Below are 56,116 nucleotides of genomic sequence, written 5' to 3'. Positions count from 1 at the left end.
TCCGGGGAACCGTAATTTTTTTCCAATTTCTGTATACAACTTTTATGCTCCTCACCGTCCTGGAATTTTTGATGGCCAAATTGTGTGATTTGGTCAAAAATTGTAGGACTAGATACAATTTGAAAAAAAAATTATACGGGCGAATGGAAAATTTTTCGGGACCGTTTGAAAAATTCCCTGCACCGCGCGAAAATTCCGTTCGTACCAGTACTTGAACGGTGCCGATCGGTGACATGGTGTGGGCTGCGCGGCGCGCCGAAAAAATGCGGAGAATAAGATGTATATTAAAAAAAATACGGAAGAAATAAGTTGGCTAAAGTTGCAGAACAGTATTACCATGGCCTTTCCAAAGGAAAGACCCAGGTAAATATTGCCATCCAGTGTATTTGTTGAACTAAACAAAATGTATAAATAGAGTTAGACCAAAGTCTCAGTAAGTTTTATGTGTATGTTGCATAGCTATTCTGATTGGGAATGCCAGTTCTCTTTGCACTGCTGTTTAACTGTGTGAGAATAGGGCCTCAGTAATACAGTTGAAGCGCTTTTCTTTTTGTCAACATTTTTTTGAGAGATTTTTGTTGTGCTTTCACTAAATGATACTATGTTTTTTGTGAAGGAGTTGCCGAAGCTCATGCCAATAAACGGCGCAGCCCAATGAACGCCTGTGTCCACTCGCCTTTTGTAATATTCTGATATAGAATTATCCGAGGCACCTTGAAGTGCACGCGGCGCCAATATTTTTTACTCACATGATGCAGGAGTGAGTTAGAGTTAGAGACTGCCGAGAGCCATAAGCTGTGTTAATGTTGAAGCTGAATGTGCTAATAAAGAAACAAAGTGCCAGCACATCGCATGTGGTATACCTATGTTAAGAAAAAGCACAAAACAAGACATCTTTCTCTGCCTCTTAGCTCGCAAGTGCGTCATTGTAATCTGTTTGAGGTAATGCATGAGCGGGTCATTCCGCGCATGCGTTAAAAATTTTAACATGATTAATTAAAAAAATTAATTACTGCCCTTTAACGCGTTAAATTTGACAGCCCTAGCTAAAAATGGCTTGCCTGGCTCTGCCAGACTATTCTCCCTGTATTTTTCAAACACTGAGAGAAATAGTCTGGGAACCATCCCATTAACGGCCTTTCGAGCAGGTACAAAATCAATCGACAAATCAGATTCGTTTCTTTGCGTGACGTGTTCTTCACGAGCAACGTCACTCTTGCGCGCCGAAAGTCGTCTCTACAACAACACGGATGGCGAACGGGATAACCAAGAATATGTTCCAATCCGTGGTAAATTCTGTTTTAAATTACCAAAAAACACATAACGACACGAGTCATTGACAAGTCTGTCTCGCGCTAGCCATGTTGAATAAACTCCGCTCTCTTCGTATGTTTACTTCCGCGCGCAAGTCTCTCATCATTTTGCTAACGTCACGTCTGCCCGTTGCTGATTGGTCCACTCCGCTGTCCGTTTGCTGTGGCTTGCTCCGCCCTGGAAATTGTATCCGCGTGAATGGTGGCCAGACTCAATAGCTGGAACAGCGGTGAGTCTGGTGTATCAGGCTAAAAAATGGCCACGAATGCAGCGGTTCTAAAGTAAACACTACAAACTTTCTTTAGAGAAAGGAATACATTTATGTTTGAACAAGGACTGGCATATAGAAAAGTTCTTCTCAAACACATCCTGCCATGTCAACTGCACACAAAAACTGCATGCCGCTCTCACTACTAACATCTATGGCGTCATTCAGCATTAATTTCCGCCATTTTCGTGTTGCACATGTATGTTTATGATTTAACTTATTTAGCACCTTTGGCTAACATTAAGAGTCCAACTGGATGTAAAACAGGGCTAAGTCATCGCAACAAAAATTTTTAATTAAAATATTATAAGGGTGAAAAATGACAACACTATTCACTCTACACACTCTATTCTAGCTAATTTTATTTGACTGTTTTACCTTTATCTGATTGGTATCTGATTTTATCTGTGCTTGTGTCTGTTTTGCTTTTACTCTTTTATTCTTAGTCTTCATTTTATTCATTATTTTCTTTTTTGCCAATGTGCACTTTGAGATTTGTTTTTCAAATGTAAAGTGCGTTATAAATAAATTGCATTATTATTATTATTATTATTACACATTGCAAAACAAAAAATATATAAAATTTGAATAATAATATAATAATACTAATAAATCCTGTAATAAAGTAACAAATCGGGTTCTAAGAGGGTTTTGGTTTAAGTTCTTGGTGTGTCTTTGACCTGAATCGTTGCGTCCTAGCATAGCATTTGTTTGGCGTTGACATCACTCGTTGTAATTTCAGATGAGTATTTTGATGTACAGTATTTTGGAAAGAGAAAAATTCCTGAGGACGAGGGTCCGCTAACAAAATGAACATGATTGTTGTGGTGATCTAGACCGTCACGTTCCGAATATCTAATCAGCATCTGAGCCTAATGTCGATCAGATGGCACTGGGATAGATGGTGCCAACCGCTTGTCGTTTGACCGTCGCTTGACAGTGGTTTGACAGTTTTGTGAAAGCAGACGATTGCAATTGGAATCGAAAATTCCTTGTGACTTTTGAAAACCCTGGAAGGAATGGCAGGAGTTCGATGTCACGTTTTCGCCCTATAGGTTCGGCGTTTCTTTTTTTGCATGGAACTAAAAGTTTGCCGGCAGCTACTTGGAAGCTAATCAGCGCCACCTAGCAAAATGGGCTGAAAGAAGGCATTGACTGCCGAAGACGGCGGCGATATCAAGAGATTTCTTGACTTCCTATCAAAGGAGATTTCGGTCATTAAGCTACAGCAGAAATCCTTCCTGAACCTGGTGGAGGAGGTGAAGGCTCTCCGAATCCAGAATGCCGAGAAAGACCAGCATCTGGCGCAGTTGGAGAGTCGAGTGGCGGAATTGCAGCAGCACACAAGGATCAACGATGTGATGGTAACTGGGCTCCGGATAAAGCTGTGGTCATATGCCCGGGCTGTGACCGATAACGTTGGGGAGCCCAGCGAGCAGGTTGTCGGCTCTGTTGAGCAACAAGTGGCTGTATTTTTCCAGTCCAAAGGGATTGAGGTGGATCGGAATGACATCGAAGCCTGCCACCTCTACCCCGGAGAGATGACAGCGACAAACGAGGTGTCATCATCAGGTTTGTCAACAGAAAGCACAAAACCGCACTGTTAAAACAAGGAAGATACTGAACGGATTCATGGGAACGAGCATTTGACAAGGCAAAACTTTAGTCGTGCTTTTATAGTGATATTAATGAAAACACAAGGGAAAATTCAGCACGCATGGAAATCAAACTGTAAAATATTCATCAAACTAAATGGGACACACAGAAGAAGGCAAAACATTAGTCGTCAGGAGCATGGTGGTATTGGTCAGGTATGAATGATCAAGATGGACTGTGAGGTAGTAAGACACACACCATTATGACACACCCATCACCATCTAGAGACAATAGGAATATATTCCAAAAGATTGCTGATCATGGGAAACTACAGCTCAGATCATTTCAACATACCAAACAAAAAATCACTGGATCTGGAGTATGATATAGAGCCAGACTATAATTTCTTTTTTAATACCAACATCAACTGCTGCTATTACACAGAGGAACCGTACAACTCTACCATTAAAATGCCAACTTCAGTAATATCAGAGAATGTCTGAATCATTTTATAAAACCGTTCCAAATAATTGCCATATCCGAAACATGGCTCAAAGCAGAAAAAGGAATGGATTTTGAACTGGATAGTTATGAATTTAGCTGTTTAAACTGAAAGTTTAAAGGGCAACTGAAGACCTTTCCGGATTTTGGTGTAATTTTACGAATATAACATTTGGACGAGTTCATCAAAGCAACCGTGACATTATCAACACATAATTGCAAGGATAATTAGCGTTTTTTTTTTAGTTTTTTTGCACTCCGTTAAATGTCCCTTCCCAAACCCGAAATTGTGACGTAAATTCCCCGACGCAACAGAAGACCTAGTATCCACAGCTAGCATAGCAGCAACAACTATATCAGTGATATTTCCACCAAAGGTAACCATTCAGGATCGCTCTTTCGTGACGCTACCGATGGCAAAGGCTCCCAGGAAAGGTGATCTACAAATAATCCCTACATGTTGAAACCTGAGGAGTCAGATGACGACGATTTGCTTGACACAGCAGATGTCGTCATGACGCCAATTGACAGCTCGACACTTCACGAACGGGAGAGTGAGTGGTAAGCAGCATCGTGATTTTTCTATTTGAGAGAATGCAATTACATGGTTGTATATATTTTCATGCTCTCCACATAGCTAAGACTGGATATTAGGTTATGGGATAGCTCCTACCGATCTAAAAATGGTAAAGCTAGCCCAAATGTGGCTAAATAAATAATATATGTTATTGATTTTTCAAAATAAATGACAAAACGATTTTCCAGGTGTTGCTGTAAACCTTTAAGTAATTACCTTCCAAGAGTATGCCTGTGTCGTCAGGAGCTCCCAGATGTGAGAGCCAAACTTGAGGAGGCCTGAAGCACTGACAGGGGCATGAATTACATTGAAAAAATAAAACCATAAATTGTAAACAACATTGACATATTCTGGTGACTGTTTAATGTATTCTATTGGTATATAACATATTGTAATTATTAGAGGTGTGCAAAATTTCCGATTCTTAGATTATTCGCGATTCGGCCGTAGAAGATTCGAGAACGATTCACAAACATCCAAATTCCGATTATTGAAATATGCCAAGTAAAGTGGAAGTACAACACACTCAGCGCGCCGCGCGGTCTTCGGGACGGAACGGAGCGGGAGTAGCTAAACATCATGCTTCTCATTACCCGGCCCCTCGGGTAATGCCAACGATCAACTCAGGGCTCTAGCTCAACTCATGCCACGAGATAAAAAAACACGACAACATACCTGACTGCTGCCGAAAAGCTGCTACAAGTACAGCTACATAATGTTACGGTAGATATCATTTACATAGGACTAGATGCAATATAGACTCGGTGGCGGAAGCAGCACATCTGCAAAAAGCTAGATGTGGGCGTTAGTAAACGGCCGCCATCTTAAAGCAGTAAACTTCCCTGCAAGGCTGTTGTAGCGAACCTTCCAAGCAAACTTAATTAACTTTTTATCTAAAATACTCCTAAATCGGTAAAATACTGACTTGAATCTATCTTTAAAATAGTTTTAAAACTTTCACATGTCAAAAGTAGACAAAAGGGAAATTATGGAATAACGGGAGCAACTTTAACAACTTTAACGGTTGATTCACAACATTAAATTAATTGTAGTTTAAAGCTGCTGATACAGAATGGGGACTGGAGTTTTTTATTTAATGTTATTTTTGTATATTTGTTTACTGCTATATGTTAACTTGATACTGAAATAGTAGTTTGGTTTAGCCTGAGAGTATTTTTGAACAATTTTGGAACTAATGTACAAAACTTAAAAAAAAAAAAAAAAAAAAAAAAAAGGAGGGGGGTGCATCAATAATCGTTTTATAATTGAATCGGAGCCTCTGAATCGTAATCGTAATCGAATCGTGAGGTGCCCAAAGATTCCCAGCTCTAGTAATTATATTACATTCTGAAACAATATTCAATAGGCCACAATAATGTGATACCAGATTTATGTTGAATCAGCATCAGCTTTCGCTGTCAGATTGTGACACAACAGTTATACCAAGCAAACAATGGCACACATCAAAGAACATAAATTTAGTAAGCAACACGGTTAGGATAGGATTAGGAAAGTTAGGATAGCAACGGACTAGCGCAACATTGAAAAATGATAATGGCAGTAGGAAATATGTATTTACTCTTTTCTGTAGCATTAAGTGTTCTCTATACCAAGATAAATCATTATTATTAAAATATGAAGGTAACTAGATTTTTCTTTTTAAAATGTGTACTGTATATATGACTAGTTTATGATTTCATTTCATCAAAATTTGCTACATTTATTTCTCCTGTCATCGTCATCTGATGTCGCAGACGGAAGAAATTCAGCATCTGGCAGGCCTCATAGGATCTCTTCAGTCGTCATCGCTGGACACCGCATCACTTGTGTCATATGACTCGATCCACTCTCTCTTGATTTTGGGAAACTGGGTGGCGAGTGACTTGCAACCCTTTTTTCATCGTGTTAAGGGTTTCCGCCGCTTAATTTCTTTTGTTTGGCTTCCTGGAAAATAAATAAATAAATCAGAGCAGCATGAAAATATTGGATGAATCCAGGCCATTTGGGGGCCCTAAGCAAAATAATGCAAAGCGGCCCATATTTTTGGCCCACCATTTCGTCACAGAGTACTGCGAAACCCATACATGCAATCCAACCCATACGTCCATATTTTGTATATTAATCAGATTTTGTGGCACTGCATACTTCAAACTTCTCACCCCAAATGATTCTCAGTACTTACAGTAGATAGCACCAAACCTTTTTCTAAAAGAGGGAAGAAAGAAGTTAAGGAAGAATTTTTATTTTTTTAAGCTTGTAATCAAGTCTCAAAACTCACAAAAGTCAAATAAAGCAAACTGGAGTAAACAAAATAGAATACAAATTAAACAATTGCCAGATTGGGGGCCCCCTAGTGGTCAGGGGCCCTAAGCAGCTGCATAGTCTGCGTATAGGCTGGATGAATCCTAATTTTAATGTAAGAATTTTTAATAATTTCTTGGTGATGAAATAATAATGGACCTATTTGGTGCTGGGGACATTTGAATTTACATAACACCTATTGATATAGTAATGAAATCACATGAGTAGACGACTTGTCACTTATGGCAGGCCAACAGCAACAACAAAAAATGTCGAACTTCAACAAACAGGCAGTAGGAGTCCCCCTCGTTTATCAATGAAAGCCAGTAATGATCTACCTATGTTTCTGTAAAACCAAGGTTGCATTGTTGTAGGTTTTCAAAGCTGTCGTCGCTGAAATGATGAAAACAATCAGCCGATTGGGGAGCTGTATGCATGCTCACAAAAATGGTCCAAACCTTTGCAGGAGAAGTTTTTTTGGACCACTCATAGAGTCTCGTCTTCCTGTGAGCAAATCATCGCTTCACATCGAGATGGCATGACAAATCTCGCTAGTAAAACCCAGAAAATGTTTGCAATATATGTTGTGGATAGCGTGGTGCTATATTTCCGTGTTCAGAGTGGTGGCGACACTCCCTGGAAGCTACGTCATCAGGTAGCGGTCGGCAGAGCGGCGCGTCCCTCGTTGCTATGGTGTTGCTATGGCCATAACTCAAAAACAATGCGGTCAATTATTATTATTTTTTTTTTTATGTGACTTTTTGAGACAACGAATGATGCATTTAATGCAATTCAACCGAGTAAAACACTCAAGAACGAAATCCGAAAAGCTCTTCAGTTGCCCTTGAATATCATAATCCACTGTATACATAGAGCACCAGGCTCTAGTATTGAAACAGTCAGAGAGTGGATCGGAGAAATGTTTTCAAAAGCCATTCAAAAGGTTGTGTTCATTTGTGGGGATTTCAATATTGATTTGTTCTATCTGAAAAAGTACCAATCGGTTAATGAATTTATCAATACCAAGTACAGTATGAGTTTGTATCCAAAAATCACCAGACCGAGTCAAATCGCAACCCACAGTGCTACTTTAATAGATAATATATTCACCAATGACAGTGAAAGCAATCCAGTAAGCGGACTGTTAATTAACGATATGAGTGATCACCGACCAGTTTTTACAGTTTATAGCGGCACTCAGCTAAGAAATTTGCCAGAGCAGAATGTCAAGTACAGGCGAGTGAGGACAGAGGAAACTGAACTTATTTAAAAAGGATTTACTGGCACAAAATTGGTAAAAAGAATGTAATGGAATTGAAATCGACTGTGTATATGAAACATTTTTGAATATATTCACATCATTATCTGATAAAAACTGTCCAATACAACGGTACAGCAGAAAACAAAAGTACAAAGAGCAACCATGGCTCATGAAAGGATTTCAAAATGCTTTTAAAGGAGAAAAATAGACTGTATAGAGAAGTCATAAAACAAAGAACTACAGAGGCAGAAAAATATATTGTATATATACATGTATATATAATTTATTCTTTATATAAATGATATATGCAAAGTTTGTAGAATACTAAAATTAGTTTTATTTGCAGATGACACAAGTATCTTTTGCTCGGGGGGTTTCTGATGAAATTTGTAAACGAAAGACCTGGTTTGGAACAAACATTATTATTTTTAACAAAAAACAAATTCATGTTATTTAGCAGATACAATAAATATAGTCAAGTACAAATATAGATAGATGGGGTGAATATTGAAAGGGTCTATGAAAACAAGTTTCTTGGAGTTGTTATTGATGACAAGGTTAACTAGAAAGCTCATATAAAACATATACAAGGTATCAAGAAGCATATCAGTCCTGAATAAAGCTAAACACAGTCTTGACAATAAATCACTCCACATTCTTTAATCCTGCCATATTTACACTACTGTGCAGAGGTCTGGGGTAACACCTATAAATGAACATTAAAATCACTGTTCATTTTGCAAAGATTAGTACATAATGCTGGTTATAGGGATCATATTAATATATTATTTTTAAAATACAGAACAATACAGCTCAGCTCATGTATAAGGCTATACACAGGTGACTGTGACTACAGAAATTAATTTTTAACAGGGAAGGTCAATACAGTTTGAGGGGGGAGCTTCACTGACAGCATCAGAGGGTACGGACTACATTAAAAAAATTTTTGTTTCTGTTTGTGGAGTGACGCTGTGGAATAAACTAGATGAGGGGCTCAAGCAATGTCCAAGCATGACCCAGTTTAGGAAGTGGCACAAGCACAAGGTATAGACCCTACCCACGTGACGTCACAACTCCGTCCTCCTGACTGGTACCGCCCAATTGTCCGTCAACACATCGTGTTTACCTGTTACGGCTACATACATTCCTCCTATTTACGGCGTGTTTTTCTGCTCGTTAACATTAATAATCAAAATGGTGAAGGCGTGTGTGGCAGTCGGTTGCAATAACAGTGAAGATAGACGGAGAGACTTGAAGTTCTACTGGATTCCGAGATGTGCTGCTGCAATTCGACGAGAAAACTGGGCTCCAAACGATTACCACAGATTATGTAGTAGTCATTTTATATCTGGTAAAATGCATTTAATATATATTTAGAGGGTTTTGGGCTGACAACCACAATTAAGATCATTCCTAGGCTTATCGCCGACAACATACAAGTATGTAGTGAGAGTGCTATCGCTAAACCATATAAACATTAAAAGCCCTAACTCCACTGACAAACGACATGAAGTACCGTATTGGCCCGAATATAAGACGACCCCGATTATAAGACGACCCCCTCTTTTTCAAGACTCAAGTTTGAAAAAAGACTTTTTGAACACCAAATTAATTTTTATACAGAAACGACCACGGAAAGCTTTTCTCTGACTGTGAGCATTTTTTAGGCGATCTTTTTGAGCTCTCCATCTCCGTACATTACACTCTGTGACACCATATTTCACAGCCGCTTTGCAGTTGTTTGAAGACACCGCCTCATTTATCACCATCAACTTGAAGTTTGCGTCATAACTTCTCCTCAACTGCCGGTTAACCTGGCCAATCTTCGACCCACTTTTCTCCAAATTGTCGCAAAGTTTCTCCATTTTCGGTTATCTCTTCTATTATCGGTATTTTCTTCTCTTTTCCTTCTTACCACTTTCTTCTTCGTGTCAGGGGTTCGCTTTGGCCGCCGGAGTCGCGTTCAGCATTCGATTCATAGATGACTGGCGCCATCCAGCGTCGTGAATGGGTATATGTCTAGGCCGCAGTTTTTTTTGTTTTTTTTTAGGCCGCAGTTATAAGACGACCTCCTCTTTTTCAATCTTATTTCAGTGCAAAAAACATCGTCTTATATTCGGGCCAATACGGTACATTTGACTTGACAGTGGATGTTAGCAATAACAAAAGATTTTGAATTGAAAATTTCGTAACTCACCTTTCCAAGCACAAGATAGATTCCTGCCGAATTTTCGTGGACGAGGACCTGTTTCACCCAATCAGCAACGAAGTATTTATGAGCCTCCAAGCTCTTAAAGTTTTTCAAACTTTCGTGAGAATAGGCTGATTTTGTGTGGACAAGATAGTTGTACATATCAGGGGAGCTAGCGGATGTCAGGCAAATACGGCGGAGACAGTGGGTCGAAAAACATCGATTTAGGCATCAAATATGGATCTGGCGAATGGATAAACTGAAGCTTTTCCACATAACGCCTTTTATGCAACGCATCAAGTGAGTTTACGGCATCCGAAAACACCGGGTCTTCCATGAAATGCATTATAAGTTGCTCGATCAATTGAGACCATTGATAATACAGACAGAAAATGACGGACAAGGGGGCGGAACAATACAGCAATCACGTGATTTTGTGACGTCGGTGGGTAGGGTCTATAGGGGAAAAGTAGGGTTTCAGATATAGGTGGTGTTCACATATCTGTTATTAGCTTGGTCCTATTTATAGACCCTACTCACCTACGTCACAAAATGGGCGTGTCGCTGTTTCCGGCCGCCATATTGTACCTCTTTTTCAGACCTATTCTCATTGTTTTCAATTAGTCGAGCAAGTAATAGAGCAATTCATGGAAGCCCCGGTGTTATCTGACGCTGTAAACTCACTGGATCCGTTGCATAAAAGGCGTTACGTGGAAAAGCTTCAGTTTATCCATTCGCCAGATCCGTATTTGATGCCTAAATCGATGTTTTTCGACCCGCTGGCTTCGCCTGACATCTGATATCCTGATATTTACAACTATCTTGTCCACACAAAATCAGCCTATTCTCACGAAAGTTTGAAAAACTTTAAGAGCTTGGAGGCTTATAAATGCTACGTTGCTGGTTGGGGGAAACAGGTCCTCGTACACGAAAATTCGGCAGGAATCTTGTGCTCGGAAGGTGAGTTAGGAAATTTTCAATTCAAAATCTTTTGTTCTTGCTAACATCCACTGTCAAGTCTAATGTATTTCATATCATTTGTCAATGGAGCTAGGGCTTTTAATGTTTATATGGTTTAGCGATAGCACTCTCACTGTATACATATATAATACGTAATAAATATGAAGTGCGATAGCACTACTCCAGATTGTCCGTAGTTGAATTTATTTTTAGGCTTTTGACCTCAATAGTGAAATTGTAAATTATTTGTATGACAACTGTCTGATGATCCCCTTATAATTATATATTTTCAGGTAGTTCATTCACAACGTCTGAGTGTATGTTGTCGGCGATTAGCCTAGCAATGATCTTAATTGTGGTTCTCAGCCCAAAACCCTCTATATATATTAAATGCATCTTACCGGATATAAAATGACTACTACGTAATCTGTGGTAGTCGTTTGGAGCCCAGTTTTCACGTCGAATTGCAGCAGTCAATCTCGGTCTCCTCTTCGGGTCTCTCGGAATACGGTAAAAATTCAAGTCTCTCCGTCTATCTTCTCTGTTTTTGCAACCGACCGCCACACACGACGTCACCATTTTGATTATTAATGTTAACGAGCAGAAAAATACGCCATAATAGGAGGAATTTACGAAGCGCTAATGCATTAACATGACTAGTATCCGGACAACATGGCGCGGGGCGTGGCTGTGACGTCACGTGAGTAGGGTCTATTGTTGTTCATCTTGCATCTTATGTGTATGGTTATTAACTTTCTTTGTTGATATGAGGACTCGTTAAATAGGGCGTACTGATATAATTAAAGAATAGAAAAGGGGGTGTAGGTTTTAATAAGCAAATGCTTCATCCTACTCCTTTTAGGAAACAATGAATAAGTTCTGATATTATTATTATTACTATTGTCTTAAATATTGTTAATGTTATCTCAAGTATTATCATTGGTTTTGTCTCATTTTTTTTTTTTTTTAATTTCTCATGTCCAAAATGAAGCATTCATTCATTAAAAAAAAAATTAAATGTGTTCGTTGGCCGTCACTGACTAGCATATGCGATCGCTACACGAAAATAACAAATAAATCCTCCTGAACAACGGTCAGAGACGTAACACAACCATGAGGATATAATATATAATGAAGACAGGGCATAGGGGGGTAAAGGATAGCTTGATGAAACAGGAGAATGTCATTGTCAGTGGCGAAAGGCTACCTCTGGATCAGGTCGGCTCTTTTTCCCGTCTTTTTTTTACCCTTGACACTCAAGCCATCTCTTTAACGAAACATTTGAATGCTATTCCACATCTTTACCAGTGAATTTGGCACCAGGGACATCATTTTCGGACAGAATTGGTAGGTTTGGCTTAGTAAACATCTCTTTCGTACACTATTTACATGCATCTAGCATGAGGGACATATGCATGTTTGACCCCCCCACCCAGCAACAGTTGCTAACGTCATGAATATTAATGAGCAGGGGCGGACTGGTAATCTGTGGGTTCTGGAGGATCACAGAACGGCCGGTGCCCTGGACGGCCGGCGGCCGCCATTCATTATACATCACTGTTTTTGTCCCCCCTTGCCTCTGATTATTTACAGTTCGCATCCAATCCAACAGGTGGCAGCAATGCGCCTGGCTGTTCATCGCCAGTCTGATAGAAGAACGGAAGAAGCACAAAGTTGCCTTCATTGGTTCCTTGTGGAAGCAAAATGGCGACGAGCGTTAATGCACAATATGGATGGTGGTGGCAAAAAAAGAAAAGAGAAGGGTGGCGCGAAGAAGGTTAGGAAGAAAAAAATTAAAGAAACTGGAGAGCGAAGCATCAAAATGTCATAAGTTGACAAATATTTTTGCAAGCAGCAGTCTGGCTGCAACGGCCACGTCGGGTAACAGCAGCCCACTCCCGGCGTGAGAGGGGGAGCGGCAGCCGCTCTGACGCGCAGCCGATTCAGGGAGAGAGAAAAAAAGAGGGAGGGGGTAATGATAAGCTGGTGGAAGTTCGAGAGGGAAGTTCCCCAGACAAGCGCAGAGCAAGTAAAAATGGATGAAGAGGGTCACTTGTTCGGTATACTGGCAATTGTTATCCACCAGGTAGGTACATTTTAAATGAAATAAACGACAATTAAAGGGTTAGTGCCAGCTAGTCGATGTACCCGTTGGCAATCGTGTCAAGTTACAATATGCTAGTCCTACTATCACTCTCCTAAGAAAAAATATTTTAGCTGTAAAACAACGTATGCACACGCAGCAGCAATATTAATTCAGAAGAAATATAACAAAATATTAATAAAATGAATGGTTTTACTTTACAGTTTAGGTAGTTAAATTGATATATATTTTTAATCATTTATATATCGTTTTGTTTTCTGGTTAATACTTTCCAATGAAGGTTATGTATACAGGATTTGTCTTGAAATGTTTATTGTATTTTCATTGAAATTTATTATTTGTATGGCAAGATTAATTATGGCAGGGGTCTCCAAACCGGTCCTCAAGGGCCACTGTGGGGCCTGGTTTTTCTTTCAACCGATCGAGTACCGACAGTTTAACCAATGAAGTTTCTGCTAAAACAAGCAGCAGCTGACTGCAATCAACTGATTACACTTGTAAAACACCAGATTGGTGCATAGGTGTTGTCTTGTTTTGTTGGAATGAAATCCTGTGCCCGCTGCGGCCCTATGTGGAATAGTTTGGAGACCACTGAATTATGGCATAAACAATGAAATTGTTTTATAGACAGAGATATATAGAGATATATTATAATCAATCGGATACATGAATGAATGAATTTATTGTCATTGTCATCATCATCATAATCATTGACAGTTTCAGAATGTGGAATTTGCCCGAATACTTAAAACTTGCTTTGAAAAATACATTCTTTCATTTGTTTATTTAGGTCTATCATAGAGCTAGTACAGAAAATGAACCCAACTCCAGTTCAGCCTTGCAGTACTTTGAGTGCCCCAAGTCAGACAGTGACATTCATTCATTCATTTTCCATGCCGCTTTTCCTCACGAGGGTCACGGAGGTGCTGGAGCCTATCCCAGCCAACTACGGGCAGTAGGCAGGGGACACCCTGAACTGGTTGCCAGCCAATCACAGGGCACAAGGAGACATACAACCATTCACGCACACACTCATACCTACGGACAATTTAGAGTGTTCAATCAGCCTACCATGCATGTTTTTGGGATGTGGGAGGAAACCGGAGTTCCCGGAGGAAACCCACGCAGGCACGGGGAGAACATGCAAACTCCACACAGGAAGGCCGAAGCCCGGGATTGAACCCTTGATCTCAGAACTGTGAGGCAGATGTGCTAACCACTAAGCCACCGTGCCACCCAAACAGTGACAGTCTAGACATATTTTCTTCATTTTCTCTTAAAGTGCAAGAAATTGATGCATTTTACAATAAAATGTAAAAAAAATAAATAAATAAAAATTCTCCCCGGGGTTGGGGGGTTGGGCGGTATGCCCCCGGACACCCCTAGGGGGTCTGTTTCCCTTCGTAAAGCGATTCTTGTGGGCTGGGCTGAGTCAAAGTCCAGGGCTGCTTTTTAGTCCCAGTCCGCCCCTGTTAATGAGCATAAATGACATGTCAAGTGCAGTATGCTATTTTAACATTTAACATCCAATGTTCTTAAGTAGATTAAGTGGAGGTTTTGCATTTAGGAAATGTGGGGAAAATAATAGTCGATGGAGGTTGGGGTTACTGCTGGTTCTGTTAACTTTTATTTTGCAAATCATGGGAAAAAATTGAATGAAAATTTGTGTTATAGGAATAACCGTGCCAAAAGCGGTTTTATCTGCATTTCAGTGGTTTTCCGAGGGTTGACCCTCCCAAAAAAGATTCTGGCTCCGTGGCGACCTTCATGTCAGGGAGTTCCTGCAAGAAATTCCTAGCCACTTTCACCCCTGCTACTACTTTGCTATAGTTCGTGTTGTGATGAGGAACAGATATACTGTGTATGAAATGAAATGACAGTGAAATAAGTACTCGTCTTCTGACTGACCTATGTCCTGGAAAGGACTGTGGAGATTCCAGTGTGGTCATAGACCGAAGTTGCAGAGAGCTAGCATGGGGCACAAACTCTGCAGAGGAGCACTGCCTGGATGTGTGAGATATACAATGTGGGCCTGTGTTTCCAGCCAGAGAGGAACTGACCAAGGCCTCTGAGGAATGAAAGATTAAAAAATGTACATAGTTTTCATTTTATGGCCTGTTTTGCACAATGAGAGGAAAAGTATCGAGTAAATTTTATATTGTTTATATACAAAATATATGTGTTATATACGGTGTATAAAATATATATAATCACTATTTTTCACTGTTGGTGCCCTGTATATAACTTATTTTGACCATAATATGTAGAAAGGACAAAAAGGCCCTTTACCATACCTGCTGTTTTTGTTGCATTATCAAACATAAAACTATTCAGTCTTTTTTTTTTCTGTTGAATGTTTATCCTAACAAGTTGAATAAACATCACCCTTAAAAACGTTTCGTTGAGCAAGTTTGGTTGTCAATGGGACATCAATATTACAAATTTTGACAAAAATGTTTTGATTTTTTTGTTGTTGTCTTTTTGGGTACAAAATGTTGATTATAATTGGTTGAAGGAAACAACAGTTTGGACAATATAGTGTCCTAAAAGGGACCCAATCTGGCAATTGTGATGTTTTTTTCTCTGAAATATAAAGGCAACATGAAAGGTATGCAGATTTTAGGAAAAAAAGGCTTAGCTGTTAAAAGGTTAAACTAAACAACGTAAAATTGAAAAAAAAAAAAAAAAATGTAAATGCACATGCCACTGCCATTGCATACATTGACTGGTTTTCTCGTTCTTTAGCGGTGTGTTTGACCGCTTGTCGGGAAGCTTGTGGAACCTCGCATGCCGCACAAAAGAAGCGCCTAAATCATGTCGACCGCGTCGGTACCAATGATACTTTGGGTGTTGCAGAAAAGGCAGTCACATCACATTTTCTGAATCTTAGAATCAACTTAGTGACGAAGCATCGGTTTTATTTACAACCTTAGTTTTGAGTTATAAACTTACAATTAAAATTAGGCTTGTTCTGAACAAAGGGAAGGGGAGGTAAGGACGGAATAAAAGCAAGTTGTTTATAATGAATAAAATCAACAAGCACAGTGAAATACAAGCACTTTAAAATTCGAAGCAAAGTAGAGATATTTTCATCGACGAGGGCCGGAATGATTAACAGTACAAACAATTTTAATAATCAGTGTCCGATTTGTACGACAAAGCATTAGGCCAAAATAAAGAGGACTGCGATATTATAGTCGTACTGTTATGAGGGGAAAAAAGTCATCCTGTTACATAGGGGTAATGTAGCTGAATAAGCAGCTACATACTTTCCGTAACGCTTTGCCGCCGCCACTAAAGTTAACAATAATGAAAGCAGCTCTTGAAGCTGTTTTTTTTCGAATCAGTTACCAAAATAAGGAAATCTGTTATCTTTTAGGTCATCTACATCAAATCATATTTTCCATATTTATGTAATTATATTATTGACGAATTATTTAAATTTTTTGTAATTTGGGGTCTAATGTTTCAAATATTAGCTGTGAAAAGTGTAGTTTGAAAGAGGGAGAGTATTGAATAAATAATGCCACTCAACTTGAGGGTTCAATCAGGTGGGCCAATACTTTTGGCAATAGTGTGCATCCACATTATGCAAGGATTGGACAAAGCACATGTAAAGCACCAATACTGCCAATCCTCAACAGGATTTGAGGAAACTCTGCAGACTACAATTGACCTGTGTGCACAATCTGACCTAGGCAGCATGGATGACAGGCAAAACAGTCATTGGCCACTGCTTTTCACACCAATACACACATGTCTTTTAGTCCGATCCATGTGAGCAAATTTTTTACCACAAACTGAGCAGGAAAAAGGTTTTTCACCAGTGTGGGTTCTTGTGTGTCCTTTTAAGTGGTGAACTAGAGTGAATCCTTGGCCACAAACTGAGCAGGAAAAAGGTTTTTCACCAGTGTGGGTTCTTGTGTGGGATTTTAAGGTACCCTTATGGCTGAATCCTTGACCACAAACTGAGCAGGAAAAAGGTTTTTCACCAGTGTGGGTTCTTGTGTGGGATTTTAAGGTACCCTTATGGGTGAATCCTTGGCCACAAACTGAGCAGGAAAAAGGTTTTTCACCAGTGTGGGTTCTTGTGTGGGATTTTAAGGTACCCTTATGGCTGAACCCTTGACCACAAACTGAGCAGGAAAAAGGTTTTTCACCAGTGTGGGTTCTTGTGTGGGCTTTTAAGGCACTCGTCTCACTAAATCCTTGACCACAATCTGAGCAGGAAAAAGGTTTTTCACCAGTGTGGGTTCTTGTGTGTGCTTTTAAGTAGGGAATTTGCGTGAATCCTTGGCCACAAACTGAGCAGGAAAAAGGTTTTTCACCAGTGTGGGTTCTTGTGTGGGATTTTAAGGTACCCTTATGGCTGAATCCTTGACCACAAACTGAGCAGGAAAAAGGTTTTTCACCAGTGTGGGTTCTTGTGTGGGATTTTAAGGTACTCTTATGGCTGAATCCTTGACCACAAACTGAGCAGGAAAAAGGTTTTTCACCAGTGTGGGTTCTTGTGTGGGATTTTAAGTGGGGAATTTTAGTGAATCCTTGGCCACAAACTGAGCATGAAAAAGGTTTTTCACCAGTGTGGGTTCTTGTGTGGAATTTTAAGGTACCCTTATGGCTGAATCCTTGACCACAAACTGAGCAGGAAAAAGGTTTTTCACCAGTGTGGGTTCTTGTGTGTGTTTGTAAGTTTTTCTTTTCAGTGAAAGTGTGACCACAAACTGAGCAGGAAAAAGGTTTTTCACCAGTGTGGGTTCTTGTGTGTCTGTCAAAGTTGCTCTTCCGAGTGAATCTTTTCCCACAAACTGAGCAGGAAAAAGGTTTTTCACCGGTGTGGCTCCTCATATGCATACGATAATTAGAGTTATTAGCAAAGGTTTTCCCACACAGAGAGCATTTGCAGAGTTGGCCGTCACGGTGAGATTTCTTATGACCATGATCATCCTTGCAAGGTGAGTGTGACATGGCACCATTTCTGTTTGATGGTGGGATGAAAATCTGTGTTTGCAATCCTTCTGTTGAGCTGCTGCTGCCGCCGCTTGGAGGCTCCGTCCCTCTGCTGACCTCACTCGGACTATCCTCGCCATTCAAGGGCTCACCGGTCGACATGGTGATATTGTCCTCCTCTTTTACATATGGCAGCTCTACCTCCTCCTTTTTGATTGGAACTTGTACTTCTCTCTTTAGTTGTTGAGCGTCAGGACCAAGATATTTGCTGAAACCTGCAAGACACAAGAAGACAAATGATATACTTTATAGACCGTCAATGCAGCTGGTAGGCCGTGAGGGTAGACTGCTGAGAGTGTATATACGTGCGGGTACCAGATGCATTTTGGGCTGTCATTCCAATGACAAAGATGCACCGATTGGCTGTTAGTCATCGTGCATTGACACGCTCTCATCCTTCAGGCGCAAGCCGTGGCAATTTATTTTATTGCTTACTGATTTTTCATATTCATTGTTTGGAGAAAAAAAAATAGCAGTTACAATTCTAATCATGACTTGAGTATTCTTTTCACCAAATACTTTTTTAATTGTACTTAAGTAAATTTTTTAGATGACTAGTTTTACTTGAGTCATATTATTTTGAATGCTACTTTAACTTGATTTAAAAATGTGTCTACTCTACCTTCATCTGCTGAAAATGAAGTGACTCAAGAATGTCCCCAATGGAAGTATAAATATAAATAAATAAATCCCCTAGGATTTTTTGAAGCTGTGGTGGCGAGTCGGACAGCATCGCCATGTCGACCATGGCGAAATTGCGTCATATCATGACAAATGAGATTTTTTTTCCCCCCCAAGAAGAACCATAACTAAGATCTATTTGAAATATTTTATTAGCCAGGCTGATGTCGTAGCTCTCTGCTATAGTAGATGTACGTAAATTGCGTAGCTAATTACAGCTACGTTACCCTTCGTAATAATACGACTATTTCTCGTAGCCATTTTACGACTTACATGTCGTAGACCTTTTGATTTTCTTTTATTTGGCCCTAATTTGGAATGAGCTTGACGACAAACTAAAAGTGTTGAAATCCATCTTCAACTTTAAAACGATGCTAATAAACATTCTGATCAGTGAATATAAAAATTCGGACATATCGAGGTTATAAATTCTCCTCTTCTAGGGAAGAAATTAATTTCTTTGTGTGTGTGCATTTAGAGTTTAATGTTGTCGTTTGTCAGTATTTTATCATATGGGGATACTATAATATGCGATAATTCACCCTTTCTGCTCTCATAATTTTTAATATTAATTTTTTTAAATTTTCTCTTAATTTTTCTTATGATTGTCTTCATGTACGCAGTAATACATTGCCACAACAGTAATAGTCCTTCTGTTAACGGACCCATTTTAAGGAGTAGGGGGAAATTCTAATACCCATGTAAAGAGTTACTAGTTGCGGTGAGAAGGTGAATACTTTTTTGTTGTTGTTCGTGAACTACATTTCCACATAATGGAACATCGAGGTACCATTTAGCTTAGCAAGGAAATTTGTTCCAGTCATTTTTCCAGTGTCCCAGAGCATGCGAAACTTGGAAAAAAGGCGCATTTATCAAGACCGGTGAGGACGTCACATCCGGTGAGTGTACTGGACTGTCTCAGGAAATTAGAATATTGTGTATTCTAATTTTATGAGACAGTCCTGTATATATATATATATATATATATATATATATATATATATATATATATATATATATATATATATATATATACTGTACATCCAGTTGACGATAGCACCAACATACAGGACTGTCTCATAAAATTAGAATACACAATATTCTAATTTCCTGAGACAGTCCAGTATTGTTTGTTAGCTCTGTTACTAGTCGCTTATCTCCTAGAGCTCCTCAATTTGTTTTATCCCACGGACACATCGGAGAATCGATCCTTGGCAGGTTCGGCTCTCCTAGTGCTCCTCAATTTGTTTTATCCCACGATTTAACAGCGTAAACGCCTGCTCGTGGATTAAAACTACTCTTCGCTCCTCTTTAAGCTCTATCTTGCTAGCCTTGCTTATCCGAGCCATGGCTAGCCCTCTGCCTTCTCCCTCCCGTCTTTTCTGCTCAGCGTGCTGTATGTATAGCGAGCACCCTGGCTCCTTCGTCGAGGACAGTAGTAGCTGTAGGAAGTGTAGCTTAGTCTCAGGGCTGGAGACCAGGGTTTCTGAGCTAGAAGCACGGCTCTGCACTCTAGAGACGAAAGCTAATCCGAGCTACAGTATAGCCAGGTAGTAGCAGGGCCCGCAGGTCGTGCTTGCGGTAGTAGGAATGCTAGCGCAGTTAGACCCCCAGCAACCCCCGTGCAGCCGGGGGAAATTAAGGACGGATTTGTGACTGTACGGGGGAGGCGTAGTGGTAAACGCACAACCTTAGTGCACCAGCAGCTTCACGTCAGCAATAGGTTTGCCCCCCTCAGCGACACACCGGCTGAACCAGACACTCTCGTAATTGGAAGCTCCATAGTTAGAGACGTGAAGCACCCGGCGGTGTCTGTCAGGTGTTACCCAGGGGCCAGAGTCGGTGACATCGAAGGAAACCTCAGGCTCTTAAAGCTGAGTAGGAAGAGGTTCCGCCGTATCGTGATTCACGCAGGCGGTAACGACGCCCGGCGGAGACAGTCTGAGGTGCTTAACTTAAACGTAACCTCGGTGTGTAAGCCGGTGTGTAAGCTTGCTAAGTCGATGACGGACACCGTAGCGTACTCTGGTCCTCTGCCTAATTTGGTCAATGATGAGATGTACTATAGGTTCTCATCATTTAACCGCTGGTGTTCTAGATGGTGCCCAGAAAATGAGATAGTCTTTATTGATAACTGGCACGCGTTTCGGGGGGAGTCCGGGCTCATGCGCCTAGACGGCATTCATCCGACTAGGGACGGTGCTGCTCTCTTAATCCGAAACTTGGCCGCCAAATTTAGTCTCCCAAAGTGACACTTCAGAGTGGGGGCCCGGGCGCATTGTTGTTGTGTAAAACACAACTCTGTTTGTAGTGATCACTCGCCTCTTTCCGAGCTGTCACAAATCCAACATTCAGGACAGAAGATAGAGACTGTGTCCGTGCTCCGTATAGTGAACAGGAGAAAACAGAGTACTATAGGAACGAGACCAAAGAATTTAATCCATATAGCCCCTGACAGCAGTGAAAATAAAATAACTCTTAATAAATATATAAAATGCGGATTATTGAACATCAGGTCAATCTCGCCCAAATCACTGTTAGTTAATGACTTAATTGGGGATTATAATATTCATATTTTGGCCCTGACTGAAACTTGGCTTCAGCAGGATGACTTTGTTGGACTTAATGAATCCACACCCCCAAGTCACGTGAATTTTCACACAGCTAGAAGCACAGGCCGCGGAGGGGGGGGTGGCAGTAATATCACACTCTTGTTTAGGCATGAGCCCAAAAAGTAAAGCTAATTACATTTATAACTCCTTTGAAAGTCTAGTACTATCAATTATAGATGCTAACTGGAAGAACCAAAAACCAGTTCTTTTCATAGTGGTTTACCGTCCCCCTGGTCCCTACTCACAGTTTTTGTTAGATTTCTCTGACTTTTTATCCAGTATTTTGCTAAGCTGGGATAGAATTATAATTGTAAGGGATTTTAATATACATGTTGATGATGACGGTGACTCTCTTGGTAAAGCTTTTAATGACCTACTAGATGGGACTGGCTTCATTCAAAATGTAAATAAACCAACTCAATGGCTACGTTCATACTACAGGTCTTAATGCACGAAACCGATTTTTTCGTGTTTTTCCGACTCGAGTGAGGCATTAACTTGACGGTCTGAACGTGACAAGTCGCATAGAACGGGACCATTTCAAATCCGATCTGGGTCACTTTCGTATGTGGTCTAAATCCGATCTGGGCCACATTTTTCCAGACTGTCGCGGCGGTCTGTACTGTCCAGTCCCGCAAATCGGATTTAATGCAGCAATTACGTCATCAAATAGCGAGAGAGTCGTTACCGTAGCGATGCACCTGTGCGTTATTAGCGCCTAGCTTGAAGTGACCACGGCTTTTGGGGAAAGGCTGATCTTGACAACAGTCATAAAAAATAAAAATGGGTTGAGGATAAGCCCGAGAATGCTCAGTTTTCTCTCTGTTCCAAGTGAGCAATATTTCAACATTGCCTCCACGGCCGAGAGTCGGGACAAACTGCCCATATGTGTGTGTGACGTGCACGGACAGTGCGTGCATGCTATCGATCCATATAAACTTTGAATATAAGCCTAAACGGGGATTATTTATGTCTGTTATTTGTGTCCACCTTTTGAAAAGCAAAATATGATATCCCTGGAATGACGGATGACGTCTGTCATTTGTTTTGATGCTTCTGCGCATGCGGGTCTTCTTGCTTAGCGCGTGTCAGACTGCGAATTAGTGCGCATGCGTAATACTTGAACGGTCTCAATGGATAAAGGCAGTCTGAACAGGCACGCCAAAAAAACGGATATGACAAAAAATCGGATTCGTGCATTAAGACCTGTAGTATGAACGTAGCCATAGTCACAATCACACCCTGGACCTGATTTTAACCTACGGTACGGAGATTAGTGATCTTAGTGTCCATCCCCTCAACCCCGTACTGTCTGATCATTTTCTAATTACCTTTCAGTTTGTGCTTCAAGATAATCCGTCACTAGTGACTACAACTCAGATGAAAAGGACATTATGTGATCGCTCTGTTTCAGAGTATAAACAGATAATCCAGCCAATATTCGCCTCCATGTCATCTGACTATGAAAGAATAATGTCCGGCCCTGCTGTTAATGACGAGTTTGTTGATAGTTTTATGTTTACTCTTCGTACTACACTCGATGTTGTCGCTCCCCCCAAATTAAAGTTTGTCAAGATGAGACGAGCCTCACCCTGGTATAATGCTGAAACACGCTCTCTTAAACAATCGGCACGTAAATTAGAAAGACTTTGGCGCCGTTCCAACACAGAGCACACTCTCTCTGCCTGTAAACACAGTTTAGTGACCTATAAACAGGCCTTGCGTACGACTAAAACCAGATATTACTCATCCTTAATATATGAAAACAAAAATAATCCTAGGTTTCTGTTAAGCACTGTAGAAAGGCTGACAAACAGTCACAGCTCAATAGAACCTTACATCCCAACCACCCTTAGCTGTGATGACTTCCTAAACTTTTTTAACAATAAAATCGCAACTATTAGAAATAAAATAAACAAATTACTTCCAACTATTAGGTCTGATAAAGTGCAGACTAAAAATTCAGAATATCCTACAAACCCCTCGAAAATATTAAATAACTTTACCACTGTAGATCAAATTGATGTAATTTCAATTATAATGTCCTCCAAACCATCAACGTGCCTCTGAGACCGGATCCCAACCAAACTTTTTAAAGAGACCCTGCCTCTAACTATTGATATCATCCTAAATATAATAAATACCTCATTAGTTACTGGCCACGTGCCGCAGTCCTTTAAATATGCAGTTATTAAACCGCTTTTGAAAAACCCCACTCTTGATCCTGATATTTGATATTTTGAAAATCCGGTCCGGGTTTCCCAGCGCACCGATTTAAACAATCCATTCCAGTTTTTGCTTCGGTTTCCATAAAATCAAGTCCGCATTTTACGGCACACCTTCAACACATTACATTTACATTACAGTCTCCCAATTCACCGAGAGACTTTATTGGTAAAAATGACAGCTGTGTGGGATCATTTTACCTTAAAGGACGACAAAGACGAAGAGGCAGAGTGCAACATATGCCACAATAAAGTCAAGCGTAGTGGTAAAGCTGTAAGAAGTTTTATTACAACCAACCTAATCAAGCATTTAGCGAAATACCACCACAAAAAATATGAGGAGTATGTTAAGAAAACTGAAGACAAAAAGAAAGGTCCTACATAACTAACACTGGCAGAAACTTTTGCTATGCATGACAAACTGGCACTCGACAGTCCCAAAGCCCAGGGAATAACAAGAGTCATTGCCGAAGAATTCATTCTGGATGACGTGCCATTATCTCTCGTGAGTAAAGACGCACCATCCAACACTTTTATGCTTCATTCCAGAGAAGTGGGAAGTCGGATTTATCCCACTCGGATGGTACCAGTTCCGACCTCAAAGTGTTCCAAGCAAATGTAAACAACAAAGATGGCTGATCGCGACGAGGTGTGTTTTATTTTGGCCATCCAAAGACATTTTGACCTCCAGCGAACCTGCCTTCCTATAACGATCAAATAGTAGAGGAAAAACGACGGCTGCGTTATTGCCCACACTGTAAACTGCCTTTTTTTAGTTACATCCTTTGCTGATCGTCAATATAAAAACATAGCACAACAAAGATAATTCACTGTATGAGAAAAAATACATGGCGTCCCAAATAAACTTGATTTACTTCATTATTGTGTTATCATTCAATACGTTTTCTTGAGCTCCATTTTGTCCAGTGACGTCAGATTGAAACGATTTAGAAGTCGGGGTAGTTATTTTTTCTCCGACTTCGCGACTTGGACCTCCCAGTTCGAGTGGCGTTCCAATGATATTTTCCTAGTCGGAGGTCGGAAAAGTCCGACATCCCACTTTTCTGGAATGCAGCATTAGAACCACGGTACAACATGCCCAGACGTCATTACATCCTTAAGCGATTCGGCCGTGGAAGATTCGAGAACAATTCACAAACATCCAAATTGCGATTATTGAACACAGCGCGGTCTTCGGGACGCAATGCCGTCCATCATGCTTGTCTAATAGATATCATATGTATATAGAAATAGATGCAAAATGACAGACTCGACACCGTTAGCAACACGTGCATTAAAAACTACGTGTGTTAGTAAACAGCCGCCATCTTAAAGCAGGAGACTTCCCTTGTAGGCTGTTGTAGTGAACCTTCCAAGCGAACGTAATTAACTTTTTATCTAAAATACTCCTAAATCGGCAAAATCTTGACTTGAATCTATCTTCAAAACAGTTTTAAAACTTTCACATGTCAAAAGTAGACATAAGGGAAATTATGGAATAACGGGAGCAATTTTAACAACTTTAACAATTGATTCGCAAAATTAAATTAATTGAATGTAGTTTAAAGCTGCTGATACAGAACGGGGAATTGAGTATTTTATTTATTGTTTTAAAATGTTAACTTGATTCTGAAATAATCGTTTATTTAAACCTGAGAGGCTTTTGATACAAATATTGTAACTAATGCACGAAACATTAAAAGCATCTAATAGCTTGGGGGGTTTGTGGGATTTTCGACTGACAGTTTACAATATTATTTGCACGTTTTACTGACTGACTATGCCATTTCTGTTGTTATTTATAATGTTTTGTTTTTTTCACTGAATAAACAGGTCAGTTTGTTGTTACCAACCGTTGTGTGTTATTCAAACTCACCTAATTCAGCTGGCTAGTTGTTATCAAGAGTACTAAAACCCTTTTCAACATGAGTCTGACAACTAAGTAAGGAGGCTAAATAACTTTTAACTTTAATACATGCTCAGATAGGCCGGTATCGGCCAGTATCGGATCGGAAGTGCAAAACAATATCGGTATCGGATTGGAAGTGCAAAAACCTGGATCGGGACATCCCTAATTCCGAATGGCATTTTTATTCCGGTCAGGCTTTAAATCCCAATAAAAGTGTCCATGTAAACATACCCAGTGTTATGGTTGGCATCCGTTGCGGTCTGGAAGCCGAACGCGTCCCTTCTCAAGTTGTCATGGTTTTTTATTTTTTCCCCAATTGTCTTTTTTTTCTTTTTGATGAATGGACAAAAGAAGAGACCGAAGGCGAGAGCAGTAACAACCGTCAGGACTTTTTGCAAGCCAAATGTTGAAGATTAAAGAAAAATTTCAGCAGAATAGCCGATTCCGGTTAGCTACTCTGCTAGCCGAACTTTGTGGCAGTTGTTTTGACGAACTTTGTGGAGTTGATGAAGAGACTCTGCTTAAAGCAGTGGCACTAGCCCTGCGCTGTTAGCACTGATTGCTTGCCGGCTTACGCCAATAGAATACGGCAACAGATTTAGTTTAAGTCAGTACTTCTCAAATAGGGGCAGCCTTGGAGAACATGCTTTTTTGCCGTAGGAAAATAAAGTGTAATTGCACATCCACTCAGTGGGTGGCAGTGGCGCTCTCATTTTCACAGCGTGCACTGTATTTTTGAACCAAACAAGAGCACACAGCAAAGAGCACTGGAGATATGAAGAGCTAAGACGAGGAAATATGACGAAGCGTATGTAGCATTTGGCTTTGCTTTTAATACAGTGGGAGCCGAGGAAACAGCAGTTTGTTTACGGTGTCTACAAATGTTTGCAGCAGACAGCAAAAAGCCTAATCAATTAAGGTGTCACATAAAGACAGAGCCCGATCACATTGATAAGCCGCTTGATTGAATTGATTGAATATTGCCTACAATCGTCCCGATTTGTCAGTAAACTGACGAGCAGTGTTAGCATCATACAAGGCGGCATACCAAGTTGCTCAGTGCTAAATAACCCACACCATAGCAAAGGAGCTGATAAAAAATAAAAACTGTCCACTGACACTGTCGTTTTTGTTCTATTAGTTTTTGATTTTTCGGTCAATCTGTTTGGCATATTGTGCTCATGAGTTAATGTTGCTGATCAATTTGAACCCATTTTTATTCATTGATTTATTATATTATATTATATTGATTTTATATTTTCTCAGTATCAAACGATCAAAAACATGTACCTTGAATCAATGTTCCCTCCAAGCTGCGTGCGTGCACAATCGCGCACTGCTTGAACATACTCTGCGCACAAGAAAATCTATGCAGCGAATGAAACAAAATTTAACATGAAACGTATTGTAGAGTCACTACATTACGTTATTTTTTCTCCGTTCGGATTTTGTCACCATTTCGGCAAACAGCGTTACTACGTTGGTTAAATGACGCGAGAAAAGTAGGGAGACACAGAGAGAAGAGTGTTGTGACGATGTACCAAACGTGATGTTAGGCTGACTGTAGCCGACAGCCTGCAATCTATGCCTAGATATCAAATGCTTATAGAACTACATGCGAAATGACAGACGGCGGCGTTAATAAACAGCTGCCATTTTGAAGCAGTAGACTTCTCAGAAAGGCTCTGTCGTAGTGAACCTTCCTAGCGAACTTCAACTATATATCTAAAATACTCCTAAATCGGCAAAATCTTGACTTGAATTTATCTTTAAATGATGAAACAGTTTGAAAACTTGTGTCTGTCGAAAGTAGACAGAAGGGAACTAATGCATAAACCAGGGGTCCCCAAACTTTTTCCTGTGAGGGCCACATAACCCTTCTCTTCTCTGATGAGGGGCCGGGGTCAGTTTGTAACAGAAAAAGTGTGATGATTGCAGGAGTGCCTAAATGTAAAAATGTATTGTTTTTCAGAAAGCCACAATCAAATAACCCTTTCTGGATTCTTCACGGAACCAAAGTAAATAAAATAAAAATGATATAATATAATATAGTATAATATAATATAATATAATTAGGGCTGTCAAACGATTAAAATTTTTAAGCGAGTTAATCACAGCTTAAAAATTAATCGTAATTAATCGCAATTCAAACATCTCTAAAATATGCCTTATTTTTCTGTAAATTATTGTTGGAATGGAAAGATAAGACACAAGACGGATATATACATTCAACATACTGTACATAAGTACTGTATTTGTTCATTATAACAATAAATCAACAAGATGGCATTAACATTAATATTCTGTCAAAGCAATCCATGGATAGAAAGACTTGTAGTTCTTAAAAGATAGATTTTAGTACAAATTATAGAAATTTTATGTTAAAACCCCTCTTAATGTTTTCGTTTTAATAAAATTGGTAAAATTTTCAATCAAAAAAATTAACTAGTAGCTCACCATTGTTGATGTTGAAGGAATTTAGTCCTCCCAGCCCAAACTGCACGGGGAGGCCGGCAACAGAACGGAAATGTGCTCCGTCGCTGACCCCCCCGAGGAGCCAGGCTAAGGAGGAAGCTAAACTCCGCGCGTTCCTGTGTTAACCCTTTGCACACTGACTCCATGTTTCAAAAGCTTGAAGAACACTCGCCGAAAACAGGTTGACAATTTATTCGTCGACAATGGTCAAAAACAAGGCAAAAACAGACGACGGAGGGACAATTCTGGATCCAAAACAAGGCTACATGTTTCCGAGCAGAAGAAAATCTGTCTTATCTCAGTGTCCAGTCTTTTTGAAGTCTTTGCTGACGCGGGTCTCGTCGAAGGCGTTTCTGGGCGTTGCTTTGGGGCCGCCCCCGCTGTGGCCGGTTTTGGGCGGTTTAGGTTCGTGCGCGGATTGGGACGCCCGCTATCAACTTTGCTGTCCGGGCTGGTGGTGCTTGTTTTAGGACAAAGCGCTTTGTCCTTGGAGTTTGCTGAGAGCAGATTCCCCGAGTATGTGCGTCACTCTTGTGATAAGACGGCATTGTGTATCTCTATTTCTTCTCATTAAACTATGGTGTGCTATTTATTTTATATTAGTAGTGTAGTCCTACCGTAAATATGAAAATGATACACATTTCCTGATTAATTATATTACGTGTGTTAGCCTAATGCAAACAGTTAGACGGTGCCTACGAAAACCTGTACCATATGTATGTGTTAGACTATATATGTGTTAGACTAATGCAAACAGTTATATGGTGTGTGCGATGACGATATCGTTTCCCCTTCATTCCCCCTCTCGAGCCCCGACAGGGGATCGAAAAAACATGGATGTGGCCTTAGAACTTAGCTTTGTCAAGTGGTGGAAGAAATGTAGCAATTGATGAACAGTTTAAACAGGGATGTGCGAAATTTGTCCCCCTCAGGACTCCTGTTAAGTACTCTTTAAAACAATATGATACCGCCTCAAAGGGTTAATCCTTGGTTGTCTTCGGTCCCGTGGCTATAGGCATCAGCTCACAGTGCCCTCTTTGTACAGGTGCATTGAGACCGATTTTTCATGATCAAATAGACGGGCTACCCATCAAGTTATTCCTGTCGCTAGGAAAAATGAGATATACATTCAGTTAAATTAAATTAAATTAAATTAAAATAAATAAAAATAAAGTTAATCTTTAGTTAAGAAAAATGAGAGACACACTAAGCTAAATTTGGTCCATTGAATAACAACCTTTAAATCAGGAAAAGTGAGAACCGTACTGAGTTAAATTTTGGTCCAGTAAATGAAAATTTAAGTGCCCCTCTTTTCACTTCCGTAACGTTAGGGTCAACCACCACCTGTAGTAAGAGGGAACTGTGCGCAGCCCTGAAGAAAAAGGAATGCAACAGTGTGTCAAACATCTCAGAACAGCTTTTAAATGAAGAAAAAGAACAGCACTGACAAACTACTACATCTAAAAACATAACACAGCAAAAACATTCCCCCATTGACTAGAGAATGGTGAAAAAGCGGTACTGTACAAAAGCGGAATGTTGCCATACAGAAAAACTTGGACACCATGAACTCGAAACTCGAAATAAACGTCTTCACCCCTTACCAGTTGTTGAAAATGATGGACACAGACGCCTGTAGGCAAACTTTATTCCACCCCAATTAAAGAAAAAACTTTATTCCGCCCCATTGACCAAAAAATGAATAAATATCCTAATCAAAAGTATATAAAAATAATAAAAGTTATATTCTCCACCCCAAATGACAAATATGGCTAAAGGCTAAAGAATAAAACTGGGACTTAAAAATGGCACAAATCTACCGAGTACTATGATTTAGAACCTAACGAAAAAATAGTAGTCTTTGAACAAAAATCCCAAGAACGAAAATGAATCTATGGTGATTGTGGAGATGTAAAACAATCCAGTGATATGACATGTGTCGAGGAATTACAAAACCCAAATGTGACTGCAAAAGATCGAAAAAATGTGACGGAAAAAATAAACCCCACTACATAAACAATGTGTATTCCCACCACTTACCAACAACGCCAGGGGCACCTTTCCACACCACATTTCTAACAGCAACATCCGCATGTGAAATCAATAAAAGGGAAAAAGGAAAGAAAATCCAAACCTTTTAGCGAAAAATAATATTACAAAGAACAAATAAACGAGAGCACTATAGCGACAGGGACCATGACGCTAAACCTATTTATTTCCATAATCAATTGTCGCTTCCTAGGACATGGGTCGTATGGGAATTTGTTTATTTTCTCCCAGTCCGGATCCGTCATGGTTGCCCCCCACCCTAGTGGATCCTAGTGTAGCTGTAATCTGTTCAACTCAAAAGAATACAGAGCCTCCAACATATTTTAAAACACTCCCTAATTAAAGCATAGAACGACTTTGCCTTTGTGTAGAACACAAACAATGAGCTTAAGGTGTCTAAAATATAATGCGGTACCTACAGGAAAGTTAATCATTAGAAAGTGAAAATAAAATAATAAAAGTAAAGAATCTTAATCAAATACATCTGGGACTATGTGGTGTACTTAAAATATGCCACGTACTCACATGTTTTAGTTTTTTTCCTAATGCTTGTCGAGACGTCTGAGGCACGGTAATCTCTCTAACATTTAAATACTTTCTCAAATTCAAAAAGACCGGAAAACATTCACCCCGACGAAACACAGCATCGTCAGCTGGGGTGAGTATAAAACCGTGGGGACAGTCGTGACGGCTGTCCCTTGGCGATGAACCATTATTTTGTGAGCACCTGTTCTCACACAGCCACCAGCTCACGGCTCGTGCGGTACCGCGGTCACAGCCCTGAGGGAATAGGTGGGGTCTGGAATCAAACCTTTGATCCTCCAACCATTGGCGATCCCTTCTCCCACCCGCGCAACCGGTGGTCCGTGTGCCGGTGCGATGGCTCCGCTTGTCACACTCAGTTCCAGCCCTGCTAGCGTTCAGGGCGAATGTCCTCCCATCCTGTCAACATACACATCTGGTGTTTCAGGGGATCGATAAACAGAAATAAGGATAAACTTAAGAATAGACAATTTGTCATACTTACTTATCATAACTGGGCCTATTTGTAACCTTACCACCTGAAACGTCCCAACCGCACCAGTCTCAAAACTCCAACATGTGATGTGGCAGATTATTATCCTTAAACCTTGAAATCTTTTGGGAAACAATGTGGTCAGGGAAAACTTTAGATCGTTGTAATGGCCTCTGCGTGCTCCTAAAATATGTCGTGCTATTAAAGCTAAGTGAGATTATGAATAGTATTATGTTTATAATAATTTACTGTTTGTTGGGCCTAAGAACTGTATGTTTAGAGTTGAACAGACTGTACAGGTCAATAAAAATTTACAGTTGTCCGCATCCATATTAACTTTCAGTAATAATGTTGGTGTTATCTTGGCCCACTTAACCCCCTCTAGCCATGCCCACAATTGCAATTGTAAGCATGGCTATATCACTCATAGCTACTACTCAAAGTGCATTATGAATACCCAGTACATGTTATCATTCCCAAGTTACATCAGCTTGTGTGATACCCCAATTATCTAGACCAAATCAAAAACTATCCCCTATGGTGGTCTAAATGCCATCATTTGAGATTCTAACTCCTTTTTTTTTTTTTTTTTTTTTTTTTTTTTTTTTTTTTTTTTTTTTTTACCAATAAGCTTAATAATATTGATCGTCAACAACCCTAGTCACAAGGAATCATTTTGTCAAAGGATGGGAGTTGTACATTCATTTCTACGGTGTGTGGTTGTCTACTACACGTTTAAACTGTTCAATGGTTACCATTGCAACAATCAACACAAAAACATTTATATGTCTTATTATTTCCAGTTTACAAACCCCTCATGTCCAATTCAGATCCCAAACAAAGCCACTCAGCAATAATTAAAATATTTATGTCTTGGCAAGTGATGCCTTTTCCTTTGTTCCTTATGTCATTCAAAATATGTATCTTTCTCCCCTTTTGTGAAACAATTAGGTCCCCCGAAAATAATTGCAAAATAACAAACCAGTGAATAGGATCAATAGAATAAATGCAAGTCAACCAGTTTGACTTTTTATAAAAAATGGAAAAGAATAGAAATAGATGAATAGAATTTTTAGAAAAAATTCTAAAAAAATATGAAAAATACAGTTAGCACAGACATGGAACTAAACAACACTTTCTCCACTCCTCCTTTTTTTGTTTGTTTTTTTTAAATATTATTCAAGTCCTTAAAAATAAAAATCTGTTCCATAAAGGTGTCCAAAGGAATGGAAAAATATCACATGAGAGTAATTCATCAAAAGATCAAGAACAAAAATCCAAAATGAAAACATAAAAATTGTCTTATACTGGGGAAATTGTATTTATAGGCAGTAGACTTGGAAAGGTATTCTGAAATTAAATTAACTCATCTCTAGATTCTGTCTCATTATCGTTGTATCGTTCGAGTATTATTCTTAACTTTTAACATAAGCAACTTCCCCAGCATAATAAATTGCATTTGGCACGATGCCCGTGTTTGTTTACGTTCTCAAATTTAATTCCTCCCCTCTTATGTAATTTGTTAATTCGATTCCTACTGTGGTCTTTCTCTTAAAAAATTGGTTGCTAATTTCCCCTATAATTTCAAAGCACAAAATTTACCTACATTGGTCTTGTCTTTTCATCCCAGATCATGAAATTGGTGAAAATGTCTTATTCCCCTTTTTTTATTTTATTTTATTCATTTCTTGATTTCTTTTTTGCAAGGATAGCCCAATTCTATCCGCAGGTGACCCAAAAGATTATATTTTAGTGAAATCTGGCATTTTCAAGTCTTTTTAAAAACCTAAATCCACTTTTACATTGTCCCGTATATCAAAATTAACACATATAGGAGATTCTCCCTCCGCATTCTTCCGGGAGTCAATAGTGGCTAGGGAAGGACTGTCTTATCTATTGTTTTACCAAAACAACCAGAGACTTGAGATGACCCACTTTAAAACTTTGCTCTTTCCTAAACTTTAACCCTTTAGGCAAGGCATCTCAAACTTAAATTAGCTTCTATAGACTCCAAATTAAACGGAACTACAAAATAACTCCAAAATCAGTTTTACGAAAGTGCAAAAGGAAAAGAAAATATACTAAATGAAATTATTTCCTTCAAGTGTCAACAATGAAAAGAAAATATCCAAGTTAAGATAAAAATAAAAACTAATAAGACTTACTATTTATCTCATTCTGGGAACGTTATCTCCGATGTAAATTTGGAATCGTGATAAGTGTTATGAAAGAACCATTTGCTTTTTTTTTTTTTTTCAAAGATGTTCTAGTTACTTTAAGGGGTGTTATGAATGTCAATTAGCTCAAATATTTACAATTCTTATATTGCATTGTTACATGTTTTATTGTGGCCCCCTATTTGATAATTTGTCAATTAACTTTGGTCATGGCCTGTCTCGACAAAGTTGGCCACTTATTTCCTACTCTATTTTCATAACAGCAAAAATTAGTTCAATTTTAATTGTCTTCTTATATCAAAACTAAAATCAATAAAGTTATCCTGTTGTTCTTTGGATCCCAGCTGAATTCACGACAGCCAATTCTATCAACATGTGATCCAAAAGTGACACTTTCCCCATATTCATCATGCTTGAATCCCCTAAAAATTACATTTCAAACTATTCGTCATACTAGAAGCGAGCCATGATATCAATTCCCCGTTACTAATTTTAAGGTGTTCTTTGCTGGTTCGGTTTGCATGTTTGTTATTCTAATAATTGTAAGTTCGTGGTTGAACGCATCACTTTAATATTCTTTTGTTTCTCTACATTCTTTTGTGAGTAAAAATCTTCTTGTTAGAAAAAGCTTTTTTTTTTTTTTTTTTTTTTTAAATCTATAACTTTACCAAACATCCAGGGACTTCAGCCCTCCTTGCTCTGCTTGGCCTGAACAAGAGCAAGAGGGGCCTCCCGCCCATCGGCCCGCGCACCTCATTTTGAACACTGTGTTCCTTTTCTAATCAGATCTACTGATTTTTTTAGAATTTTTTACATATTGTCCCTTTTTTGGCTCTCAATTTTATCTTAAAATGTTCAACAAGGACTGGAAAATTCCCAGCTTCAATTCTAGCCTCCCCTTATAATCAATTTTGGCAAACAACCCAGCGGATGCCGTCGAGGACCCCATGTTGCAAATAGGGGCCACCGACGGCCCGCCCTCCTTATTTTGAACACAGTGTTCTTTTCTAATCAGATAGCCCAACTCCAGGCGCCATGCCAACGGCTGTCTCCCAGAACGTTAACAGGGGCGCTTCCTATTTTTTCGGCTTCATTTCGAACAACACTAAGCAAAACAAAACGTCCACTTACTTTAACAAGAGACTACACGACACAACAACTCGTCTAATTTCTTCCCTGTACCCTCACAGCCCTCCTTAGCGCATTCATATAGCCATTTGTCACGGGTCCCTGACCTAAATCTCCGCTGGGCGAATGTGTTCATGGCCATGTTTATTGTTCTGCTTACCGCAAGCAGCGAGGCCCTCTTTGCTGTTGGGCGTCACTTCCAACAGCGGGCTTAATACCTTTATTCTTTTTTAAGGGGGGACCACTTCCTAGGGCCTCCACAACCCAGCTCTCAAACCTCCGACTCGTCAGCCCTGAGGTGCGGAACCGCTACGTTCCGGTCCCGGTGGCTTTGGCCCGGCCTGACGCTGCCCGCCAGCCAAACCACCACAACCTTCAGGACAAGTATATGTCTATCCAAATTTATATGTATACCTCTAAATATACATATAAATGCATACACATATTGCGCGTAACAGACCCCTCATCTAACTTAAAAAGTGGGTCGTCGCATCTACTCTATACTCAAATATACATGCCCATATCTATCCCATACACATATCTTTGTATGTATATGCATACATGCGCATGTATATATTACGTATGTCCCACCACATCAAATCGGGAAACAACAACCTGTTGTCTAGGAGCCAACCAGCCTGAGCGGGAGGGAAACGCTGTGTCCCAACCTTTGATTGGGAAGCGCGAGTGGGGAGGGTGAAGTTGATAAAGGGGTGGGGGTCTGGTGTTCACGGAAGATTGGTGTTTAAGTATTTTCTAAATTATTGTTCTTTTATTTAATATTTAGGAATGAGTAGCCAGTAACTGGCTAATGGTTTTTTAGTTTTTAGTCTTAGAGTGTTTTTTTTTTTTTTTTTTTTTTTTTTAGTATTTTCTAAATTATTGTTCTTTTATTTTTTATTTTAGCAGGATCCTCTTACATATTTATTTTAGCATTTTATTTAGTATTTGTGATATAATTATAGTATTTTAGTATGTAGGAAAGGAATGGAGAGGGTCGCGCGGTTGCGAGCGCACATAGACGTGCGCGCGCAAGTGCGCGCGACAGGCGCAGGCAGCGGCTCACAACCTCTTTTGTGTTGTTAAGTTTCTCGCAATTTAATGAGGCTCCGGGGACACCGCTTCCTAATAACCTAAGCTTGTCCTGTTTTTTTTTTTTTTTTTTTTTTTTTTTTCCTTCGCCCAGCCTAAACTACGCGACGCATGGCGTATATGTTGCACTCTTTCTGAATCTACCCCTCTAGTGCTAAGACTAATGAAGACTGATGTTACACTACACTTGTTTCCCCTTATTCCTTCAACCGAATGCACAAATCACAGTTAGACAAAACACAAAATGGTCGAAGGTCGCTTCAAGCCAACTTTCACCCGCCTTAAATTATGACAAAACGTCTTTTTACCTTTTCGGCTTTTAGCGGTGCACCTAAAAGGGCTCCAGTTGACTCTTCCGCAGCCGTTCGTCCATCCCCTCCGTCGTCTGGGCCTATCACGTCGTCAAACCATCACGTCGGGTCACCAACTGAAGGAATTTAGTCCTCCCAGCCCAAACTGCACGGGGAGGCCGGCAACAGAACGGAAATGTGCTCCGTCGCTGACTCCCCCGAGGAGCCAGGCTAAGGAGGAAGCTAAACTCCGCGCGTTCCTGTGTTAACCCTTTGCACACTGACTCCATGTTTCAAAAGCTTGAAGAACACTCGCCGAAAACAGGTTGACAATTTATTCGTCGACAATGGTCAAAAACAAGGCAAAAACAGACGACGGAGGGACAATTCTGGATCCAAAACAAGGCTACATGTTTCCGAGCAGAAGAAAATCTGTCTTATCTCAGTGTCCAGTCTTTTTGAAGTCTTTGCTGACGCGGGTCTCGTCGAAGGCGTTTCTGGGCGTTGCTTTGGGGCCGCCCCCGCTGTGGCCGGTTTTGGGCGGTTTAGGTTCGTGCGCGGATTGGGACGCCCGCTATCAACTTTGCTGTCCGGGCTGGTGGTGCTTGTTTTAGGACAAAGCGCTTTGTCCTTGGAGTTTGCTGAGAGCAGATTCCCCGAGTATGTGCGTCACTCTTGTGATAAGACGGCATTGTGTATCTCTATTTCTTCTCATTAAACTATGGTGTGCTATTTATTTTATATTAGTAGTGTAGTCCTACCGTAAATATGAAAATGATACACATTTCCTGATTAATTATATTAGGTGTGTTAGCCTAATGCAAACAGTTAGACGGTGCCTACGAAAACCTGTACCATATGTATGTGTTAGACTATATATGTGTTAGACTAATGCAAACAGTTATATGGTGTGTGCGATGACGATATCGTTTCCCCTTCAATGTCAAGAATTACACAATGCTCATGGTGCATAAAATCAGTCGCACCCAAGCGCCAGCAGAGGGAGACAAAAAACACAAGTAACAAGTGGACATGACACTGCTGTAATTTTAATCTGTTTGAGCGGGGCATATGCGTTAATTGCGTCAAATATTTTAACGTGATTAATGAAAAAAATTAATTACCGCCCGTTAACGCGATAACTTTGACAGCCCTTAATATAATATAATATAATATAATATAATCAGGGGTGCACATAATTTTTTTGCCCAGGTTCTCAGAGGAGGACCTGGAGATGTGACTTGGTCCTCATTGAGCTTGAGAGCCGACCCACCTGATGCGATAAATTTATGACAAGCTTTACTTAGAGCCAATTAACTTTGATTAATTATATTGACAGTTAATGCTTGATTAACATCAACTGGAACAACAAAATTGCCATTACTTTGAAGTGAAATGTAAAGAAATAAACATAAAAGCACCAATTCAAAATAAAGGGCATTATGCGGCTTCCACATTAACTCCAAGCCTTTTTAAAAGTGGGATGTCCTCCTCATAAGACCTCATTGAACGTGCATGTTTAGCTTTGTAAAATGCGAGCAAAAACACGTTTGTCAGTGCATGTCGCTGTTCATTACCTTTATTCCGCCCTATTCTGCCACATGTCCATAGGGCGAGTGGGGTCCTGTTTGACATCGATAGTTTGCTTAATTGCCACATGCTCTCTGTTTTTTTCGTGCTTTTCGAAGTTTGGATGGCTGAAATTCTTTGACCCTACATAAAATGCGTTGCTCTAATCGGCGACATTGGGATTCTCACGGCACATTTTGTACCGCATTTCCGTCATTCGCTTCTAGCCATGGTACCTCCTGTAGCCACTTTTCAGCAAAAGTCCTTTTTGTCGGTAGCTCCGGTGACGTCTCTGTCGTCTGTCTGTCTTTTGACGGGGGTGGGGGAACACGGAAGTAATTACTCAGTGTGGCCTGCCTCTTCGACATTTTGAGAAGTTATTTTCTCGTGTCCGCCGCAAATAGAGTGGTCAGCCATCGGTACGCAAAAGCGTATGGAAGCCGTTGAGGGCCAGCGCGTTTGTCTACGTCCAGTACGCATGTGCGGACCACTTATGTGCACCCCTGAATATAATATAATATAATATAATATCATGTAATATAATATAATATAATATAATAATACTGTATTAATTAAATAGATAATAACCAAATAACCATTGCTCGGTTCTTCACAGAAAAAAGCCAGGAAATAAATAACTGTATTGAAAAAAAAAAAAAAAAAAAAAAAATTTTTTTTTTTTTTTTTAACAATTTTTTTTTTTTTTGTTCAGGGGGCCGGACCAAATGTGGCTGCGGGCCGTATCCGGCCCGCGGGCCGTAGTTTCGGGACCCCTGGCATAAACGGTAGAAATTATTACAACTTTAACAGTTGATTCACAACATTTAACGATTTCCAAACATAGCAAAGGTTACTATGTTTTGTTTTTTTAAATGGAAAAAAAAAAAAAACAGAAAGGTAACACCAGTTCCTTTGCCAAGTAACTAATTACTCTTACCCTCAGGTAACTGAGTTACTAACTCAATTACTTTTTGGGAGGAATAATTTGTAACTAATTAATTACTTTAAAAAAAAAAAGATTAACAACACTGGTCATAAGGACGAAGTCTGCAGAATAAAAAGTGATGAAAGCAGAGATTTAATTCTGCCAATTCGTTGCCGAACACAATTTGCCTGCAACTATTGCTGATCACTTCTCAGAATTAGAAAAATAAATGTTCCCTGACGCAAACATTGCATCGGTAAGTTAATTTTATCAATTGACCTTTTTCATTTATAATTGGACACACTAACGAACTACCTTCAAGTCAGACTGAATTGCGAGCTGAAGTGCCATGAAGTGCAGCCATCAAGACATGATAGAAATTGCCAAAAGTGCTACATACAATTATAACAAAAGTCACTGTTAAATTTTAGTAACCATGATGTAGCTGAAGATATTGTTCTTTGATTGCACCAGGTTATATGTTACAATATTACCAATAAATTCATAATATTTAAAAAATTGAGGTTTATTTTTGTTTCATATTGCGCGCTACATACAACGTTGTAAGATTAGTCACCATTTTATAGGGGCATATGTCACTATTTTTAAGATTGCTAACGGCCTCGGGTTGACAGGTATGCGTATCGTAAAATTAATTTTAGAGACAAATGATACTTTTTACAGTGGCGGCAGAGAGTTGGGGGAGTGGGGCAAATGCTTACATTTGCCTGGGGGTGCATAAAAGAAAATAATTGAGAAGCACTGGTCAACGTAAACAAAGGTGTATCATGCATGAATAAATGTTCCACTTGATTTGGTGTGGTTGGAGTGACCAGGTATTTGCCATCAGTATGTTTTACACAGTGTTACGCTCTTGTTTGCTCTACTCAGTGTGTGTGTGTTTTATCCTGGTAATTGCACTTAATATATTTAAATCATGCAATTACTTCAAATTTGTTTCCATTGAAAGAAATCTTTCAATCTGCAAACAATATTCAAGGCGATGCCGTACCGAAACCCTTATGTCGGTTAACGAGTCCATTGCACAGCTTATAAGTATGCAAAGCCACAATACAGGACAAATTCCGCATTTCCGCACCTATGAGAAGGTACCATGTTTAATTTCTGCTTCATCTGAAGAAGAAAAAAAAAGTCATGCTTAGAATGACCTTGAATGGGTACGGACTCTTTCTCATCCTTCATGTATGGTGACTCTTCCTCCCCCTCCTTCTTGATGCATGCAGACTCCTGGTGCTCCGGACGATGGGCTTGGGTGACATTCAGATCTGCAAGACCACAAACACACGGGCCAATCGTATTTCCTTATTTGCCATCTTGGGTTCCCAAAGTTGTTTTCTGTTGGAGAAAATTCCCCCTTGCCAATATTTTGTTGATTGATATTTTGTGGTCATCCAATCCAACAGAAAGGTAATTCAAAGTGCTTGACATTACGCCCAGATAGCAGACAGACACTGAATAAAAAGTTGATTTTCCATCAAAATCATCAGTATGATTGACATCGAAATTTTTGACAATAACCAATGTTGAATCAATAACACATGACAGTGACGTTGAAACAACGCTGTTTTATGGTGTGTCACGCAATGGTTGGGGTTAACATTGTTTTATAGTTGATGAACTAATGTTGACAAAAAGTTGATTTATGAGGTACTGGGAAATATGATTAAAAAGTCATCGAATTATGGATGAGCAGTGGTTTTGATTGAAAAATAGTTATGATCTTGGTTGACCGGAAAGACAGCGAATCACCTCGAACAAACTCCACTTGAAACGCCTCATTTAAAGGGCAACTGAAGACCTTTCCGGATTTTGGTGTCATTTTACGAATATAAAATTAGGACGACTTCGTCATAACAACCATGACATTATCAACACGTAATTGCGAGGATAATTTGCGTTTTTTAGTTTTTTTGCACTTTGCAATGGTCCCTTCGCAAACCCGGAAGTGTGACGTAGATTCCCCGATGCAACAGAGAAGACTATCCACAGCTAGCAACAACGATGTCAGTGATATTTCCACCAAAGGTAACCATTCAGGATCACTCTTTCGTGACGCTACCGATGGCAAAGGCTTCCAGGAAAGATTAACTACAATTAATCCCTACATGTTTGAACCTGACGCGTCAGATGACGGCGATTGACTTGACACAGCAGATGGCGTCATGACGCCAATTGACAGCTCGACACTTCATGAAAGGGAGAGTGAGTGGTAAGCCTAAGTCCAGCATCGTGATTTTTATTTTTTATGAGAGAGAATGCGATTACATGGTTGTATATTTTTCCATGCTCTCCACATAGGTAAAACTGGATATTAGGTAATGGGACAGCTCCTACCAATCTAAATATGGTAAAGCTAGCCCAAATGTGGCTAAATGAATGATATGTTATTGATTTTTCAAAATAAATGACAAACGATTTTATTTTCCAGGTGTTGCTGTAAACCGTCAAGTAATTACCCTTCCAAGAGTATGCCTGTGTTGTCAGGAGATCCCAGACGTGAGAGCCAAACTTGAGGAGGCTGAAGCCCTGACAGGGGCAGGAATTACATGAAAAAAATAAAACCATAAATTGTAAACAACATTAACACATTTTGTTGACTGTTTAATGTATTCTATTGGAATATAATATATTGTAATTATATTACATTCTGAAAAAATATTCATTAGGCCACAATAATAAATGATACCAGATTTACGGTATGTTGAATCAGCATCAGCTTTCGCTGTCAGATTGTGACACAACATATATGCTAAGTTACACCAAGCACACAATGGCACACATCAAAGAACAAATTTAGTAAGCAACACAAAAGTTAGGATAGCAACAGACGAGCGCAACATTGAAAAATGATAATCGCAGTGGGAAATATGTAATTACTCATTTCTGTAGCATTAAGTGTTCTCTATACAAAGATAAAGCATTATCATTAAAATATGAAGGTAACTAGATTTTTCTTTTAAAAAAATGTGTACTGTATATACAACCCACTCACCAACGCCACACAATTACGTGTCGCTGTATCATATCACCATATTGTCCGTCATTGTTTATCCGTATTCTCAATGGTTTCAATTAGTCGTGCAATTTATAGTGCAATTCATGGAAGCCCCGGTGCTTTCAGACGCTGTAAACTCATTGGATGCGTTGCATAAAAGGCGTTATGTGGAAAAGCTTCAGTCTATCCATTCGCCTGATCCATATTTGATGCCTAAATCGATATTTTTCGACACCGCTGTCTTCGCCGTCTCTGCGTGACATCCGCCACCCTGAATCTGAAACTATCTTGTCCACAGAAACTCAGCCTATTCTCACGAAACTTTGAAAATCTTTAAGAGCAGCACTTAAGCAACATTGCCCCGTGTGACCCTTTACTTCCAATTTTCTAAAATGGCGACAATCAATAAAAAAAAAAAAAAAGTTGACTGCTATGGCCGACGCTTCAAGGATAGGTGGATATTGGACTATTTCTTCAATAAAATACGCAACAACTGTTTCTGCCTCATTTGCAAAGAGACAGTCGCTGTTTTCAAAAAGTTCGATGTGACGCGATATTACCAAACAAGACACGCTGACATGTACAACATTACAGGGAAGATACGCAGCGAGAAATTATAGCAACTTGAAGCTAATTTAATGTCACAGCAGCAGTATTTCGCAAGAGCCCGAGTGTCGAAAGAGACGCCACAAAGGCGAGATTGTTGAAATTAGGGCTGCAGCAGAGGTTGCGCTAAACTTTTTCGTTGTCTGTCATTTTGACTGACAGGGTCATAAAAATCCGGTCATAATCTATTTTTACCCATCAGTTAAATTTTTAAAATGATGATAATGACATTGTGGTAACCCTTTGTTTGGCATAATTCACCTTCCGTACTTGTGTGTCCATTTGGCCGAGCGCGTTAGCGGCTACGACACAGTCATGTGACAGTTTTCATTCATTTTAAATCAATATTCTGTCCGAACAAGCTTAACAGAGAATCCACACCGTGCCATCAAACATCAAGCAGATGAATATGTAACTTTTTCTCCGCAGTGACAAAAACAGCTGACTGTGGCTCCAGGTAGGTAGCCTACCATATGTAGCATATGGAACAATGAAATTAACAGTTCACCTGCTGTGGCCTGAACGTAGTTTTCACATCTTCCTCCTGGTGCGCATGGACTTGAATTGCGCGCCCGCTTGTGCAGTCGCTGTTTTTTCCACCTCTTTTATCAACACCATCGTCGTTTTGGGGCTTTCTGAAGAAACTTCGGACACACAGTTGCCTTGACATTTTTCAGAGTAAGGCCAACGACGTCATGCATCAAGAGAGACAATAGCTAATCGCCACCCTGTGGTCTGGGGTGTGAATTGCAACCTGTCAAAATGACGGATGGACTTTAGTTTTTTCCGCCACCGTTTTAAAAAATCGGTCAATAACGGAAAATATTCGGTTAACGCGACCCCTGGGCTGCAGCTATCGAATATTTTAGTAATCGAGTAATCGACTGAAAATTCTATCGATTAATCGAGTAATCGGATAAAACAAATATATTTTTAGGTGAAAAGCAATTATAAATATACAAGAGAAAACAAGACATTTCATCTAATCTTGAACCATTTTCAGTCAATCAATGTCGTTATTTTCTATGTATATTGTTGAAACTAGCCAACAATTGCATCTCAGATGTAACTAGAATTAAAAAAAGACTAATTCACTGCTATATCACTGTGTATATATATATGTATAAAATATACCTAAAAATGCTGTTACGCTTGATAACACGCATCACTTGAAAGTTAGGATTTTTTCCCAACGTGTTTCAATTGAATTTCTATTGGTGTCAAGCCATTTTTAAGTTCTAGTTAAGTTTTAAGTTAGTCTAAACTGTAAGTCCTGATAGGTTTTTTAGTTTTGCAGTGTTAAAAATAAATCTATGATACAGGCTGTATTGGAGCACATTAGGGACCAGTGCTACTTGGTGTTTTATCCAGCAATGACTACTGAGCTAAAATTGATAGTTAGCATTATTGAGTTTTAATTTTACACCCTCATCACTCCACAACGCTATGTTATGTTAAAGCCTGTATGTAAGACGCGTTAGCCACGCATCGAAAGTGGTCATATTTAATAGAAACCTAGCCCTCCGCAGGGCTAACGTTACTTGAGCTAGTGAAAGTAACGTTAATCTTATTTATTAGCGCCTAGCGCTCTTTATTAGCGCTTAGCGCTCTACTGCTTTAAGATGGCGGCTGTTTACTAACGCTGCTCAGACACAGCCAAGTCTGTCATTTTGCATCTAGTTCAACATACATGTGATCTCTATGGAGAGTCTCTATGAGACTCATCAGACGCTACCTGCTACCAACTAGCATAGTGCGGGCTAGTATTTAGCAACATCTGCATCTTTTGGAGCGGCTGTCGGCTGCAGTAATATTTATTATTATTTTTTTTACTTCTTCCTCTACGCATGTGACATCAGCGCGTTGTCCCGCATTATAAGTAGTCCAAGCAAAACATGATGCTTAGAGCTGTCAAAATAAACGATTACTCGAGGTGAATAAAATTACTCGGATCAGTTTTTAAACTCGAGGTACTCGAGTTGCTTGAGTATTCGTTTCAGCTCTAGTTGAAATTATGAATTAAAAAAAATAATAATAAAGCAAATGTGACACACAGAAGGGCTTGCTAAAATTTGTTTAAATATATTGTTCTACGTAAATCAGCCAAGGTAGCCCAACACATTTTTACCACACCAAATCTGGCCCCCTTTGCAAAAGATTCGGACACCCCTGTTTAACTGATGATCCGGAGACGAGGCCAGCTTCTTTCACTTGGTACCAGCTAAATATTAGTCAAAAAATAATGATGGCGGAAGAAATAAACATCTTGAATTTGAAACTGTATGTTGTCCGCGATTAGCCTCGCAATGATCTTAATTGTGGTTGTCAGCCCAAAACCCTCTAAATACATATTAAATGCATCTTACCAGATATAAAATGACTACTACATAATCTGTGGTGATCGTTTGGTGCCCAGTTTTCTAGTCGAATTGCAGCAGTCCATCTCGCTCTCCTCTCCGGGTCTCTCGGAATACGGTAGAACTTCAAGTCTCTCAGTCTATCTTCTCTGTTACTGCAACCAACCGCCACACACGCCTTCACCATTTTGATTATTAATGTTAACGAGCAGAAAAACACGCCATAATAGGAGGAATTTACGTAGCGGTAATCCGTAAACACGACGAGTTGACGGACAATATGGCGCGGAGGCGTGGTTGTGACGTCATGTGAGTAGGGTCTATATGACTAGTTTATGATTTCATGTCATCAAAATTTGCTACATTAATTTCTCCTAACTCATCGTCATCTGATGTCGCAGAGGGAAGAAATTCAGCATCTGGCAGGCCTCATAGGATCTCTTCAGTCATCGCTGGACACCACATCACTTGGGTCATCATATGACTCGACAGACTCTCTCTTGATTTTGGGAAACTGGGTGGCGACTGACTTGCAACACTTTTTTCATCGTGTTGAAGGTTTCTGCCACTTAATTTTTTATGTTTGGCTTCCTGGAGGGAAAAAAAAAATCACAGCAGCATGAAAATATTGGATGAATCCTCTAATTTTAAGTTAATAATAATTTCTTGATGATCAAATAATAATGCCCCAGTCAAAGCAGCATCTATTTGATGCTATTGTTCCCTCTTCAAATAGGCAGACCTTGATGTTGAAGTTAATACTTATTGTTTTATTGAGATGTATTTGATACAGTAGGGCCTGGCAGAGGATTGTTTTTTTTATATATAGGCTTTATATTTACCCTGTGACAGGCCAAAAAACAACGAGCCAAGGACCTATTTGGTGCTGGTAACATTTGAATTTACATAATACCTATTGATATAGTCATAAAATCACATGAGTAGACCTGTCAGCAAACCTATCTACTTATGACAGGGCAACAGCAACAACAACAAAAAATGTCGCACTTCAAATAACAGGCAGTAGGAGTCCCCCTCGTTTATCAACAGAAGTGCATCAAATTTTAGAATCAGAAAGGTAAGGGTCTACTTACGTATTTGTAAAACCAAGGTTGCATTGTTGTAGGTTTTCAAAGCTGTCGTGGCGGAAATGATGGAAACAATGAGCCGTTTGGGGACCTGCATGCATGCTCACAAAAACGGTCCAAACCTTTGCAGAAGTTTTGTTGGACCACTCCTAGAGTCTCGAGTCTTCCTGTGAGCAATTCATCGCTACACATCAAGATGGCATGACGAATCCCGCGAGTAAAACCCAGAAAATGTTTGCAATATATGGCGAGGATAGGGTGGTGCTATATTTCCGTGTTCAGAGTGGGGGCGAGGCTCCCTGGAAGTTACGTCATTAGGTAGCGGTCGGCAGGGCGGCGCGTGCCTCGTTGCTATGGTGTTGCTATGGCCATAACTCAAAAACTACGCGGTCAATTTTTTTAATGTGACTTTTTGAGACAGCGAATGATGCATTTAATATAATTCAATTGAGTAAAACACTCAAGAGCGAAATCCGAAAAGCTCTTCAGTTGCCCTTTAAGGATTGCCATATTTTAAGATATGCCTGCTGCATTTCGTTAGAGCCTTTAACAGCAATGACTGATGTCTTACGGTAGAAAGAACGTTTGTCAATGGACATCAAAAAACTTGACTTGAAAGCTCCTTCATTCTCTGCGCCCCGCCTGCCCGTAGGGGGCTGTGTAACTCAGCTTCATTTATTAGAAGTCAGTGGGAGTGTCACTCTTACACATGCTTTTGAGCACAATGCCGGATTTACATTTAAAAAGTACTGTATAAAAGCCGGACCGCATACTAACAAGATGGATTGTCTCAGGAGTGTTTGTTCGAGGATTCTTGGTAATTATTATATTTTTCATACCATGCATGCATTTTGAAATGTTGTGAAAAAAAATCAATAGGAGAAATTAGCCGCTCCAATATTTAGGTAAAATAACTGCCAACTGCCCGGTTTTTGCCTTTAACCAAGAAGCGAGACAACTTTACCTCTATTTGTATAAAGAATTCAGTGATTTAAGCATTTATTCACAAGAATTTTGAACGGAAAAAGCCATTGTTGCAGCCCCCTTATCATAACAAAGAGCTAGAAGACTAGCATCATTCTTTGACATATTTACGTGAAGTAAAATCAAACTGCCGTTTTTTTGTGTGTTTTTGTGTGTGTGTGCATTTAACCAAGAATCGAGACTCCTTTATGTCCATATCTATACATAATTCAGGGATTTAAGCATCTATTAACAGGCATGAAAATGGGTCAGGGGTTAAAAAGGTGAGAAGGGTGTGGAGGAAATATGTTCCAGTACACTGTACACCCCAACAAAATATTGAGCTCTGTCGACCCACACTGTGTTTCAGCAGGGCCGTGCAGAGACCGGTGGAGGGGCGGGTGCTCGTAGACCAAAAGGGGCACATGAACAAGTATTTAATACACCTTAAAACAACATAACTTCAATTTTAACCAGCTTTAGATAATAATTGGCTGCGACTGTGACATACTTTAATTGGGAGGGGGCAACAGTGAATAGAAATCAAAACTGTCATCCACACTTTCTGGCTATGACTCAGTCAGTCTAGCTCTTTTCTTCCTTCAACCTCTGCATCAAAACTTCCTTCCTCAACTTGTTCATCTGAGAACAAACCACATCAGATGGTCACTGAGCCACCAACAGCACAGTTTTTTCAAAACTATTATTTCATTATTGTCCATACTTAACAACTCTACCACCTAATGATTAATAAAGCAATGACATAAAATCTTATAGAAAAATAACATTGTAATGTATTTATAATTGTATTTAATACCCGACTATCCTTGCAAACCTGTTCTTACCAGGTCTGCTATTCACCCAGCTGATGAGGTATCCGCTGCCTTTAGCAGCCTCATCCAACTCCTTTTTTTATCCCTCAATCTCCTTTCCCTACGAGGCATGTCTATGTAATGAAATATAAATATTAAAAAAAAAAAAAAAAAAACAGACTCCCCGGTGGCTTTTAGTTTTAAAGCTCTCTCTCTCAATAACGATGGAGGTAGATTTGTGTTTTTATTATTCAATCAAAAAACAAAGTTACTTCTATCAAAAACAAAGTTGCTTCAATCAAAATACAGTTATACTTTTAATCCCAAAAGTCACTTCAATAAAAAAAAATGTTTTTGATTGCAAAATAAATTTGAGACAAAAAAAGCATTTGAAAACTATTTTTCTTGATTGAAACAAATTTTTCCATTGAAGTAATGTTGTTTTGCGTTTGGGCCACATTTTGGCTAGGACATTTGTGTTTTTATTATTCAATCAAATAAGTTGCTTCAAACAAAAAATATATATAAAAAGAAAAACTTTGCACATGTGTCAATCACCGTTTAACAAAGCCTGAGAGGGTTTGAGTAGACTCCGTATGAAGCATTTAATAAAGCCAAGCATTTTCTTACTACTTTATTCTTGTTTAAAAATAATTCGGAGGGGCAGTAACATGTTTAAAACTTATCATAATTCTTACATTTTGAAGTGCTTGAAAACCATTTATAAATGATACTTTGGTGAAAAAAGTGAAAAAACATGTCTTACATATATGTATCTTTTTTACAATGTAAAATCTGAATAAATACATTGAACACACACACAAAAAAATGGGGGGGGGCGCTACTTCGCGGTTTTCACTTATTGCGGCGGGTTCTGGTCCCCATTAACCGCGAAAAACGAGGGATCCCTGTATTTCTGAAAAGCTTTAAGAAGCAAGAGTCGTTCCCACCACTCGTCGGGCCGGTGTTGTGCCGACACCGGCCGTCAGCTCAAGTCCCAGCCGAAAATAACGCGTCTAAGGCGGACGACGGGAGCGATGCGATGCGAGGCGACCCCTCAATCCGAGAGCATGCCGCTTAATTTGACTCAACAGTGTGTTTCTTCGTTTATATTACCGCTAAATGCACAAGCTTGACGCCAATTTAACGGGAGCTATTTTTTTTCATGGGCGATTTGGCTAGCTCTGGCAGTGTTCAACGCAAGCTGCAACGAATGGCATTAACTTTTTTATATCGCAAAATGTGAAAACGATTGAAACCATTACTCACCAAATTCAATCTGCTGGCAAATACAGGCAAATGTGTATGCTGCGCTCTGGTCTGCCCCGGTGTGGATAAGGCCTGCTTTTTTGCTTCCGCAGCTTTGCAATGCAACCAAAGGCTCGCCGAGCACTCCTTGTTTCACGTAAGGAGTGCGCGCGTTTGGAATAATGGCCCGCAGCTTGGGCCGATGATTGGTTCTCGTCAGCGAAGCATCTAGAAGGATTTGCTGACTGTCCATGTCACTTTTTTAAAGAACCGATCAGTTTACGTACTAAGTTAATCACATGATGATAATAATAATAATAATTTAATAAAACCTCCCGACACCCCCCCCTCCTCCCAAAAAGAATTTCTCCTCGGATCTACGCAATTCACGTAGGTCGCCCTTTTTGACTTCAAAACGGCGAATTTCGCCGAAAGGTGAGAGATTTTCATGCCTGATTAAGAATTTAAGCATTTATTAAGAATTTTCACCGGAAAAGCTCTGTTTACATCAGGCGGCTGCTAGCTACATTTACTAACAGAATAGCATTGTACTTCGAGATATTTACAGAAACTAAATGCTAAACGCATTTTTTTTTTTTTTTGCTTTCAACCATGTATTCGGGGATTTAAGCATTTATTCACAAGAATTTTCAATGGAAAAAGCTCTTTGTCTGTGTTTTCACTCAATGCCATCACGGCGGTCAACGCCAGCACGGTCGCCGTGCTGAGGGTCCTCGCCATGACCACGGGCAAGGAAGAACACAGGGACACGAACACAGGCCGGGCGGTCCTCAAGCGGCCATCTCTCCCCATAGCCCTATCCATTTACATCTTATTTATAATTGATTCTGCATGTTTTCCTAAAGTATTACGTTTCTTATGTTAAATTGAGTGATTTACTAGCTGTTGAAAACTTGTAGTAAATTTAAAAAAAGTTGCAATTTTGGTCAAAAACGTACATGATGTTAAATATTGCTATTGCTCCTGAAAATATAGGTGATTGTCTCTGCATTTGGTGATTTTTGTGCATCTAGTGTAAAATCTGAGAATTTTATAGCCATTTTAAGTCGTGTTATACTTATATAAAAAAATCATTAATCAAAATTTTATAAGGGAACGACTTTGAATTTTTTGACGCCGCTGCTCATGGACACTCATATATGGCTAAGGTAGGTGCCTGTTTTGGTTTTGGGTCAGTATCAGCTTTGGTTTTGAAAATATTTGAATTTTAAGTTTTATGGATCAGCCCCGTTTCCCATGTCATGTCAAGTATTATGAAGTCTATGGTTTGTCATTATTACTTGTATATAAACCCTTTGCCTGACAAAGCTGCCAAAATTGTAAGAAACTATGCATTTGCTGTGATTGGCATTCAAGCGAAGACCCAATTAGCTTGGATGTTAGCTAAGTAGAAGTTCAGGCAAACTAAATTCCTTTTCCAATTCAAGTGCTGAAATTGCTCGATATTCCACAATCGAGCCCGGTCTAAATTAATTTACTGAACACCAAGACAGTTCGGTCATTTTTCCATTTCCCATTGGGTAATAACGCGTTACATGTACTTGGTTACATTTGAGTAACTTTTTGGAAAAAAAAAAAAAACGTACTTCTAAAAGTACTTTACGAAGCCATACTTTTTACTTTTACTTGAGTAGATTTGTGAAGAAAAAAACACTACTCTTCCCTTCTTTGGGCAGTATAAGTCATTACATTTGTCCTCTTTATTCTACATATTTTTTTTTTTTTTTTGCCATTTTGCCAGTGATGCCAAGAGTAGATCTTTCAATTTCACCAATGAGACGTCGCAACAGTAATCCCGACTCCATTACACCAACCATACGCAAGCTCGCCGCTGTACGATCACGCCAGCCTGTTCATTCACGTGGCGTCATTAAAGCACTGTAAAAAATGAAGTATTTTATATAAGGCGCCGCCCTCAACATGACTCATATTTGGCACCGATTGTCAACGGAGAACTGGAGATATGATCCTTTCATATAGAAAATATGAAGGAACTATTCAAACTAGGAACTATTTTCTCCACTACGTAGAGGGCACTCATGCTCTTTGGACGAATAACGCTAATTTCTGTCTTTTTTTTTTTTTTTTCTCGCTGGGATTCCATTGTTTTTTGTTTTTTTTTTGACTTATTTGGGTTAATGTGGTTATGTAATGGGTTATTGTACAGTATCATTATCACAACAGTTCATATCGCTGACTTTGTGCTGAGGAAAAAAAATACCATTGTTTAAAAAAAAAAAAAAAAATGTAAGCAGTTACTCATTAACTGAGTATCCTTTTTACCGAGTACTTTTTTTTACTTGCACTGTACTTCAGTACATTTTTTGGATGACTACTTATATAACCCCAAGCAAAAAGTATGGAATCACCAGTCCCGGACGAGCACTCACTCAGACATTTTATCATGTAGAGCAAACCCAGATGAAAAGCTTGAAAAAATAATTAATTAGTTCAAAAGTGCAACTCTTCAGCAATCAGAAACACTAAAAGAAATGAATAAAAAACATTTTGGTAGTCAGTAAATGTTACTCTTATAGAGCAAGTGCAGGGAAACATATATGGAATCACTCCATTCTGAGGAAAAATGTATGGAATCATGAGAAACAAACAAAGAAATAACAATCCAAACACATCTCTAGTATTTAGCAGCAGCACCTCTGGCTTTTATGACAGCTTGCAGTCTCTGAGGCATGGACTTGATGAGTATTCATCAATTTGGTGCTAACTCTCTTTGATTGCAACTGCCAGATCATCCTTGCAGGTCGGAGCCTTGCTGTGGACCATTTTTTTTTCAATTTACACCACAGGTTGTCAATAGGGTTGAGATCTGGGCTATTTGCAAGCTATGACATTGACTGGATGAGTCTTTCTCCAAGGAATGCTTTTACAGTTTTAGCTGTGTGGCATGACGCATTGTCATCTTGGAACATGATAAACATATTTTCAATTGAAGGGATAAGAAAGCTGTCTAAAATTTCAATGTAAACTTGTGCATTTATTGAAAATTTAACCACAGCCATCTCCCCAGTGCCTTTGCCTGACATGTAGCCCCATATCATCAAGGACTGAGGGAATTTTGATGGTTTCTTCAGGCAGTCATGTTTGTGAATCTCACTGGAACAGCAACAAACCCAAGTTCCAGCATCATTACCTTGTCAAGAGTCAAGAAACTGCATTGGAAATTGTGTCAAGAGTCAAGAATCTCCATTGGACATTGAGCGTTGGTGACGCGGGGGTTCCTCTTTTCCTGCAGCCGGTGTCGTTCTGACATTTTACTCGCTTGATTTCTAAATGCTTGACGGCGTGTCAATGGTATCAGTCGGCCAGCTAGGCTAGAATAAAGTGACTTCGGTTAAGTGGCTGGGACAGAGGAGATCAAACCCTAAAAAGAACAAAGAGGAAAAAAACTGGCCAATCTTTTTGCTGCGTTCGAAGAAGGTGGGAAGCCGGAGTTTTCCCAACCTCTGACCAGGAAAAATATACAGTGGTACCTCTACATACGAAGTTAATTCGTTCTAGAACCTTGTTTATAAGTCGAAATGGTTGTATGTCGAGCAGGATTTTCCCATAAGAATACATTATAATTGAATTAATTCGTTCCACAGCCCTAAAACCTACACTAAATTCTTAATAAATAGTGATGTTACAAGAGATGTCCCGATCCGATATTTAGATCTGGCAAAAAAATGCGCATCGGTATCGGATCGGAACACGGGAAACATTCCGATCCAGACTTCCCATCTAGTTTTTTTTAAAACTCCGGTCCAGGTTTTCCAGCGCACCGATTTACATAATCCATTCCAGTTTTTGCTTCGGTTTCCCTAAAATCCGGTCCGCATTTTACGGCACACCTTCAACACACTACATTTACATTACCGTCTCCCAATTTACCGAGAGACTTTATCGGTAAAAATGTCAGCTGTGTGGGATCATTTCACCTTAAAGGACGACAAAGACGAAGAGGCAGAGAGCAACATATGCCACAATAAAGTCAAGCGTAGTGGTAAAGCTGTAAGAAGTTTTAATATAACCAACCTAATCAAGCATTTAGCGAAATACCACCACAAACAATATGAGGAGTATGTTAAGAAAACCGAAGAGAAAAAGAAAGGTCCTTCGCAACTAACACTGGCAGAAACTTTTGCTATGCGTGACAAACTGGCACTCGACAGTCCCATTGCCGAAGAATTCATTCTGGATGACGAGCCATTATCTCACAAGAGTAAAGACGCACCATCCAACACGTGATTCGGCCGTGGAAGATTCGAGAACGATTCACAAACATCCAAATTCCGATTATTGAAATATGTCAAGTAAAGCTGAACTAATATACAGCGTGGTCTTCGGGACGCAATGAGAAACCGACCGCATTGCCTCCCGAAAGTAAACACAACTTGTCTTAGGCCCGGGTAATGCCAATGCTCAACTCACTGCTTTAGCTCAACTCATGCCGCTGGATAAAAAACACAAGAATACCTGACTGATGCTGACAGCCGCTACAAACTACGTCAACGTTGTTTTACTGGAGATAATAGATATCATATGTATATAGAACCAGATGCTACACGACAGACTCGACTGCGTTAGCCACATTGAAGTATTGAAAACCAGATGCGTTAGTAAACCGCCGCCATCTTAAAGCAGAAGACTTCCCTAGTAGGCTGTTGTGAATCTTCCAAGCGAACCTAATTAACTTTTTATCTAAAATACTCCTAAATCGGCAAAATCTTGACTTGAATCTATTTTCAAAACAGTTTTAAAACTCACATGTCGAAAGTAGACACAAGGGAAATTATGGAATAACGGGAGCAATTTTAACAACTTTAACAGTTGATTCGCAAAATGAAATGAATTGAATGTAGTTTAAAGCTGCTGATACAGAATGGGGACTTGAGTATTTTATTTACGTTTTTAAAATGTTAACTTGATACTGAAATAGTCGTTTATTTAAACCTGAGAGGCTTTTTATACAATTTTTGTAACTAATGCACGAAACATTAAAGGCCAAATGTGAACTAAGGTTGGCCAACCATGTTTTTGAATAATATCAATGGCTAAACAATTATAAGCATATTTTCATTTTTTTTTTTTAACGCAACCCTTCCAGATTCTTTGTTTAACCCATAGCAACGCCCTTGACAACGAAAATGCTTTTCTTTGGCAATCTTCGGAAATCTTCGGAAATTACGTCACACCGGGAAGTGCGAGGGAAGTCCGCCATAGAACAGTATTGTTTGTTGCATTGCTTATCGGTAAGATGCCACGGCGGTGTGTGGCGATGTTTTGTTCTCACTCAAATGAAAAGTTGTATGAGTGGCCAAAGGATAGCAGGGCACGTAAGTGGACATCTTTCGTTCGCACGAAGCGAATGAATTTCACGCCATCATCAAGTAGTGTTCTCTGCTGCAAACACTTCGAAGATGCCTGCTTCCTTAACCGGTCTGCTTATGATCAAGGATTTGCCAAAAAGTAAGTGTGATTTTGGGATAGATGACTGATGACTTTGTCAAAGCAGAGCTGCCAACTGTTGTGGAATGAACAGTATAAGCTAGCGACGTTAGCCGAGGCTATACCCGATCATAGTTGTTGTTGCGTTCGCTAGGTTAAGCGTGTTTAAATTGTGCGTCATCTACAATCTTGTCCGAAAGGGTTAATCCACTGTCAATCGGGAAAGGGGTCTGGATGTGCACATAAGGGGGTCGGCGTCGCGGTAATTCACGGTCACGTTGCAGTAAGAGACACACACCGCCGGTAAGTTTGTGCTCATTTATTTGTATTTGTATTATGTATTTCCACCTTCATGCTTCAAGCATTGCATTGAATTTGTACGGTTCGACGTTTCTTTCAAGGTGATCGTTTGATAGCCTATAGTTTGTGTTTTACGTACAAGAGCCGCTGACAGGTGACAAGCTGCTTTTAATGTCTGGCAGAGAATCAGCGAGCGCGCAGGTCACGCAGTGAATCATGGGAAATGTAGTCTCGGGACAACACTGAAGTGGTGCTTTGTAATCTGTTCGCTTGTGTGAAAAAACTACATTTCCTCACGCCATTAGACGCCACTTTGTTTTCTTATTGTTGCCACAATAAAGTGGAGAAAGCCATCGGCGACTGTGATACAGTGGATTTTATTTAGTTGTAATACGGGAGTTCACCAGTAGAGTGTACGCATGTCATTTAGATGCGTTATTGTTTGTGCCTTACTCCTTCACTAAAAGAGAGTAAAGTTGTACAGAGTCACTTGGCAAGACGTTGATTAAAGTTGTAGAAGCCAATAAAGGTATCGTGTGGGTCACTCGGTCAAAATATAACAATGACTCATCTTCTTTCCCCCCAACGTTTTTATGTTATTATTTTATATGCACGAGAGCTGCCGGATCTGCCAAAATGAACATGAAGTCTGATTATTATTTTTTTTAACAATGTCATCAGATAGACAAAAACATAAAATTGTGTGCAAATATCTGCATCTTCAAATCATGAAAATAATAACAGCCTATATCTTACCAATGTTGTAATATCGATGTGTCTTGTATCCATTCCATGTCAGGAAGTCTAGGCACATTGTTTGCATCATGATTAGCGTCTGGCTAATAACATGAAATTCCAATCTCCTCTTCTTCCTCCAACTCTTCAAAAACTTGGATCTCCACCCTTGCGCTTGATCTATCGCTTATATCGCTGTTTGAATCATTGTTTGAAGGGCTTTGTGTGGCCCCTTTTGGCCCCAGAATATTGTGGTCAATATTCTGTTTATGTTTTTAGCCTATTTAAATAAAATGAATTGAAATAAGACAAAACACCAATAATGAAATTATAATAATGATGCACAATTCCTTCTTACACAAGTAAAAAAAAATATTTGCTGAAAAGAATACTAAGTACCGAGTAGGCTAGCTGCTTGAAAATGAAGTCTGATTATTTTTTTAAACAATGTCATCAGATAGACAAAAACATAAAATTATATGCAAATGCCTGCATCTTCAAATCATAAAAATAATAACAGCCTATATTTTACCAATCTTGTAATCTCGATGGGTCTTGTCTCCATTCCAAGTCAGGTCGTGTGGGCACATTGCTTGCATCCTCATGAGCATCTGGCTAATACATGTAAGGTCCAACATATAAAATTCCAACCTCCTCCTCTTCCTCCAACTCTTCAAAAACTTGGATGTCCTCACTTGCGCTCGATGTATCGCTTATATCACTGTTTGAATCATTGTTGGAAGGGCTTTGTATGGCGGGCGCATGGAGCGCCGCCTTCGCCGTTCTCGGTGTGACGAAGCACTTCCGGGTTCGTCCCCTTTCAGGCTCGAACTTCGGAAACGCGATTATTTTGTCAAATATACAACATATACATTATTTTTTCATGCTTTATTTGTTGAATAACGTTTATTTACTTTAATTCTGGACCTATTTGGCATTTTATGAAATTACTTCACATTAGTGCTTTAAATCAATTTTATTCCCTGGATGTTAACTCTGCGTGAGACTTAACCCCTTTAATGTGTTTTGGTTTGTTATTACATTTGAATTTATGCTTGTTTTCTTTATTATATTTTAATGTTTTTGTTCATGAACATTATGTAATTTGTGCCAGTTTTTAACATGTGGTTTTAAAGTGATTTATTAGGAGAGTTGAGAATAATTATGCTCAAGAATTTCCATCTTAATTGAATATCCATCCATCTTCCACGCTTAATCAGAGGGCAGATAGCAGAAGCAGCACCTTCAACAGGAAAGCCCAGAGTTCCCTCTCCTCATAAATATTGTTCAGC

The 56,116-nt window shown here is 39.5% G+C and overlaps 1 protein-coding gene across 1 annotated transcript; it reads right to left on the bottom strand.

Annotated features, from left to right (window-relative positions):
• Positions 1-16,560: 16,560 nt before the first annotated feature.
• Positions 16,561-39,443, bottom strand: LOC130928953 (gastrula zinc finger protein XlCGF26.1-like). The gene is made up of 2 exons (XM_057855802.1): positions 39,400-39,443; positions 16,561-18,298 (listed from the first exon to the last, which is right to left on the bottom strand). Exons 1-2 carry the CDS (start codon positions 39,431-39,433, stop codon positions 16,797-16,799), a joined length of 1,536 nt encoding a protein of 511 aa, XP_057711785.1. The 5' UTR covers positions 39,434-39,443; the 3' UTR covers positions 16,561-16,796.
• Between the last annotated feature and the right edge of the window lie 16,673 nt (positions 39,444-56,116).

This window comes from Corythoichthys intestinalis, chromosome 13 (assembly GCF_030265065.1).
Source record: "Corythoichthys intestinalis isolate RoL2023-P3 chromosome 13, ASM3026506v1, whole genome shotgun sequence".
In the NCBI taxonomy this organism is placed as follows: domain Eukaryota; kingdom Metazoa; phylum Chordata; class Actinopteri; order Syngnathiformes; family Syngnathidae; genus Corythoichthys; species Corythoichthys intestinalis.
The sequence above is the reverse complement of the archived record's forward strand: the minus strand, read 5'-3'. Positions and strand labels throughout refer to the sequence as shown.

Bases quoted from the DNA above. Each gene is read 5' to 3' on its own strand.
- LOC130928953 (XM_057855802.1), bottom strand. From the start codon at position 39,433: ATGAAGGATGAGAAAGAGTCCGTACCCATTCAAG. The intron at 18,299-39,399 runs GTCATTCTAAGC...TGTGTCTTGCAG, and splicing joins AGAGTCCGTACCCATTCAAG to GTTTCAGCAAATATCTTGGT.